The sequence below is a fragment of the Amblyomma mixtum genome, chromosome 7 (assembly GCF_055824585.1).
Source record: "Amblyomma mixtum isolate Tamu chromosome 7, ASM5582458v1, whole genome shotgun sequence".
Taxonomy (NCBI): Eukaryota; Metazoa; Arthropoda; class Arachnida; order Ixodida; family Ixodidae; genus Amblyomma; species Amblyomma mixtum.
In genome coordinates, this window is record NC_143018.1 from 85,512,147 (window position 1) to 85,584,077 (window position 71,931).

Sequence of the window (71,931 nt, forward strand, 5' to 3'; positions counted from 1 at the left end):
GACGACGTGCATGAACATTCCACCACTCAGCTTCTAACGCACAAAGATGGACGCCAAAACCTGGCAAAAATAGGCATTGCACTTTTAAAGTCTGTAAACATTCAGGGGGCACTTTGACTGTCTAAAGTGCGTAGAGGCGAAAGCGTTTTCCGCACCACTTTCAGTGCTTCTGTGGCACTGGTGGCGTCACATGTAATTGAGTACTAATTACTAAGTGATGACAAAACACTCATTAATGGTTAATTACTGATTAATGTCTGAATACTAATTAACTGCTAATTAAGCTTAAGCTTCGCCTTTAGGAGTGGAACGCGACAGCCTGTTGTAGCGCTGCCAGGGAGTCCACGGAACGCCACCACCCGTTCGGCGCGATGCCTTGCCGTTTCAACGCAACGGTTTTTGAGGAAAGGAAATGGCGCAGTAAATCTCTGTCATCTCGGTGGACACCTGAACCGCACCGTAGAGGAACGGAGGAAGTGGGAGTGAAAGAAGAAAGACGAAGATGGCCCTTAATGAAGAAAATGAAAATTGTATTTGAGGAAAGAAAATTACGCAGTAACTGTCTCACATATCTCGGTGGACACCCGTCCAAATTCAGGGGGGGGGGGGGGGCACTTTTTTGACCTAAAGTGTGGTCACTGATGTGTGGTTAAGATGTGAAGCTTCACCTCTAAGAGTGGAACGCGAGAGCGTCTTGCAACGCTGCCAGGGAGTCCATAGAACGCCATCGCCCATTCGGTTCTACGCCTCGCTCGTCGGTAAATTGGTTTTTGAGGAAAGGAAATATATTTCTCTCTCATATCTCGGTGGACACCTAAACCTCGCCGGAAGGGAAGGGAGGAGGATGGCAGTGAGCGAAGACACCGTATTCACTAGACGTGCATTTGTTCATTCCAAACCATCGAGCTGGCATGGCGGAGTGGATAGCACGCTCGTCTCGCACTCCGAAGACCGGGGTTCGATTCCCGAGCACGACCAATTTCTTACTAGGTTTTATTTATTTATATTATTTATTATTTATTATTTATTATTTATTAATACTGCAATCCCAGGAAGGGATTTTCGCAGGGTGAGCATACAGAATATAGGTAAGTACAAATATTAAGAAAAAAAAAGTACAAAGGCCACAAATTAATAATAAAGCAACAAAAACACAACAGCAAAAATGAAAGGCTCAATGACGTAACACAGCAAAAAAGTACAATAAGGTTTAGGGCATATAAATGCACTACTATCAAGTCATCAGTGAACATGGTCAACAGGGAATTAATTAAATGAAGAAAGAGCACCAAAACGATCACAATATTAAAATCAGGTCATAAAAAAAGGGAAACGGGAATGCATGACAAGGACATTATTGTGTACTGAGGTTGCCGATGAATGATGTTACAGATAGCTGTAGGACTTCGTCGTTAGTAAGTTGATTCCACTCCGTTACTGTTCGCGGAAAAAAAGAATATTTAAAGCAGTTATTACGCTGGGTGAAAGGGGTGATTGTAAGATTGTGACGTTGTCTTGTAGAATAACCTGAAGAGAAGGATATTAGTCCATCAATGTTAATTTTAAAATGACCTTTGACCAATTGGTATAAGAACTTTAGTCGAGCAACGCGATTCCTTTCGGTTATAGATATTAAAGCAGCCCTGTTTAAGAGGTCACTTACTGATGTGCGTCCATAGCTATTGTAAACAAAACGTACTGCTTTCTTTTGTATTTTTTCAATTTTATTTACGTTTGTTTTGGTGAATGGATCCCAGATTATTGCCGCATAATCTAGTATTGGAAGGACAACCTGACTAGAGAAGTTAATTAGGCTAATTAGGTAATTAAGCAATTAACTAAGCTCAGTCCCACTTACTTGGAGCATCACTATATGGTCCCTTCAAAATTACGAAGAACTTTAGCGGCTAAAGTGCTGAAAGGCGAAAGCCTGAGTGCTGCATTCTGCTACGTGATTGTTCACTGCACATTTTGTTGGTGCATTAATTAACTGCCAATTAATGACGCTTAAGCTTCGCCTTTAGAAGTGGAACGCGACAGCGTGTTGTAGCGCTGCCACGGAGTCCAAGGAAAGCCACCACCCGTTCGGCGCGATGCGTTGCCCTTTGAACGCAAAGCTTTTTGAGGAAAGGAAATGGGGCTGTAATTCTCTGTCATCTCGGTGGACACCTGAGCCGCACCGTACAGGAAGGGAGGAAGTGTGAGTGAAAGAAGAAAGAGGGGCCGTAATGAAGAAAATGAAAATTGTATTTGAGGAAAGGAAATTACGCATTAACTGTCTCACATATCTGAGTAGACACTAGTCGAAAATTGTATTTGAGGAAAGGAAGTTGCGCAGTAACTTTGTCACATATTTCGGTGGACACCCGTCAAAATGCGCGCGCGGTGACGTCACGACAATTTGGACCAATCTGAAACGCGGACAATTACGGCTTGCTCGTCGGTAAATTGGTTTCTGAGGAAAGGAAATGTATCTGTCCCTCATATCTCAGTGGACACCTAAACCTCACCGTAACGGGAAGGGAGGAAGATGGGAGTGAACGAAGACACCGTATTCACTAGACGCACCTTTGTTCATTCCAAACCATCGTGCTGGCATGGCGGAGTGGAAGCGTGCTCGACTCGCACTCCGGAGACCGGGGTTCGATTCCCAAGCTCGGCAAATTTCTTACTTGGTTTTATTTATTTATCTGGTCGGACTAGAAAGGTTAATTATAGACTAATTAGTTAAGTAAGCAATTAACTAAACTCAAACTTACTTGGAGCATCACTATACGACCCCTTTAATTGGTTGCATGGTTAGTAGCCAAAGTACAATTGGCCCCGATTGAAATTCGCGCACTGTGACGTGACGACCGTTTCGACCAACTGAAAAGCGTGACATTCTCTGTCGACAGCTCCTGCTTACAACGATGAGGCATTAAAGGCTTCCGCCTTAATATGTTGCATGGTTACTAGACGAAGTACAATTGGCCCCGTTTGAAATTGGCGCACTGTGACGTCACGACCGTTTCGACCAACTGAAAAGCGTGACATTCTCTGTCGACAACTGCTGCTTACAACGAGGAGACATTAAAGGCTTTCGCCTTAAAATCTACCTCTTTGCAAGATTACCTCTCTGCGCTCATGCTGAGGCATTAAGTTGTTAATTCATCAACTAAGCGAGAAGAGAAAACACACAAATGGCTTCGATAGTCCTCTAACAAGTCAGCAGCTATAGCTATTTTAAGGCGGAAGCCTTTAATGCCTCATCGTTGTAAGCAGGAGCTGTCGACAGAAATGTCACGCTTTTCAATTGGTCGAAACGGTCGTGACGTCACCGTGCGCGAATTTCAAACGGGGCCAATTGTACTTTGCTTACTAACCATGCAACCAGTTAAAGGGATTGTATAGTGATGCTCCAAGTAAGTTTGACTGAGTTTAGTTACTTGCTTACTTAACCAATCACTCTAATTAATCTTTCTTGTCAGACCAGATAAATAAACAAAACTGAGTAGGAAATCGGCCGAGCTTGGGAATCGAACCCCGGTCTCCGGAGTTCGAGTTGAGCACGCTCCCACTCCGCTATGCCAGCTCTTTTTTTTTGTCTTTATTGCACCGCTATGCCAGCTCGATGATTTGGAGAGAGAGAGAGAGAAAACTTTATTTACAAAGGAATTCGGGGCACGCCCCAGGGTCCCCGCACGATCCCACTGCACTCAAGTGTTTATGTTCCTGAGGTCCATAACACTGGCAGCACGGCCGGTGGCGATGGTCTGCACGGCCGGGTCCTCCGACTGCAGCAGGGTCTCCCAGTCCTCCCATGAACAAAGGTGCGTCTATAGTAGTGAGAGAGAGAGAGAGAAAAACTTTATCATGGCAAGTGTGTTTAGACCCCCCTTGGGTCCCTGGACCACCGCACGGTCCCACTCTACGTCGTAACGTTCATGCGGTGTTTGTCCATGACGTCGGCACCCCGAAGCACCGCAGCAAGCTGCGATGGCGGGTCCGGAGACGAGAGCACGACCTCCCAGTCCTCCCAACTTGATAACGCGGGCTGTCCCTGCTGGGGAGGATCAGCAGGGCAGCCGAAAAGGATGTGGGAGAGTGTGGCGTGAGGGTCGCCGCACAGGGTGCATGCAGGGGAGGTGCCACAGTAGTGGGATAGCAGCTGAGGGGATGAGACAGAGCGGGTCTGGAATAGTAGTGAATACGGTGTCTTTGTTAACTCCCATCATCCTCCCTTCCCGTTACGGCGAGGTTTAGGTGTCCACCGAGATATGAAAGACAGATACATTTCCTTTCCTCAAAAACCAATTTACCGACGAGCAAGGCGTATTTGTCCGCGTTCCAGATTGGTCCAAATTGTTGTGACGTCACCGCGCGCGAATTTTGACGGGTTTCCACCGAAATGTGTGAGGCAGTTACTGCGCAACTTCCTTTCCTCAAATACAATTTTCGACTAGTGTCTACTGAGATATGTGACAGTTACTACGTAATTTCGTTTCCTCAAATACAATTTTCATTTTCTTCATTACGGCCCTTCTTTGTCTTTCTTCTTTCGCTCCCACTTCCTCCCTTCCTCTACGGTGCAGTTCAGGTGTCCACCGAGATGACAGAGAATTACATCCCCATTTCCTTTCCTCAAAAAGCGTTGCGTTCAAAGGGCAACACATCGCGTCGAACGGGTGGTGGCGTTCCTTGGACTCCGTGGCAGCGCTACAACACGCTGTCGCGTTCCCCTCCTAAAGGCGAAGCTTAAGCGTCATTAAATGGCAGTTAATTAATGCACTAACAGAATGTGAAGTGAACAATCACGTAGCAGAATGCAGCACTCAGGCTTTCGCCTTTCACCACTTTAGCCGCTAAAGTTCCTCGTAATTTTTCGTGTTGGTTATGAGGTAATCAAAGGCACAGTAACGACATCACTCCATGGACGCCCTAGTCATACCATGTGGGGAAGGAGGAATGTAGGAGTGAATGAAGGTAGAGCCTCGCGTCAGCTCCACCCGCGCCCCATCCCTACCAAGATAACACGCAACACACTGGCGCAGAGTAGAGGCACACACTCTCCCGTCAGCTCTTATCATAGCATACTATGATTCCTCCTTCCCATTTCTTGCATCTTATGCCCAGAACCCGTTGTCCCTCACCTCGACATCCTCTCCCTCGGCTCGGCGGATCCTCCTCGCGGAGGACTCCCTCTCTGGCGCTCGACCTCTGCAGATGCGCTTCGCATGGGCTCCCGCCTGGAAGCCACTTTCTCGGGGATAGAGTCGGCCTCAGGACCTAAAGCTTTTGGGAAGATATCCGCATCGTCATTTCGTGCTTGCGGACGCCGGCTTTCACAAGGTTCGCCCACGTTTTGCCGAGAGACTTCTTCTACCGACGACGGGCGTCGGTAGAACTTAGTCGGTAGACTTAGGCGGAACGCAGCGCGGCGTTCGTGCCGTTGAGACCCGCGCTCGCTGCCGAGCTCGCTCGCCCAAGACGAGATTACCACTTGTGTCAACACCTCGAACCAACGATCACGTCCAGCACGGCGAACCTCCAACGAGCCGCAGTGCACGGAAAACTGAGTGCTCAAGATGGGGGACAACGCGACTCCGCGGTGGTGTCATAAGAGGCGGCGCACAACGACTCCATCAATGGAGTCATCTACCAAGCCTACGACCACTGCCCCAAGGACAAACTCCGCGAAGGTTTCATGAACCGGAACCCGGGAATAGCCATCGTGGACGCCCGACGCATCGGGCAATCCAGGACCATCCAAATCACCTTTCAAATCAAGAAGACCCGCAGTCAGATTTATTACTGGGGAGCCATCTTCCGCGTACACCCGTACCGAGAGCAAGTAGAGACTTGCTTTAATTGCACAAGACTTTGCCCTTGAGCGGAAGTATGCTACAAGCCCAAGACCTCCTTATGCCGCCGCTGCGGTGATGACCACCCAGCTCCCGCCGAAGGCGAGCCACCGACGTGCAAGCCCGTCTGCATACTCTGCCACTGCATCCACAACACGGGTGGCCACAAGTGTAAGCTGCGCCCAGTGGTGCGGCAAAAACCAAACTACAAAAAGACGAAAGAGGACAACGCGGCCAACGGCGCCCAGTCGCCGGCCGCCAGTCGCGATCCAGAACCCGATCGGATCGTCGTCCTCATCATTAGGCCGGTCCAGGGGAGAGGGGGGGGGGAGGGCAGCAACAAGTCCCGAGACCATTCGAGCTCCTTCCCGCCACTAGTCAGCCGGGGCAGCAGCGGAAGAAGCAGAACCTCCAACCGGGGAAGATACACCCTGGCTAATCCCCCGCCGTGGGTATATGCCGTTAAGCCTGAGGATATCATCATCATCATCATCGTCATCGAGAAGCTAGAGTCGTTCGAATAAAAAGGTGATCTGGGCGGACACGGTCTCCCAGCAAAATTATACCGTCAGAGAGAAGGAACTAAAAGCGCAGCTAGAGGCGTGACAAAAAGAAAACGTGGAGCTCAGGAAAGATATAGCTGAGATAAACCGTCTCATTAAAGCACATCAAGGTCAAGGTAACACTGCATCAACACATCCTCTCGTGCGCACGGGTATAAACAGATGGTTGCAAAAACAACCCACGCGCACTAATACAAAACGCCCGGCCTTCCCTAAGGAAGTCGAGGACACAAAACTCAGGCCAGGAACATCAGTAGATGACACCCGGCAGACGTCACCCGCGTCAAGCCAGGAGAGCAGTGCCCGACTGCCCCCGGCACAGCAGAACTGTGCACACATATTAATACCACTACAGGTCGTATGGATTCAGTCCAGCAAATTCGCTTAATCCCAGCTCCAGGTTACCGACTGGATACAGCAATTAGCAAACGACCTGAAGGCCATAAAGAAGGCAATCTCGCCCGCGATGGTGCACCCCACCGCCGTGGTCCAATCCCCTATCATATCCCATCAACATGGCTCCTCGCCATCAAATTGATATCTGGCAATGGAACTGCAGGAGGTTTCGTCGCAAGCGGGGGAACCTGAAGTTATACATTCAAAGCCTCAACAGTTCACCGGATGTAATAGCACTACAGGAGGCTAGTGGCGCCGCGAAGTTGCCGGGCTTTATGGCATACCTGCCATAGGGTTACGACGCGACGGCACTGTCGGGCTCGTTTACTGCCACCTTTGTGCATCGCAACATCACTGCTATACAACACACACTAGAGGACACTAAAGAAGACTACACACTAGTGGAAATAATACTTAAGAAGAAAGGGGGCGCCAACCTTTTCGTCCTATACCTTTATTGCTCCCAGAAGGACAAGGGCACTGGCCTGGCCAACCTGATGGTTAAAATCATTAAACTTCCAGCCAAAGTACAGCTGCTGGTTGTCGGCGACTTTAACGCGCAACACCAGGCATGGGGGTATAGGAAAGCTACCCCTAAGGGGGTTAAACTATGGGCAACAAGAAAGTGGCTGTGGTTTATCTCTGGTTAAACCTGGGGGAGTTCTTTGCCCTGCAGTGGGCGTAGTCAGGCTGATGATGGTGATGACGCGATAGCTACAGCTTGCCGAGTGGAGCTCACTGAGTCGAATTGTAAAGTCAGTCTTTCGCCGCTGCGTTTCGCTGGGCGTTCCTTCTTCATTACCGAGTCCAGACATTCGGGTAAAATTTGGGCTTTCCGTTTCGCAGAATGTTTCGCAGTAGGCACGTGGCCTACTTTTTATCATTTTCATAGTCACATTTATTTTTGCTGGGTTATTCTTTGGAGGCGTCATCCCCTTCTCTCCTGCAAGTGGAATGGTGGAGAGGGGGACATGTGAGAGCGGGCAGATGGAGTGAGGAAAATTCTCTTAAGCAGGACCTCGAATGTGGAGGCTTGCCACCGACACCGATTCTGCAGTACAGTTTTTGCATTCATGTATCTCCTAATGGTACCGCATTTAAAATGCGAGTTGGTCGGTCCACATCTTTATCTTGAGTATACAGGTATCAACACGCCCTGAGATGCCGAAGCGGGATGTTAGTGGCGGCAGCGCTAGGTTCATTTATTGATTGGTTGAGCGACTTCCTCTCCCGAAGATCAGCAGTTGATGCCCTGATGCCCTCATATATCATCTATAGACTTTGTAAAAACGTTCAATATACTCTATGGTCATTCTTAAGACTTTGTGTATATTGATTCGTGCGCCCTACTTTCCGCGCGTCTAGAGTATAGCCAACGCACGCCGGCACGGGGAATAAAGATGGCGACAGGATGTGGCCCAGAGCCCTGCCAGATTGGCTTTTGCTGCGGTTGCTCAATATGGTCTGCCCATGTCGATTTAGAGGGAAGAATCCTCCTTACTACAAGCAACAACAAAGAATCAGCGTTAGTGACGCTTGACATTGCCAAATCCTACGACAGTTTTGAACAATCGATCCTTCTCACCAAATTGTGATTACTACACCCGCCGTTGCACATTTATGCGTGGATTCGTAAATTTTTAGCAGGACATCAGTTTTTTTTTTTGGCACTGACGGCTCCTTCTTCCCCCCAGTCATGTTTCCTAGATCATAGGTGTGTCACAGGATTGTATGCTTTCGCCACTTCTTTCCAGTATGCTGATCTGCGACATTCCCGTACACTCTGACGTTACACTTTATGTTTACGCATACGACATAGCGTTCTTTACCTCTGCAAGAGATATTCATGCCCTATATCGTTGCCTCCAGGCTTACCTCAATGCGCTGGAGGTTCGGCTGGATAACATTAATTTGGTTTCAAATATCCAAGAAGGGCTGTCCGATCGCGATGGCCGACAGCCCTTTTTGTGTGAACTGCGCCTGTGATGAGACAATCACCCATATCTTGTGTGAGTGCCCTGTCTTTGTAGCCGAAATACATAAGCTGCGATGCGCTCTGGACCGCCTGGACCCTCGCCCTTTCACAGAGGCCAAGATCCTCGGACCGTGGCCACAACAGTCAACTGCCATCAAGGCTTACAAGGCACTCTTTCGCTTTTTGAGAGCGACTGCCTTGATTGACAGACTGTGATTATTTCCCGTTACTTCTGTCTTTCCTCTTTAATTCCCCTCATTCTCTTCCCCTGTGCAGGGTAGCCAACCGGAATCCTTTCTGGTTAACATCCTTGCCTTTCCCTCTCTCTCTCTCTCAAATATCCAGAAAAGTCGCAAACGGGAGGTGCGGGGCTCGATCCCCAGTGCCGAAGGGTACCCACGAGGTTATACAATCGGTACTAGCTTTGCCCTTTCTATTATTCGGCTTTTTTAGGGTGAAAATCTAGGAAAATGGGTCTTTGACCCCACACTCAGTACAAGAAACAACCTTCTGCCATGGCGCTTTTCGACTCTTTGGCCAAAGATGCCCTTGCACCATAAAAATTCATCATTATCAAATGGTCACAAAGCTATTGTGCTAGTCTTCCAATTCAACATGCCTTTATATATCTCATTTACACTACCGCTCGGACAGCATACAACAGGTGAAATCTTTGAGGTACATAGAGGTCACTTACGATGCTAGAATTAATGGGCAACCCCATTTTTAAACTAACGTTGACAAACGTGAATGTGCATAAGTATTTGGAAATTTGGCATGCGCCGGAACACGCTTTTCCTTCTTTACAAAGCGTATGTAAGACCCATTTTGTAATTTGGCTGAATACTCTTTTATGGCGCCCCTAAATATTGTCTTCATATGTTGCTGCTCTTAGAAAGTTGCCCACTGCGTCTATCCCTAGGTCTCCTTCAATCAGTTTCCACGGCAGTCCTGCACTTGCATACTTGTATTCCCGACCTTAACTCATTTCCACCTTTTAACTGTCAAGACATTCTTGAGGCCATTTGAGTGTGCCCCTGGTGTGGCTACATCTATTTCTGTCTCCCACCCGGGCCGCTTTCTCTCTTCATTGGCCAAGGCTCCGCCTCCTTCAAGATCCTTTTACTCAGAACCTCTTACCGAACGTCCCCTGTGGGTATTGCTTGTGATTATATTTTCCCACCCTATAAGAAGCAGTTTCGTGCCAGCGGACTATCTGGTCTCCTTCAAATGACCTTCATACGCAACTTTACGCAGCGTCTTCTGTGGATATTGCTTTTGAGTACATTTGCCCACTCATAAAAAGCAACTTCATGCCAGGGGACTAACTGGTATCTTTCAAATGACCTTCATACGCAACGTTACGCAGCGTACCCTGTGGATATTGCTTTTTATTATGTTTTCCCACCCAATGCGATGCATCTGCCTGCCAGGGCACTAACTTTTCTCCTCTCTGATCACCTTCAAGATTTCCCAAACCACATTGTGATTGCTACAGATGCGTCTGGGGCCGGCCAGAAAGCAGCGGCTGGTACTTTTTCAGTCTCTCTATCCTGGAGCTTTTCGGTTCGAGTTCCGAATTACACACCCATATTTCAAGCGGTGTTTACGTTCCCTCCAAGGTTTCCCAGGTGATATTCCTCTCAGGCTTTCTCTGTGTTTTGTTGGCGCTAGAGTACCTACGGGACGCTTTTTTGAGCGCCCCGTGTGGACTCCATTCCGTGCGATCTCCATTGTTCCTGTTTGGGTCAAAAAGTTGCTCTTCGTTTCGATTCCTGGTCACCAGGGTATTTTTCAAAGTGATGCAGCAGACTCCTGGCAAAATCTGCTCTCAATGCATCTGTTGCCTGTAGCGCCCCTAATCTCATCCTGTTGGAATATCTCGTTTTCAGCGTTTTGAGTTTACAACCACCACATGCAACGATTTCTTGCTCACTACCAACACCTCATGTGTACACATGGAAGGCGCGTACGTGTAAATCCCGGCAGTGTTAGGTAGCGATGACTCTCATGCGGGGCAGCATCCCCCTCTCAAATATTTACTTATGCAGATGCGGGCTCAATCCCTCAAACCATTGCGCGGATTGTGGAGAAGTAGAAACACTGGAGCATTTCCTATTCTCTCCCCGGAAGTTTGGTCATCAGTGAAGGATGCATCGAGAAATTCCCATTACAAAGTTGGGACTCACTTTCTAGGTAACGTGACAGAAGCCAACAGCCCTTAAGTATGTAAAGTAACTGCGCTGAAAAAATACTGAGGTAACTTTTTTTAGACTTTTATTTCTTTATTGCCTAGTATATAATGGTTTGATTAAACAAGGGCTTCATGTGAATCCTCTGGGGCCTTTGACCCAGTGATTGTGATTCTGAATGAGTAAACAGTGTACGTGTCTGCTTGGGTAAATTGGTTTCTAAAGAAAGGAAATGGTGCAGTGTCTGTATCACATATCTCGGCGGATGCTTGAACAGCGGTGTAAGGGAAGGGAGGAAGATGGGAGTCGATGAAGAAAGAGAGAAAGAGGTACCGTAGTGGAAGTCTCCGGATTAATTTCGTCCACCTGGGTACAGTGGCTGTATGGGGATCTTTAACATGCACTGACATCGCACAACACAATACACGGGCGCCTTGTGCGTTCTGCCTATCACATAGTGTGGGCGTGCCCCTCCAACCCGGCCATTGCCCCCATCCCCAACCCAACCTGGAAGGACTGGGGGGCGACCCTGCTCAGCTGCCACGACTTACAGGCTAAAGAAGCCTTAGTCGGGCGTGCCTGGGCGACGGCCAACGCCACTGGGGTCCCATACTAGGGACCTCCCCCTAGTGCTTGTAAGGATCAGTCTCTTACGGGGTGATTAAAACATACTTCCTGTCCCTTTGTAATAAATTTTTTCACCATCGCCTCCGTCTAAACGTGGCCGCCGAGGTCGGTTCGAAACCTTGTGCTACGAGCACCTTAATCACTGAGCCACCGCGGCGGGTGTGTGCTTGGGCAAGAGGAAGCGCGGACTGCGCCCACTCACATTGTCACACCATAGCACTAAAGTAGGAGCTTAAGAGTCGCTGAAATTATTTTGATGAAAGTAACGCACTAACTAAATGGGCCTCGAAAAACACGGCTACAAAATTTTGAGAGACCCTCATGAGCACAGTTGGCCGACCTTACCAAAGCGAAACGGGCGTGTTCCCTTTCTTGTTGCTAGCGCTTGTACGTCCAGTGCACTCTCGTGAATTGAAACGGCACCGTGAATTTCAATTCCTTCCCACTTACAGTAGCAGGAAAAAAGAGCGCCAGACAGGTGCATCATATCATTACTGCTATATTCCATTTTTCTTGCTTTCGATCTTCTTCACTGATTTGAAGGACCCCACTCCTCTACTGCTGATTGGGTGCACCCAATCATCAGAAGGACCGAAAGGCGTGACGACGATCACAAATCCTGTAGAAAAAACTTCTGAGGACACTGCGGAAACCGCATTGGAGTAATGCGGATGCATTACTCGAATCCTCGCTGTCTCTGATTGATCCTCTTCGCCTGTAAGTTGATTGTGACGTCGCGTCTTACAATCAAATCACATAATTCACCCTAAACCACAGTTAATGTATCATAATTTATAAATAATTCGCATTCTTCACAATGATTTCATTTCATTCACACTTAATTCCCAATTTTGACACAATCAGTTCACAATTAATTCATTGAATTCCCATTTTCAGTTAGTTGCGAATTGGTTCACTTAATTCCTACTTATTTATAATCAATTTCCAAAGTATTTACTCTAATTCACCTTTAATTCATTTCAAAGTGCCATTAAGTCCCACTATACCCACATCACTCCACCTTATTTTTTAATTAATTCACGTTAATTCACTCTAATGCACCTTGATTCATTTTCATTTACTGCTGTCGTTTCGATAATTTGTTATTATTGATCAGATTTCGATTAACTCCAAAGCCCCCATCGTTTCACCTGGGTATTCATTTCGGCCATTGAAATTTCGCGCCGCGTGTAGGCTCCGCCCACCTTTCAGGTCATGTAGGCTAATCACGTGGAAAGTCACGGGGGGACGTCGCGTCGTATGATACTTTCGGTGATTCAAACTTTGTCTATTCACTCGCGCCCCGACCACGCCCACTTTTGACCGATTTTCTTGCTCTATTAACTAATGATGCGATCGGCACCGAATTTTTTGCCCGGCATCCTTTTTAGACGAGATCTCTTTATAGTTCGCCGAAACTACTGCCGACACGTTTTGCGGGCACAAACCCGCTGACGTAGCCTAGTAATGCTTTTGCGTTAATAAAAATGGCTGTGGCTTAGCTCAGGCTAAAACTGGAGTGACGCGATACTACAGCTGGCCGAGTAGAACTCGCTGAGTCGAATGGCAAAGTCAGTCTTTGACGGCCGCCGCCTCGCGCGAGCGGAGGCCATTTCCGAGCAGTATGGTGCTCGACCAGGGGTATTTTACACGGACGTGGCCGGTCCACACCATGGGGGTTGGTATACGCGCGCCGTTGTCCACCAAAACAACCCAGTTCAGGGCCTCACCCTCCGTGCCCCCAATATTACATTAGCGGAGGAAGTTGCTATCGCACTTGCAACCGCGGATCCAGAGCCCCGAGTCGTTATCACCGACTCAAGGAGAGCGTGCCGCAATTTTGAACAGGGCCAAATTCCAGATCGTGCCTTCCAAATTTTACACAGATGTGAGTACCGGGATTTCCCAACCCGTCGCACCATTAGCTGGGCCCCAGCACATGCGGGGATAGAGGGAAATAAGGTAGCGTACGCTACCGCCCGCGCGCTTAACCACCGGGCATCGCCTCTCTCACCGCCTGATCCGGTTACTGATTTTAATCCGGCTATTACTTTTCGGGAGATCTTTCTCCTGTATCAAACCGCTCACGGCCGATACCCACCCCTCTGTAAAGGCCTCAAGAAGTCAGAGGAGCGTTGGCTTCTTCGCCTCTACACCAACACGGTAGTGTGCCCGGCAGGGCTTAAGCATTTCAATTCGGCCTTTACGGGCGAGTGTCCACACTGTGGGGAAGTGTTTGCGGACACGTATCACATGGTGTGGGCATGCCCTGCCAATCCTGCTTTCCCACCCCACCCCAACCCCACCCGGGAGGACTGGGAGGCTGCCCTGCTCGGCTGCTCAACTCTCCAGGACCAACGAGCCCTGGTGACAAGAGCCCGGGCCGCCGCGGAGGCCACAAGGGGTCACGGATTCGGGATCCCTCCTAGTGATTGTGAGGGCAGGGCCCTTTAGGCACTGTCCAAGCAATACCTCTCTTGTACATAGCATAATAAATGTTTTACACAACCACCACCACCACCACCACCACCACCACTTTCTCTCTTTCTTCTTTCACTCCCACCTTCTTTCCCTCAAGGCGCGGTTCAGGTGTCCGCCGGCATATGTGTGACAGATACTGCGCCATTTCCTTTTCTCAAAAACCAATTTATTTGTTATTTAATTAATTACGGCCACACTTTGTTTCTTCTTTCACTCCCACTTTCCCCCTTCCTCTACAAACGGATTAACATGCGTGACATCTCCTTACCTCAAATACAATTTTCATTTTCTTCATTAAGGCTCATCTTTGTCTTTCTTCTTTCATTGCCATTTCCTCCCTTACTGCATGTGTGGTTCGGGTTTCCACCGAGATGACAGAGAATTACTGCGTCATTAATTAGTGAGGTACAGGCCATGACTACGCTTAGGCTTCACTGTGGTTAAGCGATGTAATGCTACTGATTATTTGGGTAATCTCTGACGTCATCAAAGGGATGACGGGTGTCCACCGAGATATGTGAGACAGTTAATGCGTAATTTCCTTTCCATACATTCATTTTCTTCATTACGGCCCCTCTTTCTGTTTCTTCCTTCACTCCCACTTCCTCCCTTCCTCTTCAAACGGATGACGGGTGTCCAACGAGGTATGGGAGACAGTTACTCCGTAATTTCCTTTCTTCAAGCGCAATTTTCATTTCGTTCAATACGACCCCTCTTTCTCTTTCATCTTTCACTCCCACTTCCTCCCTGTACTGTGCGGTTCGGGTGTCCACCGAGGCGGTAGCTAGGCATCGGCCCAAGGTCGGTGCGACCGCAGGCGAGGTGCAACTCACTAACCTAAGTCACACCGACTGTGGCCTCAATACATTCCAATACATAAGCCAATTTTTAATAGATCGTCAATCCTACATTCGAATTCAAGATAGAGACCATGGTCCTTACCTACTCGGCACGCGGGGAACCCCTCAAGGCGCGGTACTTTCCCCGCTGCTCTTCAATCTGGCCATGATGCACCTGCCGGCCCAGCTGAGTGGTGTCGCCGGCGTGCAGCACGCCCTGTACGCCGATGACATCACTCTGTGGGCCACGCAGGGCAGCACAGGAGACATTGAAACCAGCCTGCAAACAGCGGCGAGGATAGTAGACCGCTACGCCCGCCGCTGCGGTCTTGAATGTTCCCCTCAAAAATCGCAATTTGTGCACCTCCGCCCCTCACAGAAGTGCACAACTAAAATATCTCTCTCTCTTGAGAGTGGTCCCATACGCGAAAATGATGAGATACGGGTACTCGGACTCTACATCCACAAACACAGGCGGCCAGACACTACATTGGCCTAACTCCGTAAGGTGGGGGACCAGGTGGGCCGCATGGTCCGCCGGGTTTCCAACAAACGCGGAGGGTTACGAAGTAAGGATGCCTTGCGGCTGGCAAACGCCTTCGTAACTAGTCGAATTCTCTATTCCACTCCTTATCTCCACCTACGGAAACAAGAGGAGGACGCCCTTGAGGTCATCCTTCGCAAAATTGTTAAACGTGCCCTTGACCTCCCCATCACTACTTCAAACAGCCGGCTTATGGCTCTTGGGGTGGTGAATACTTTCCGGGAACTCCGGGAGGCGCACCTTACAAACCAGTACACGCGCTTGTCGCTAAGAGAGTCGGGTCGCCGCCTTCTTGCTCGACTCCATATCCAACACACCCCTCCAATGGAAGACAGGTTTCGCATCCCGGAACTGTGGAGACGTGCCCTCCACGTGCGGCCTCTTCCAGCAAACATGTCACATGAAGACCATAATGGTCGGCGCCTGGCGCGAGCGAAAGCGCTAGCCTGACATTATGGCAACAATACAGGTGTATACTACGTGGACGCCTCCGGTCCTCACCACGGGGGATGGCACACGGCCGCGGTAGTTCACAACAGCAACACAGTTAACGGCCTCACCTTCAGAGCCATAAGTGCAACACAAGCAGAAGAGGTCGCGATTGCTCTCGCGGCCTCACATTCCGATTCAAAATACATAATCACCGACTCGCGAGGGGCCTGTCGGAACGTCGAACAAGGCTGCACTCCCTTCCTAGCCTATCGAATATACCAAAATTGCATACGGGATACGGACCCCGCACACCGTTACATTATATGGGCCCCTGCTCATCAGGGGTTGGCAGGAAACGAGGCAGCAGACGCAGCCGCCCGCGCGCTCTCTCACCGGGCTGTTTTCTCCTCCTCGTCCGATCAGGAACCCGATTTTAATCCGGTCTATACATTCAAAGATATTACAACATATTATCAAAATTGTCATCGCCTTTACCCTAGCCCATGTAAATGCCTGAAGAAGGCGGATGAGCGGCTCCTTCTCCGCCTTCTCACCAATACATTGCTGTGCCCGGCAGCGCTAAAACATTTTGACCCCTCCTTTAGCGGCAGCTGCCCACACTGTAGTGCAGTGTCTTCTGACACTTATCACATGGTGTGGGCCTGCCCCTCAAACCCCGCTATTCCCCCCATCCCCAACCCAACCCGGGAGGACTGGGAGGCGACCCTGCTCGGCTGCCACGACTTACAGGCCCAACAAGCCTTAGTCGGGCGCGCCCGGGCGGCGGCAACCGCCACTGGGGTCCCATACTAGGGACCTCCACCTAGTGTTTGTAAGGATCGGTCCCTTACGGGCTGATCCAAACATACCTCCTGCTCATTCGTAATAAATGTTTTCACCACCACCACCACCACGGCAAAAGTGCGAACATGCTGAAGAGGCGAAGCGGTTGGCATAGCTACAGTAGTGTAGCTATCGCTACAAAAAAGTTTGCCGGCTCAGGCTACAGTGCATTCCTCCTATTCTAGAGAAGAGAAAAAACTTTATTTGAAGAGGAATTCGGGGCACGCCCCAGAGTCCCCGCACGACCCCACTGCACTCAAGTGTTTATGTTCATAAGGTCCATAACACTGGCAGCCCGGCCGGTGCCGATGGTCTGCACGGCCGGGTCCTCCGAGCGCAGCAGGGTCTCCCAGTCCTCCCAGGTCTTGAGGTTCTCTAGGTCCCGCGGGGGAGGGTCCGCCGGGCAGAGTAAAAGGATGTGGAGGGAAGAAGCGAAGGGTTCTGGGCATAGGGCGCATGCCGCAGTGGGGAAAGAGCGATGATAGTGGGATAGGGTAAGGGGTTAGGGGAGAGAGTGTGTCTGTAGTCTAGGCCAGGGTGTTGCTTGTTTATTATCTAGGGAGGAGTGCGGCGGGGGGTAGAGCTGGCGATAGGATCTGTAGGCTTGCGTCAGCTCGCTGAATGAGTGCATCCGCTCCTTCGTGAATCCCCGATCCGAGGCCACCTGAGCCCAGTTTAAAGAACTTCGGGCTAAATTGTTGGCGGCCTCGTTTCCGGGATTCCCGGAGTGCGCGGGCACCCGTATCAGCTCCACTTGGCGGGGCGGGGGTGCACCGGGCGAGTCCAGTATGCCAAAAGCAGGGACATGGATTCGGCCTCGAGCAAAATTTAGAATCGCAGTTTTAGAATCACTTAAAATGTACCGGGCTTCCATACAGGTGATAGCAAGTGCAATGGCGGCTTCCTCTGCAGCTTCTGGGGAGGTGTCTGGAGGGAGAGGTAGTGTGAGGAGGGCGGATAAAGAGGAGTCCACTACAGCTGCTGTCGCTTCATCACCCGTGCAGGCAGCGTCCACCCGTACGGCGTCCGGCTCGGGGCCGTACGCTCGATGGAGTGCCTTCGCACGGGCTCTGCGGCGCTGCTCATGGTGCGACGGGTGCATATTCCTCGGCACCGGCCTGATGAGGAGCTCCCGGTGAAGGGATCGTGGGATGGCGAGGAGGGTTGGGTCATTGGCCGGTATTTTGATTCCGAGGGAGTCCAGGATATACCGACCTGTTGAGGTTTGTGTAAGCCTGATGTATTGGGCCTGTTGGTGGGCCTCCACCAGTTCCCCGATCGTATTGTGGAGGCCCAGGCCTAGTATTCTGTCGGTGGGTGTGTTGAGGGGAAGGTGAAGTGCTTCCTTGAATGCATTGCGCATCAAAGCATCGAATGCGTTTATGTCATGTTTGGATAGCTGTAAGTATGAAGTAGTGTACAGCACACGGCTGAGGACAAAGGAATGAATGAGGCGATATAGGTCGCACTCCTTCATGCCTCTATGACGTCCCGAAACCCTGCGAATGAGCTGCGATATCGCGCCTACAACCTGCTTGAGTTTCTTGAGGGTGGTGGTGTTTTTGCCATCGTTCTGGATGTGCAGGCCCAATACACGGAGGGTGCCAACCTGAGGTACCGGGTCACCATTTAGTTCAATGGCAATGGGGGAGCGGGGCCAGTGGTGGTTCTTAGGCTGGATGAGGAAAAGTTCGGACATCTCTGGGGAGCACGGCAGTCCGATGGTCCGTGCGTAATTTTGTGTGAGTGTGGCTGCTTCCTGTAAGGTGTTCTCTATGCTGCCGTCACCTCCGTGGGTGGTCGACATTGTGATATCGTCGGCATAAAGAGTGTGCTTCAGGTGGGGAATAGTTGCCAATTTTTGGGCGAGGGGGATGAGGGTAATGCTAAACAAAAAGGGGGAAAGGACGGACCCTTGAGGGGTGCATATGCTCTGAAGCGTGTAGGAGGGGGAAGACAGAGGGTCGAAGTGTATCTCAGCCGTGCGCTCAGTGAGGAATGCCTGAATGCTGGCGTACGTGCGCACACCCACATTCAATGAGGATAGAGCAGTCATGACCGCCTGATGTTCAATGCGATCAGAAGCTTTGGAGAGATCCAAAGCTAAGACTGCCTTGGTGTGACCTGGAAGAAGCGGGTCGAAAATGTCGTGTGTGAGTTGCAGCATGGCGTCCTGTGCCGATATGCCCTCGTGTCTGCGCCCAGTGCCATCAAGGCTGAAGACACCATCATCAATGAAAAGGCGTGATTCACCGGTATGGTGTGGGGGTTATGAGGAACGAAAACATTCGAACTGAGTAGCTCTGGGCGTACAGGGTCATACACTCAGAGGGAGCACTGCTCCGCGTGGCTGCGCATACGCGCAGAACTATTGCGACCAAGCCGGTGGCAAACCCGTACAAAGGGGCAGATGAGACCAAGCACCACGTCGAGCACCCTCTTCTCGTGCGCCACTCTGCATTGATTCACTGCCGCGGCTTCCGGGCAAAGCGCGCGCCTCTGCAACTTCTCCTACCCACCATCACACCCACGACCCCACATACTACTCCTACAGGAGACTGCACTCCAGGCAACCCTCCCCAGCTACACATCTACACACTCGGATACCACTAACACACCCAGGGCGTCGACACTCATCCACCGCAGCCTCACCTACAAAACTCATCACATCACGTCTGAGACGCCCTGCGTGATCACAGAACTTATACATCACACACATTCACTTCCTTCTATATTTATAGCAAACATATACCACCCCCTGTCCCAGCCGATGGCCTCGCTAGAATGTCTTCTGCGAAAGCTACACCATCTAGCAGGGAAACATCCCCTACTCATCGGTGGGGACTTCAACAGTCAGCATACTGACTGGGGATACACAACCACGACACATCGAGGTCGCAGGCTCTGGCGGCTCCTGCAGAACCTCCAACTCACTGCACAACGCGTTTCAGATGCCTACACGGATCGGCAACAGTGTCAGCATGGACACCAGTCCGGACCTGACGCTGAGCCGCTGTATCCGCGGCGTTACCTGGAACAGAACACAACATACACTGGGTAGTGATCATTACATTATACAAATCACTGTCCCGTACAAACCACCCAGTCACGCAAATACCATGCACAACACTCATTAACTGGGATGCATTTCGCACTGCACGCACCGCCCTCCCAGACACTCCCATCACAGACATCGACGAATGGGTGCAGTCACTCAAGCATGACGTTCACCACAACACGCGACACATTGAAACTACAACCGAAACACCTACCCTTGACACACGCCTAGCCCACCTCTGGGAGGCTTATCACAACATCCTGGTACGCTGGAAAGGCAACAAACTCAACAGAACGCTTAAAAAGCGGCTGGCCGCGCTGCAGACACAAATCCAACAGCACTCTGAGGAGCTCTGCCGATCCAACTGAGTACAGATATGTGACGGCATCGCCGGAAACCTGTCAAGCAAACGCGCATGGCAACTCCTCCGACACCTCATTGACCCCACACGCACCAAATCAGCAACACAGCACCACGTGACACGCCTCACACATGAATACATTGACGAATTCGACACCCTTCTAGACACACTTCAAACCATGTACACATCTCCAGGCGGCCCCATACCTCTACCGCACTACACAGGACAAGCAAATCCCACACTCGACACCGACATCACGGAGACGGAAGTCAGAGCGGCCCTCCTGATTCTCCGCGCCAACTCCGCACCTGGTGCAGACCAGATCACAGACCCGATGCTCCGTAATCTGGATGACCAATCGATCAACCACATTACGGAATACTTCAACCAGTGCTGGAGGGAGGGCAACCTCCCTCAGTCCTGGCGCCACGCGAAGGTAATATTCATACCTCAACCCAACAAACCACTTACACTTCAAAACCTTCGTCCGATTTCGCTAGCCTCATGCCTCGGGAAGCTCCTCGAGCATGTTGTGTTAGCGAGACTCACAAGTCACATGGCGGACAACAATCTTTACCCGCATACCATAGTGGGATTTCGCCCCCATCTATCCGCACAGGACGCCATGCTGCAACTCACACATGACATTTTCGACCGGCTTCTTCCAGGTCACACCAAGGCAGTCTTAGCTTTGGATCTCTCCAAAGCTTTTGATCGCATTGAACATCAGGCGATCATGACTGCTCTATCCCCATTGAATGTGGGTGCGCGCACGTATGCCTACATTCAGCATTCCTCACTGACCGCACGGCTGCGATACACTTCGGCCCTCTGTCTTCCCCCTTCTACACGCTTCAGAGTATCGGTACCCCTCAAGGGTCCGTCCTTTCCTCCTTTCTCTTTAACATTACCCTCGTCCCCCTTGCCCGAAAATTGGCAACTATTCCCCACCTGAAGCACACTCTTTATGCCGACGATATCACCCTGTGGACCACTCACGGCAGTGACGGCGACATAGAGAGCACCTTACAGGAAGCAGCCATCCTCACCCAAAATTAGGCACGCACCATCGGTCTGTCTTGCTCCCCAACGAAGTCCGAACTGCTCCTCACCGTCCTAGGAACCACCGCTGTCCCCGCTCCCCCATTGCCATTGAACTGGATGGTGACCCGGTACATGAGGTTGGCACCCTCCGTGTATTGGGCCTGCACATCCAGAACGATGGCAAAAACACCACTACCCTGAAGAAACTCAAGCAGGTTGTAGGGGCGATATCGCACCTCATCCGCAGGGTTTCGGGACGTCATAGAGGCATGAAGGAGCGCGACCTATGTCGCCTCATTCATGCCTTTGTCCTCAGCCGTGTGCTGTACACTACCCCATACTTACAATTATCCAAACATGACATAAACGTTTTGGATGCTTTGATTCGCAAGGCATTCAAAGTAGCACTTCATCTTCCCCTCAACACACCCACAGAAAGATTGCTAGGCCTGGGCCTCCACAACACGATCGGGGAACTAGTGGAGGCCCACCGACAGGTCCAATACATCAGGCTCACACAAACTTCCACAGGTCGGTAAATCCTGGACTCCCTCGGCATCAGAATACCGGCCAACGACCCAACCCTCCTCACCATCCCACGACCCCTTCACCAGGAGCTTCTCATTAGGCCGCTCCCGTGGAATATGCACCCGTTCCACCATGAGCAGCGCCGCAGAGCCCGTGCGAAGGCACTCCATCGAGCGTACGGCCCCCAGCCGGACGCCGTATGGGTGGACGCTGCCTGCACGGGTGATGAAGCGACAGCAGCTGTGGTGGACTCCTCTTTATCCGCCCTCCTCACACTATCTCTCCCTCCAGACACGTCCCCAGAGGCTGCAGAGGAAGCCGCCATTGCACTAGCTATCACTCGCACCGAAGCCCGGTATATATTAAGTGACTCCAAAACTGCGATTTTAAATTCTGCTTGAGGCCGGGTTCATGTCCCTGCTTTTGGCATACTGGACACGCCCGATGCACCCCCGCCCCTCCATGTGGAGCTGATATGGGTGCCTGCGCACTCCGGGAATCCCGGAAACGAAGCTGCCAACCTTTTAGCCCGAGGTTCTTTAAACCGGGCTCAGGTGGCCTCGGATCGCGGATTCACGAAGGAGCGCATGCACACATTCAGTGAGCTGACCCAGGCATACAGAGCCTCGCGCCAGCTCTACCCCCCGCCCCACCCCTCCCTAGATAACAAACACTCAACACTCTGGCGCAGACTACAGACACACTCTCTCCCCTCACCCCTTACCCTAGCCCACTATCATCCATCCTTTCCCACTCCCGCATGTGCCCTATGCCCAGAACCCTTCGCTTCTTCCCTCCACATCCTTTCCCTCTGCCCGGCGGACCCTCCCCCGCGGGACCTAGAGAACCTCAAGACCTGGGAGGACTGGGAGACCCTGCTGCGCTCGGAGGACCCGGCCGTGCAGACCATCGCCACCGGCCGTGCTGCCAGTGTTATGGACCTCAGGAACATAAACACTTGAGTGCAGTGGGGTCGTGCGGGGACCCTGGGGTGTGCCCCGAATTCCTTTGTAAATAATGTTTTTCTCTCTCTCTCTCTCAGAAACGGATTAGGTGCGATGTCACTCCGCATGTAAGTGGCCACGCGGAGCCGTGTTCCCTCTAAGTGTGATTGACCCTGTACATGTAGCCTGCATTGAAATGTGTAAAACTCCAGGTGGCGTGAATAAATCCGAAGACCACCTCCACAGCGTCCCTAACAGAACATGCGTCGCTAGGGTCGTCAAACACTCCCTGCTACAGCGACAACCAATGTCAACGCGGGACCGCGGTTGGAGCCAAAACATCGCAGAATCGACACTTGCACGCCATCCTGTCAAAACCAACTAGTAATGCTGGTGGCGGGCTAAGATCTCCCAGCCAAATATCTAAAATTTACCTCTGGATAGTCTTCTGCTTTTATTTTGGCATGTGTTCCACCAGTTAGCGCAAGTATTTAAATCTAATTTTGTGAATGGCGAAATAGCCCACGTGGAGCGCTGAAGGATGAACGGCTGGATCACCATTTTGATAAGAAAATTCGTTTTTGAGGAAAAGAAACACCGCGGTCTCAGTCTCACATTTGGGGGACACCTCAACCCCACCACAAGGGATATGGTAGCGTGTGTGGAAAGGGACTCAATAGAAGGTGCATATGTCGTTTGTTCGAATCCCTGCCGCAAGCGTGCCTAGAACTTTACTAACGTATGTAAGCAATATGAAACGAGAAATCGTATGACACCACATGGAGCGTTGCACAACAAGCGATGCGTCACATTTTTGTGAGAACATTTTCGGCAACCCTTGTGTACCATTGAAGTCGGCCAGTGGGAAGCATATATAAACCACATGCATAGGATTCAACTACCGTTCCAAAATATGGAGAAAACATCTTGCTCGCTCTCGATCTGAAAGCGGCCTTCAACAACGTCAGTCACAGGGCTGTGCTGGAGGGGCTCAGCAAACTGGGTTGTGGGCAGAGAATATTCAACTATGTGAAAGCCTTTCTGACTAACCGAACCGCTACCATTGGAATAGGAGGCATCAGGACTAACACCTTCAACACCCCCGAAAAAGGAACACCGCAAGGCTCTGTGCTATCACCTATGCTTTTTAATATTGCAATGATTGGTTTAGCAAGGGCGCTCGAAGAAATTGAAGGAATCAGGCATGCCATCTACGCAGATGATATCACAATCTGGGTGACAAGGGGATCCTTAGGAGAAAAACAAAAGCTTCTTCAGCGAGCAGCAGACACGGTCAACGCATACGCCCGACACTATGGACTTGCATGCTCCCCTGAGAAATCCGAGGTGCTCAGAGACTACAGACAAGGGTATGATCTGCAAAACTCCATAGATATCGACATAGGGGAAACGAAGGTTCCGGAAGTATCGAAAGTTAGGATCCTCGGCATGTGGATCCCAAGCAACCGTCGTATTGATCACACGATCAGACAGCTAGCAAATACCACAGCACAGATCACCAGGATGATTGGAAGAATTTCCAACAGAAGAAGAGGTATGAAGGAGGAAGACACATGTAGGCTGTTATAATATACGCCACGAGATGGCGACACCACACCGTGGCGGCATCATTCCCCCCCTACGTTTCCCGCCAGTGCAAGCGCTTGAAGCACAGTCTCTCCCCGGCTCCCGGCTCGTCAGGCATGGCGTCCGTGCGGGTGGCACGGCAGTCGATTTATTCCGTGCAATAAACAAGTTATTTGTTCTCGCAAGACTGTCATTTGAAACAAGGCTAGTAGAGGCCCTCGTGGTCAGTAGGATCTTATACGACGTCCCCTATCAAACACCGCTCGAGCAAGAAAAGGAGCAGATGGAGGCAATTAGAAAAGCATACAAATGCGCTCTCGGACTGCCGGTCAACACTTCGACGGAGAAATTCCTTAAACTGGGCATAAACAACACAGTACAAGAATATATCGAGGCCCACCTTCTCGCGCAGAAAACAAGACTAATGCTGTCCGCAACAGGCAGAAACACGCTGTGGTTGCTGGGCATGAGGGACGCTTTGAAAGAAATCAATAGCACAGCGAGCGTTCCAAATGAAATCAGGATGATCATTGAGATTAGTAAGATTCCAAAAAACATGCATCCAGATATACATAAGGCGAGAAGAAAGGCAAGATCTGAATTCCACGAAAGAAGCTTCGCCGTGGCAAAAGACGTATTATACGTTGACGCAGCACCATACAGGCACCGATAAGGCTCGGTAGGCAGCGTGGTGGATCACCAGCTAGGGGAAATCATCTGCGCTTCGATAAAAACCAACAACATCCTCGAGGCTGAGGAAGCAGCAATTGCACTCGCCATCACCCAGCAGAGTGACGAGCCCCATGCACACATTATTACAGACTCGCAAGAGGCGTGCAGAAGATACAGCAGTGGACGCATATCCACTGCAGCCATTCACATACTCAAGGCGAGGACAATCACTTTATCGAGATGCTTCATCACGTGGACACCAGGCCATGAGGCTGTCAAGCGGAACCAATGTGCGGACGCCAATGCCCGAGCATACGCCAACCGGGAGGCGCGCACCGAAGGGGAACTGGACGCAGTCACTAGACGGTATGGAGCCATCTTTGAACACCAATGAGCCCTCCGGGGAGGACCTACCCTCCTCCCCACAAAGACCTTAGTAGAGAGCAGTCGGTTGCCTGGAGACAACTGTAGACTAATACATACCCCAATCTGAGTTTACTCAGCAAAATCTATCCTTCCACATATGACGACAAATGCCCGCTATGCGGTGAACACCCAACGCTTTACCACGTTACATGGGCCTGTCAGAAAATGCATGCAGCGCCGATAAACAACACACCAACACCGGAGCAGTGGGAGGCTGCGCTGTCCAGCTCGAAGCCTGAAGAGCAGCTCAAGCAAATCGACAGGGCTCGCAAGACTGCAAAGGCCGCTGGGGCCCTGGACTGAGGGCTCCACCTACGCTGCGAGAAAGAACCCTTATACAATAAAGTTTTTCATTCATTCATTCATTCATTCAAATAGCGGGGAGGGGAGGTGGTGACAAGGAGGCGCGGCTACGGCCGCTTACCCGTTTTTCTCAGCCAGCGTCCGCTCCGGCGGACGCGGTTGTTGCGACGCGCGTCTGTTTTTTTTCTTTCACTCTTTCCTCTTTTCTTTTAACTCTCCTCTATCTGCACGTGGCAGCGGTGGTGGCTCGGCTTGAGCCAGTTGGCATGCCCGTGCAATTTTCTTTTCATCCTTCTCTCAGTCGCAACAACAACAACATTCAAATAGCGGTGCTCGGACTTATGTGTGTGTCATGCGGCCGCTTAATGACATCACCGCCGCGGTAGTCGAACTTCGATGGAGGCGAAATTCAAAATTCGCCCGTGTGCTGCGCGATGTCGGTGTTCGTTAAAGAAACCCAGGTGGTTGAAATTATTCCGGAGACATCCACTACGGCACCGCTTGGGAAAGGGTCAGCGCAGCAGCAATAACCAGTGGACTACCGGACTAGGCGGCCCACCCACATGTTCTAAGAATCTCGAACAAATAAATATGCTTTCAATCAATAAATCTCTCTTTCTTCTTTCACTCCCATCTTCCTCCTTTTCCTTACAGTGCGCTTCAGGTATCCACCGAGATTTGTGAGCCAGATACTGCGCCATTGCCTCTCCTCAAAACCCAATTTACCAAATTCTAGAGGTCGTGTACTGTTTGGAAATTTGTGGAGCCCTTCACTACGGCGTCCCTCAGAGCCTGGTTTGCTTTGGGACGATAAACTCCCTCTAAACCATAAATCGTATATTTCTTCAAATCGCTGTTATTTTCAGTACCATTTGTGAGTATACACACACGCAAACGTCGTGGGCTTTTCTCGTAATGGGAGTAGTAATGCTTTCGCTTAATAAAATTCTTCACACACCTAAGACTGCTTGCGTGGGACACGCGAAAGTCCTAAAGTGCCATGTCATGGTACTTTGCAGTAGGACTATGAGTAACGAGCCATGACTATGCATACTTTGCACAAACTCTATACACATTACATATCGTTACTTGTAAAGTGTTGGGTCATGATACATTCCAGAACCACTGAGTAAGGAGTCACGAGTACGGAATACGAGTCATGTTTACAATAGGTCATAGAGGGACGTTTCATCATTCATGACTATGCATGTTCGATTACTTGTGTTGTGATATCGTACACCGGTGTTCTGACATCCTTCGTATTCCGAGCCATAGAGGGCGGGGGCGGAAGCCGGCTTTGGTGCGAGAGGAGTATAATGCTATCGCATTAAACGGGAATATTTTTGCGGGAAAAGTGGTGTATCGTAGAGCGTGTCTTACGTTCCCAAGTGATGTGCGGACTACGAGAGACGCCGTACTGGTTGGCATGTGTTTAATTTTCGAAGCGCAACCAACACTAGTGGTTGGTTTATATAAGATGGCGTGAATGTATAGGTTCTAAGAGGGGTTGCGTCCAGTCGCAGCTGATGTGAGCCATTGCTCGGTTCGAATTGCTGTAGGTGCGGCGTCATAACAGCAGCGCGTTTTTTAAGCCGGCCTGGAAGAAGTGCGCACAAGTTTCTGCGGCAGCACACACATATATCCAGTTCTCTGGGAAGGAAGGAATATATTTTTATGTTAAGGCAGGAGAAGGTGCTTGAATTAAAGCAGGTAAGTGTCTTCAGTCCAACACCCCAGAGGCGTCGCGCCGAGCGAACAATGACGATCAATGGACTTCCTAGCAGCGCTGCAACAGGCTGTCGCGTTCCACTCTTAAAGACGACGATTAAGCGTCCTCCAATTTTTTGGAAGCCGAATTTCCAGCGTGGTAGTGTTGAATGGGGTAGATAGAATAAGAATTCCAGCTCTTTCTAGCTTACCTTTGCACCGTATCAACATGCTGAAAACAATTTTACCGAAATCTAGAACGGCAGGTAATGTGATCCAAATGGCACATATTTTAGAAAGTGAACTGACAGCAAAACTCCGGCGTTTACATGTGAATGTTTTATAACGGCTGGATTGATTTAATCTGCGGAGATTTGCTTTATAAAGCCGCGAGAGATACGAAATGGAGTTTTTGCCCATATATTCTAAAGCGTAGAACGTTATGTATGTCACAGAGTGCAAATTGACTGAAATTAGCTCATCAACTTTTTAGTTTTCGTTTTAGAACGCAAATGTGCAATTGAGGGCCATCAGCATGGAGGGTGAGCCTAGTTTTTTTAATATCCGAGTTCGGCGATGGGGTTCAAATACTCGAATGTCAAGAATTCTGAACTGAAAAGTTTCATCCAGGTGCGGTCCAGGCCCGGTCCAGGCCCGGCGATACAACGTATTTCCGGCCGAGCACGGCTCGCCGCTTTCCGAAATCCATTCCGTGCAATAAACAAGGCAAGGCCATTCTGTATCACATGACCAGAAGGCTCATGAGCAGAAGGCTAGAAGGCTCCAGCTTCCGCCGTACTTGGATAGCGCGTTTCTCGGGACACACGTAAGTGTCCGAGCATTCCGCTATAGGGTATAAGAATGTGGTGCCGCCCAATGACACCCAAGTTGATGTTTTGCTGCAAAAAATTGCTGAGTCACGTGGGGGTAGGAAATTGGAATCCTCGGGAATGTTGCTTCGTAAATGCAACATTGCTCCTCGGGAATGTTGCTTCGTAAATGCAAGCAAAAAAATACTTTCAGGAGTCCCACAGGGTAGCATTTTAGGCCCTGTCCTATTTAATTTGTACATTAATGATATTGTACACATCTGCTCAGATACCAAGTTCGTTATATATGCCGACGATACGAGTGCTTTGGTGCCATCACGTTCTGAAGCTGAAGGAATTACTAAAGCAAATAATGCTGTGCGCAAATTGGACTCGTGGACTTCCAGCAACAATTTAAAACTTAACGCAAACAAAACAAAGGTGGTAATTTTTCGACCAAAAAGTAAACAAATTTCGTTACAAGGAACCGTAATGTTTAGATCCGCAGCCATTGATGTGGTAGATACTGTCAAGGTGTTAGGGGTATATTTTAATTCAACTTTACAATGGAATAATCATGTAAATAGTATAATCAGCAAACTGAGCTGCATAACTGGAATTTTAAATCGCAACCGCTATACTCTTCCAAAAAAAGTTAAACTAATGGTCTATAACGCTCTCTCTGTCTCCCACCTAAACTACTCTCATTTAGTTTGGGGAACAACAACGAAAACTAATCTGTTGAAGCTTGAAAGGCTACAGAAAAAAATAGTACGAATAATTGAAAACGTTGAATACACAGCACCTTCTTCACATATCTTTGCTTCGCTTCGAGAAATAACTCTCGTTTATTTCTTTATCCACTCTGCGTGCCTGTATGTCTCTTTTATGTCACTCCGCATTGCTTTCTCTTCCAGAGCTCGTAGTTTCTTCCGCGATTTATTCTCAAGTACATTGCTTTCGTTTAGTTTTAAAGTTTTGCTTTAAAACAAACAGGTCAATAAGGATGGATTGTTGGATGTTCACAGTTTCAGGAACCTGGTTTGTAACGGAAACATCGCCTTTTTTTGCACAGCTGATGTAAAAGTCGCTAAATGAGGGAAATGACGATATTTTTTTTACTTGTTACATATTGTATAACCTTTTCGACGCCCCTTACCTGCTGTACATTTCTATTCCTTTTCACTGTTATTTTTTCTTCTCTTTCTTTGTAGTGTTCTTGTCATGTTGGTACAAATCTTGAGTTTGCTCCCCCCTTATGTAATGCCCTCGGGCCTTTAAGGGAAAAATAAATGAAATGAAATGAAAATATAATTTCCAACAATATGCTCACCTTTCGGGTGTGGATTATCCAATTGCGTCAAGCTGCTTCAGTCGCTTCCAGTGATTCGTAGTATATAGAACCTAAAAACTCACAAAATGCAGACAGTGCTTGGGTGCATACAGTAGTTTTAGTGCTTCAGAAATTTTCTCGTTTCTGCCACCCAACAATGTGGCGAGAGCAGGTGACTTGTCCTACGAACCATAAGCACATATATGAAGCACGTGCCCAGCTCAAGGTTTTATTTTACTTTAGACAGAGCATTATTTTATATGACTCAGCGTGTCTGAATTAATGACTGACTGAACGCGTGTACAATGCGCATTAGTGTCATTCCTGTCAGCGTGCCATTCATGAGTGGCGTGCCAATGGTTTTAGGAGCCTTAACTCTTACTAACGTTTTTCAAGGACGCACTGTGAATGAAGGTCAAAGTGGCCAAAACAATAGATACGTGACTACACTATATTCCATAGCAACAACGGGCGCACAAAAATTAATGCCAATACCTTCGATCCGTTATATACTGCCTGTACAGCGGCGGTTGAAGTGCTAACCCCATGATCCCCCCCCCCCCCCCCCCCCCCCTCCGGGTTTGCAAAAAATTGGGGGGCCACCAGTTTGACGCAGATTGTTCGAGATTGTGCCAAATAACTTGGCATGTTCCTTAGAATTAAATTTTTGAGAAGAAGCCCAAAATATGTGTGGGGTTCACACCGACGACCTTTCCAACGCAAATCATCCAATCCATAAATGTTCAGACGGCTATTACGGCCGAAACGGCTGTCGCAGTGGGTTCCGGACGGTGCAAACGATTCGTCGTGTTGTGATGCACAATTTGTTTTAACTGATATAACTAGGAAATTTACCGGATTTAGCGAAGGTGGCTGTAAATCGCAATAGTAGTGCAAATCTGTGACTTAGATGGCGCTGTTTGTGTCTCAGAAGGAATGTTTCCGGAAAGGAAACATACGCGGGTGTTTGGATTTGTTCTTCTCCACGTTTACTAACCGATGCAAAACTTGAAGCTCTCGTAGCTAACGCTCTAAAGTCGAACACTCAGGCAGTATTGGCGGAGAATTTTTTTCTGAAATTCGTGTACCGTGGTGGACAGATGTCCCGACCTACTTACGGAAGAAATTATTCATTTCTCGCAAATAGCTGGCTTGCTTAACACGTGTTTGACTGTTGCTTTTATGCGCCCGGCGAAAACGAATGTCCTTCTAAACACAAAAGCGTGATACTTAATTTCAGTAATGCCACTTATTTTTTGTTGCTTCCTATTTGCGCTTCTTGTCGTCTTTCGCGTTCGACTTTTAAATAAGTGGCCTTAATGTGCGTGTTCACTTCATTTACTGCACTGGCCTTTGTTCTTATCGCCACAGGTGACAAGATAAACTTTTGTCTCGTATATAGCACTAAATACTGTAATACAATCAGCGCTTCCCGCCTTTATAATGAATCTGCGTCCTTTGTTCAGGACGTAACTTGGTCTAATTACTCAGTAAAATAATTTTACACTGCTTGCAGTAGCGTCACTCTATAGGCAGACCTCTGGAACCCGTGGTAGCGTTGTGTGAGTTTTTTATAGTTAATATTCGCAATAAAAGAGTTAAGAAGAAGTAACAATAAATTGTTCTTCGTAACAGATTTAAGCTTCAATACTAGTCAGACATTTACATTCAGGAGTTAAGCATCAGCATGGATGGGTGCTCTTGGTAGCAGGGCAGAAATTTGGGCAAGTCGGAACGTGTTCATTGCGGGAAATTCAAGCTCTACCAAACAGTGACACAAATGCAGGGAGGAAGAGGTGATTACATGGATGGATGGATGGATGGATGGATAGGAGCGCCCCCTTTGAAACGGGGTGGTGGCAATTGCCACCATGCTCAGCTTTTCTTTATTTATTTATTTTTTTGTTTACTGTGTTGGCAATTCTCATTAAGATTCTCCATCACCTTTGCCTACGGTTTCCTACTATTCTAACCTTATGCCACATCTCTGCTTTTTAGCCACCAATCCTCCAATCGCTCCAATCCTCCAACAGCACTTTCCCACATGCGCCCCCCCCCCCCCCCCCCCCACCCCGTTTGTTGTTGTTTGCCAGCGCTTGATTTTTCCAGGATGCCCTTGGTAGCATAACAAAAATATGTATTGGGGTGTTGCGTTCAATCATACCCAACAATTCTGGGCGAAATCATTTGTGAGCGGGAAAGATTTTCAGCGCGCTTATTTCATACATTCTAGGAATTCACTATAACAATCGATATATCCGCAAATCTCCCTTCGGAAGGCTTGAAATCTTTTGCTGTTAAGGCTCTTGTTGCCGTCAGAAGCGTTCCCCGTTGGATTAAAAGGAAGATTCTGCTACATGTCGGAAGAATTCCCCCATTACCTTCAACATTTCTACACGAGTAGCTTAAAGCTTTTCAAAATTTTTCTTTAAAATTGTTGGACGTGTTCTTGTTACTGTGTGCGCAGGAATCCACAATAAATATTGTAGGACGGAACACGAAGAGAGAGGAGAAAGACGTGGAAGATGCATGGTTTGTGTCACGGAAGTAATGCTAGATACGCCAGAATAAATCGATGAAGTGTGAACTGCAGTTATGTAGCAACTGAAATTGACTATGTAGAAATAACCGCCTGGAGCACCACACTATACTTGCGTTTTAAAATTTGGAGCATACTGGTGATTTATAAAATGTAGTTTTTTAAGAAGGTACCCTTGAAAAGTTTGCAAGTAAATGGAATAGCGTGCGGTTAGCACTGTTACTCGAAAGCTTTGTGCCTTTGCTATTAAAAATTACCGGATGTACAAAATAACTTTGAATATACAGACACTACTATTATATTGCTTTTCTATTTTATAATATTTTTTGAAAAGTCCACAACAGATGTTTTAAAGGGGGGGGGGGGGGTGACAAAAAAAGCGAGGTTAACATGTGTAGAAATGATCTTAAGGGAAGTTTTCAGTCATGGGCTCTTGTGACGACAAAAAACTAATGGCATGCTGCAGCTGAACCTTGCTCGCGGTAGACGCCATTAGGGTGAGTTTGATGGCAAAGCCCTAATAAACGTAGCTTTTTTTAGACAAAGTATGATCGAATTGTGATAAAATAAAAACTAGCAACTTAATGATGAGAGAACGTCTGCAGATGAAGGTGATATTCTATTGGCGAAAGGCTGGAGTGATAGTCAAAAAAACAAATTAATCTAGTAGCGCAGTTCTGGGCCGAATTGAATGTTGGGCGAGAGCAAAAACACGACTTCTTTCAGATTTTCCTTGATTTCAATTTATTCGCAATGAGGTACGTCTTCCAGGCGTTAGAGAAGCTAGTGATTTCGTTAAAATCTCTCTGCAGTAAGCTTACATGGAAACTGGAAGTTATATTACTCGATATATATATTTCAGAATCATCAGTGAACACACTAAGTGATCATTTCAACAACATTAGTCAGGTAGTTAATAAAAAATTATACAAATATGGACCAAGGAGTGCGTTATGCAATACATTCTAGTTACCTGGTCCTTAAGAAGAATAGCACTCGTTACCAGTTACGAACAAGTGGCAGTTTCATTTACGAAGTTTTAATTGAGTGAGTCTCGTTTGTTTAACTAAATTATGTACTCTAAATTGAATTAATGAGATGTGCAATCTCGTTGGTAAAACACAACAAATGTGTCTGAGAAGAAAAAGAGACCGAGGGACAGGTGAAAGAGGCGGACGTTAAGAGTGACCACGTTACGTGTGGCGTATACTCAACGCTTAATCGAAGCTTGCATGCTCTCAAGCAGTCTCATAGCAGCACAGGCGTACATCACACGAGTGGCTTGGTGGCGCATGGCGTGGTTACACGAACGCTAAGGGCGGCCAAGGTCATTTCCTTTTCATTTGAGGGCCGGACCAGTGGGTTGCTCCTGAGTGCGCTGTTCCAAGCCTGTTCCACTGGGTCTGTCAGTGTGAACGACAAAGGTGCCAGTGGGCCCGACGGTGACCCCATCGGTGGACTTGACCGCTTCGTGGCGATGTTGGCGTACGATCAAGCCGCATGCCACGAGCCGGTTCTTGTACTCTCGCGCGAACTGGGGGTCAGCCGGACGCCATCTCGTGGCATGTGCCTTCACCACCTCCAGTTTCTGCGGAACATACATCATCCGTTTGTTTCGCAACCCGGAAATACTTAGTCAAAAACGACTAATCAGAACTTCCATAAATAGGACCGAAATGAACTGAAGACCAGGCGGAGTAAGCTGGACTACAAGTGCTTTCAATTCTGCTTCTGGAGCGGAAGCTCCACTCTCCGAGCTGCAACTTTCAAGGTCAACAAGGTTTCACATTGACCTTGACCCAGGCTTCACACGCCTGACGTCGTACCACGTGACTGGCCACAGATGGAGCCGAGCTCCGCCTGCGCCGCGCCGCTCGCCTCGCCGCGCTCGCTTCTGTCCATGGAGGAAGGAAAGAACTCAGGAAAGGCGGTTACGTCACATTTTTTGAAGCCGGCTCCTCCCTACTCCCTCCCCACTACTTGACCGATGCCTCAGCGCGCTTGCGCATGCTTAGTAGGCAATGGGGCAGACGACACCGCTGCGCTACTAGTTACTATTGGCTGCGCCAGCACCCAAATTCAGTTGAGTTCAGCCTTATAACACTCAAGCACTAGACAAGTCATGCATGTCCTATTGCAGCTGTGGGGTATTTTCTCAAGTTCTTAAACCGAAAATTCAGGTAACGTGAGTGGTCTGAGCCGAAAATACACTTCCGCGGGCAGCGGAGAAAATACAAACCGGATCAAAAGTTGGAATGTTCTCTACTGCAGATATGTCAAAATTTTCAGTTTTTACTCTGAAAGTGATGTTTGTGTCAACGTTTTAAGAACAACACAATATCGATGGTGTACTCACGAAACCGTTGGCTGCGAGAACGGTGTACGCGTAGGATGGCACGAACGTCAGCCCCACGAACGCCACGGCTTCTGCGATGATCCTGGCTGGCACTGAGTACTCGTAGTCGCGGAACGTGGGGCTGGGCCGGAAAAGCAGCCCCACCAGCAGGCAGATCTGCGCAGAACCCACCGTGACGTCATGATGCTACAAAAAATTGTTCGGACGCTAGGTTAACGTGTTTAACCTGCCTCATTTTAATGCGGTAGCAACTAAAGTGGCAACTGAAGTGGCAACTAAAGTGTTGAGAGGCGAAAGCCCAGGACACTATGACGTGACGACTTCCGGTGACGTCATACCGTTCCCGTGTCCACATAGATAACCAAATTATAAAGCTTTCGTGGACCTTAAGTGTTAATTACGCTTAATTACACATTTTTCCATGTAATTTGACACAAATCCGAAGTTTTCACGACCAATCTGTGGCAATTTCCACTATGCCGTGACAACTTCCGGTCGATGTGACGTCACACTGTTCCCGTGGCTATATCGACGTCCATGCTATTTCGACGCGATTTGGACATTTCTGCCTATAAACAATTACCTATTAACCTATAGTCATTAAACCTGGTTTCTAGATTCATTTTTTCCGCTTCTATTTGAAGCAACCGTTAGCTGTCTTCCATCGTCTTAGTTCCCGAGTTAAACGCGTGTGACACGCTTTGTTAACGACACTATGAGCCATTAAAGGTTTTCGCTAAAAAATGACAGGGTATGTGATGAAATTCGCTGACTGGCCTAAGGAGACCACATGACCTTCTGACATCACCACCACCTGCCAACCCTGGCAGGCCGCACTGGCCCAGCGGATTGAGATGCCCGACGAACTTGTGACGAATTCATAACCTGCCCACCAGATTGTGAGGCACCTATCAACATTGGCAGGTGCGCATTAAATTAATAATTGACAGACAAGGTCACGTGACCTGGCCATGTCATCGGAACCTGCGGACTGAGCAAACAAGAAAGCGAAGAAAAAGAAGGAAGGAAGAGAAGGCATAACATCAAAGTAGCAGTAATTGAGATCTTTAATGTTATCGCATTCCACTTCTGATTTACTCAATGTTTTTTAATCGTTTTTTCAGTATTATGTCTCTATGAAAGATTCAATCAATACTTTTCTTTTCCAACACATAGTTCGGCATTTCGCCATATAACCCTCTCCTACGTACAGATAGTGGTTCAAGTACATATTCGTTTCAGTTAAGCAACCTTTTCCAACCGCTGGTGTGCCCGCAAGAGCCGTTGGAGTAATTAAATAAAATTAATTCAATTATGTTAAAAAGCTGGAAAACAGACCTCCGGACTGATTTATCTACCGGCGTGGAATTCGGGACGTCGGAGAACATCGCAGAATATTGGCCCAGTATACAAGCTCCCACAAGCTTGATGGGTTGTTGATGTCCAGCCTTATACATCTTCTGCTTATGTAATGCCACTTATAGACCAGAATGAATCTATACCTTGGGCTCAAAAGAAGCACATCCCTGGTCGAAATAATAAAAAAAACTGGCTGTTCTTCTTGAATGAAAGGAAGGCATTCATAACATTTTGCACAGAAGGCACCTGCCGCGAAGATCAGGGTTATAAGTGACCAGGTATGCAGGTTATAATTAAGCTCGAAATGTTCTAGCGACTAAGTAAAAGCGTAGCGTAATAGGTGTGACGTTAAGAGAGATGAATAGCACAGAGTGAGTCAGGGAACGAACATGGCCTGATGACATCCTAGCCGAAATCGACATGGCTTGGGCAGGGCATATAATGCGCAGGCAAGATAACCGCTGGTCCTTAAGGGTAACGGAGTGGACTCCAAGAGAAGGAAAGCGTAGCAGGTGGAAGCAGAAAATAAGGTCGGCAGATGAGATTAAGAAGTTTGCAGGGATAGGGTGGCTGCAGCTGGCCCGGGACAGGGTTAATCGCAGAGACATGAGAGAGGCCTTTTGCCCTGAAATGGGCGTAGTCAGGCTGGTGACTATGATCAAAAGCGTGGGGTCCCGGCTACTTCATCTCGCAGTGTTAGCGCATGGTACATAAACAAAACTTGCTCGAAAAACTTAAATCGCTGAACGTATTCGCTTTGTGTATTTTAGATATAGCAAAAATGAGCAGTCAGGGCGATGGCGGTCGCATCACCACATACCCAAACCAAAAGCGGTTGCAACTGTGAGAACGTGTTGTTTCGTTGGGAATGGCAGTTGAAACTTTGACACGTGAATTCGGTATTGTATATATATATAGTAATTATAATATATAGTATATTTGCATAACTGATGTGTGAAGTTCCATCGCTTACCGTGAGCACCATTGGGGTAACAGAGGACCATAGCACCTGCAGGATCCGGCCCGGCGTCTTTTCCAGCATGAGACCGCAGTCAATAACCACGCGCTCCAGACCTGATATTGAAGCATTCAGAGATTAAATTTGATCCAAAATTCAGTCCACAGCTACCAGAATATATGGCAAGGTAGCAGGCTGAAAAGAGCTTCAATACGGGCAAACGTACAACAGCCAGTGATTGCTTTGAAGTCAGAAGCAACACGAAGGACCATGCATACAATTTTATTAACAGTACCACTTTGAAATATACCGCTTTCAAATTTTAGGCGTGCAGGCGCAGGACCGGGCCACAGCGAGAGGTATTGCTAGCGCTTTTGTGTCCAATTCAGTATTAAGAACTGACACCGCACCGTGAATTTCATTTCCTGTGTGTTTATTCTCGCCCAATAAAAGACAGCTGGGAGGTACGTATAATATGATATCGCTCCTGCCATTGGTTTGATTTCTGTAATTGGCTAGACGCGACACTTCCATCATGGGGCGTGGCGTCGATTGAGCCAGTCGCAAACAGAAAAGAATTAGACTAGCGTAAGTGTAAGATCACTGAATGTTCCGGCTCAGCCTACAGCGTATTCATACTCGCCCGCACGGCGTACTGGACGCTGTACATCTGTCTGCACCACAGGAAGCTGCCTGCTTAAGCGAGCGTAAGAGATGCTTGTAAAAAAAGGAAACATCCGGTGACAGGGCCACTCTGGGTGTACAGCTAAATGGCAATGCCAGCAATAAACGAAGGTAAAGTAATAAGTAAGACAGAAAGCGCCAGTGTGTACCGCGCATGGTCCTGCGTAGTGCGTGGCAGAGCCAGATCCATTTCTGCCCTAGACTGCGGTGCCGCATTTCATTGTATGCCAGCGCCCTATAAGCATCTAGAGGTGCCTCTAAATTGCGCGTAGCGGTCGATTTTGAAATAATCGACCTTACATCGACAGTACACAGGCCTCTCGAATTTTGCGTGTACTGTGCGATGTTAGTGCACGTTAAAGAACCCCAGGTGGATGTTAGTGCACGTTAAAGAACCCCGGAGCCCTTTACTACGGTGTCTCTCATAGCCTGAGTTTCTTTGGAACGTTAAACTCCAATAAACCAAACCAAGCCAGAAGCTGTTTTGTTTCCATCTTTTCCAACAACACGACTGGGCGCGCACATTTTTTATCAAATTTCACATTTACATTACATTTTTTTACTCGCATCGTAAATTATTATGTATAAAATATTTGAAGCTATCATCGGGTAATAATTAATTATCAGAATGTCGCTGCCGCTCGTGTTTCGATGGTTAATTAAACTGGTCCATTAAGCCCGCGCGTGTATGCATTGAGTTTTCCAAAACAGCTTCTATGCTGTGTTTAGTGAGTATTTGAACATCCAGTTAAAAATAAATAGTTGCTTCACATTCCTTGAAGTCAGTGTTAGTACAGTCGCAGCAGATTTTGCTCATTTCCTGAGCAGTTAACGCTCAGGAAAACGACTTCATTTCGACGCGACAGCGTTGAAAATGTATGGCGAGCGGCCCTTACAAAAATGGTCCATATACAGTCTATAGAATTCTTATTGACTCTATTGACCTCCAATAGATATTGCTTCTTGTCCATTCATAATCTATAGACCATCTATAGACAAAATTCTACTAAAAGTATATGGCCATAAATCTATAGATTGTCTATAGACTTGTCTCTAGGATTTGTCAATAGGCAGTCAATGGACTTTATAGACAGAAGTCTATATACCCTCTATAGACTGTCTAAATCTTGTTTTGTAAGGGCGGACACCTGTCCGATTTGGTTAATCAGTCCCGCCACCAGTGGCGCGACCGTCTTTTTTTACGCTTATAGCAGCTCCCACGGATCGCAGACACCCTGCGTCTTGGGGGAGCAGCCTGAAACCTTGTTCTCGAGCGAACCCTGCTTTCCACGCCACAGCCAGCTAACAGCCCGCTGTGGCCACAGTGGAGGAATCGTATCCTGACCTGTCAAATAATTCGCATAAATGAATGTAGGGAAACGAGGAGACGAAATGAATACCATGGGAATGCAGTGACTTGCGAGAGAAATGACTGGTAGCTGTTGGCGGCAGAGTCGTTGGGGAAGAAGAATTGATGGAATTTGTTGGCGCCGGGGTGACATAGAAAAGGTCTAATCGCTTAGTGAATCATGCTTAGCCGTAGGCGCAGAATCATCGGCCATTCCTATTCTTCATTCAATAAGCCTTTCGTTTATATAATCACCCCTTTGTTTCATTCTTATAAAGGTTTCTCTTTATTGCCACGAGGCTATAAGCACCGCTAAAAAAATGCATAATATTCGAAGTGCACTTTGTTTTGCTAGAGACTGAACTTGGTTGAAGGAGCTATGATGCACATGCTGGCCGTCGATGGACTGCGCTGGACATGAGGAAGCCTCAAGGCTAAGCAGATTCTTGAGGGTTGTTCTGATAGCGGTGACGGACCTTATTTCCTGAAGCACTCTAATAATTGTGGGGATCCGTAAGAGCTCAGCTGACAGTTCTCTCTTGTCAACGTTGGGGCTTCCGTTCTCGAAGTTGCTTCCGTTTAGTAGAATTTAAGATGCCTTTAAGTTCTCTCTAGAAAGAACACAGACGAAGACAAGTCCTCTTTCGAAACGTTGGCTCAAGCAACCTGAGGTTTTCCCCTCCCTTGTTCATTTTGGGATCCCCGTAGTGAGAAGGCCTTCTTAGATTTGTTAGCTTGGACATTTCGAGGAGAAATAAGTTTAATATCGCCCATTTACATTCGTTAGGGTTGTCAAGAAAAATATATACCCCAAATGATGTAATACCCGCTCCATCCATGGCAAAATATACAGGTGGCAATGTTGCCCTTCCAATGAATGTGTTATGCAATTGCTTAATTCAAGCTCACCGTACAACTGAAACACGACCAGCAGCTCTCCAATGATGTTGGCGAAACCCACGATGTGATAGAGGTACTCCAGAACCAAGATCTCTATGTACGGACCAGCCTGAAATGAAACGACCGTTACTGTTTCACACGGGAGCACGTTGCACAAATTGAGATTCTGAAAATAGAAGCGCAGGTGTGCAGCCAAGAATTAGAAACGAGTCAGCTGCTTACACATTGTTATGTGGTGAAAACGGCAGTCAGCAAATACGGACCAGATATGTAGGGAAAAGCCGAGAGCTTACGTGGAAAACTTAATTGTGCTCGGAAACTATGCAACACCCCACAAAGGTGGAAATAGCAATACCCAAATTCGGCACTTGCGGTCAGGAATCCCATGCCTCTTGCTCATTTTCTCTCTGATCAAAAGTTATTTGGCATCAAGCCTACAATAGAGAACAGCCCTGATAAATGTGCTATTCTAAAATCATATAGGTAATTCATTGCAAACAAGCAATTAGCGATCACGATAAGTTACAAACCAGCCCAATGAGGCAAATCTCGAAATGATGACATGAACATGGCGCAACAACAAATCAGTCTAATAACTAAACAGAACCGAACGTTACTGCTTTTATATATCAAACTTGATTGAGAGTGAGTGTGAACAATCCGAAAAGAATGGTCAGTGCTTTTTCACATAGAATGTGAGAAGGAGGAGCTCAGATAGCTATGTTCTTATAAAGGAATGGAGACGCAATGCTTTCGTGCTCGTATTCTCTGATAATGGAGAAAATTACCGCATCGAAGGATTTGGGATGGAGTATTCAGCTCCAGTCTTGGAAGTAGTGGTTTCTAATCTTTGTGCCAGTGGCTGCCTAGAGTCCACCTGGTTACTTACAGATGCCATTCGCAGTTCTGTTCCAGTGCTCTTTTAACTCTTCGCCCACTAAGTGGTCGGTGTCTCGAACCAAGTGCAGAGGCGTGAATAAGTGGCTTAAAGGATTTCGTTACATGCAACTACGGTAGTCTAAGGCCATTTTAGGTTGACATTGAAGACCTCCATCACTCTCAGCCACGAAAATCTTCTAAGGTCAATTACTGATGGCATTATTAATCGCTTTATTTTCTTTGGGTCTGTAGTATAGTGTATTATTGTACCATTGCGATGGTGGCTATCTTGGATTGTTTTGGATCAAATCTGCCTATGGCTCGTAGGTTGAGCGCATTGGTATCCGGAAAAGAGGTGTATGTGTCGCATCGTCTTTCGCTCACATCTTGGGTGACATCTATAGCATACAGCATCATGATGGACTTCCGTGCAGGCAAGGCCGTTGTCAAAAAGGTGTTTAGACTTCTAGACGATTACCTCAATCTTCTGAACTGGGACGAGAGTTCCTTTAAAGCTCCAGCACCAGAACAAGTCTTGGCATCAGTGCCGTGCCTCTCTCCTGTAGACTAGACCAGAGAGTAAGCAGAATGCAGACCCATACGCTTGTGTAATCTCAGATTGGGTGAAGGCGATGGACATCTGTGATGATAGTGGGAACCGAGAGGGAGCAAGCATATTCTGTCCGACAGATACTTTCAATCAAAGATCTTAAAGGTGGGGGGGGGGCATTGTGAAAGTTTATTTCAGAAACGCATTGAGGAACACTACCGGCACTCCAAAAACGCAGCTTTAAAATTGCTCTGAGAGGGGCTTTAATAAATTTGCGGTAGGACTGGGATGTTAAAGCACGTCACTTCACGAATATTGCATAGCAATGGTTTTTTAGTGCGCTTTGTAGAAGCTGTGTTCTCTGTAGTCAAAATTTGAATTTCGGCGCCTTCCCCTCTCCCCTCGTCACTTTTTGCACATTGGAAGGTAGGCGCTCCTCCCCCGGCCCCACCCCTGGAGGCGGAGCTTCCTGACCTGTCGAAGCTACGCGGCTTATTGGCCGCGGCCGTGGCAGCTGCCTGAAGACTGAAAGAATCTAACCAATAGCCATCTCCCAACTTGTATGCGTAGGTGCGAGCGACAGAGGAGGGCGCGAGCATGAAAATCGCCGGGAAGGGCTTGCCAACTTTCGCGCATTATTATTAGTTTTCTGCTTCATGTAAAAGTATTATTTGGCTCACGTGTTCATGAAAAACATAATGCAGCGATTGAGCGAGTTGATGTGCCCTTATTGGAAGGGCTTTCAGAGCGCCTTTAAGTAGCAGACTTCCCGGCTCAAGCAATCTGATTTTCCCGAGCATGTAGTCATTTTATTAGCAGGAATTCGTCTGATGAAGCTGTAAAAGAGAATTGAAGAAGGTGCGCTTCTGATAGGTATGGAAAAAGAAAAATTAGCCAATCTGATTCCGTACATGGACGTTACATCACATCAGCAATACAATACCTGGCAACGCGCCAGGGTCGAGCAGTTTTTTCAGCCCGTGTCGGGCTGCTGAAACTTCGCAATAACGTTAATCAATGTGCGCCGAACTGTGAGGGGACCTGGTGGCGTCACGCTTTTCTTGACACTAATGCGCTATCCTTCTGCTATCCTTCTTAATAAATAAATAATGAATAAGTGAATAAATAATAAATAAATAAAGGCACAATCCTTCAGAAGAAGCCGCAGTAAATAACCTGTCGGGTCCTCTAAACTAAAAATATTTTCAATTTAGGGGATGATTCATCCAGCCCACCGTGGATTCCCTGACGAAGCACAAATTGGAGTATGTTACCAGCACACGACTCAAATGGTATTGTGTAGCTGTTTTTTTTTGTTTTTTATATCTATCAATGTTTTCGCATTCTTGCGTCGTATTTATTCCTTTTACTCCTATAAGCTTACACGTTCTCGCCCCTTGTTGCCCGCAAGAAATTACATCTTCGGTTCATGTTGCCGTCGTTTACAGTTATCGTTATTCACCTCAACATGCGCTTTTCTATGCCTTGCCTCGTGCTTTCTTAGGCGTACGCTGCCGTCCTGTTGGTTTCACTATCTTCCCGCTCTTTCTTCCGCGCTGTTTATCCTCTCTTCGGAATAAAACGACCAGTTGAGATCGGCATATTGATTTTTTTCTCTTCTATGTTTCTGTCTTGCTGCGCTGAACTTTTCCGCTGAACATGGCATAAGGAAGTTGATCAGTGATTCCGCAATGCATAAGCAAGGAAAGCAGCGCATCGAAAGAGATGAAGACACAAGTACGACACATACTAAGGGCTCGAAGTCATGCGTATGACGTAACCTGTTTATCACGGGACCTGTCTTAGTTCATACGCCTAGAGGATTCCATTCGTCTACTACCAAAGCAAGCGCACTGGTTTGCAGTTGTGTTTTGGCAACATTATTGCATTTTCTGTCGCTACAGGCAAGACGACGATGGCGACGCAGATAACTGGCACGCTACTGTAGATATCTAAATTGCAGGAAACTAGTACGCGTGATTAATATGACTCAGTGGGACCTAATTTACGTCATTTGTGATTGTTGTCCGTCGTAAAAATAAATAGGGTGACGTCACTAAAAGCAGCCACGTGACCATCGCATCCATTACAGGAAACAAACATTCGCATCTTCAGGCACAGTCTCCCAAGTGGACAGAATGAACGGCAGTTTGCGCTTTTTCTGGTGATCAGTGCAGTTTTTTGTGGAAAAAAAGTTTTCTGGGAAAACTGGAAAAAAGCAGTTTTTTCAGAGATGTTTTCAGAGCAGGGAAAGGTAGAAATGATAGAGGGAGAGAGGTACAATATACAAGTAATCTATTTAGACTTTAATAACGTACAATTATTTGCTGTTTCTACCAGGAGAGCATGAAACAATGAAAGATAATCCCACAGCAATCGTTACGGAGTACGCCGTAGAAGTAGGCGGTAAGAAGCTTCTACACGATACCGGCAAGCTGTCTCAGGAGACAAAAGATCTAATTAGGAACGCCAAAGCATCAGGGCGTCTAACTCTACAGACAGAATAGAACTAGCAGACCTATCAAAGCTAATAAATCAGCGCAAGGTAGCCGCCATAAGGAACTTTAATATGGAGAGAATCGAGCATGCGCTAAAGAACGGAGGTAGCCTAAAAGCAATGAACAGGAAATTAGGCGTAGGTAAAAACCAGATATATGCGTTAAGAAACAAAGAGGGCAATGTCATTAGCAATATGGGTAAGATAGTTCAAATAGCCGAAGAGTTCTACTCAGATCTATACAGTAGCCGATGCAGTCAGAACCAATCTATAAACGTTGGTCAGAACGTTAATGAGAGAGACAGAAGCGCATCGTAATGGGACATGCCGCCAGTAACGAAACGGGAAGTAAAGAAAGTCTTAGGAGCAATGGAAAGGGGGATAACAGCTGGTGAGGATTAAGTAACAGCATATTTGTTGAAGGACGGAGGAGAGATTGTGCTACAAAAACTGGCCACCCTGTATACGCAATTCCTTGCGACCTCGAGCGTACCATAAGCTTGGAAGAATGCTAGCATTATCTTAATTCATAACAAAAGAGACGTCAAGCACTTGAAAAATTACAGACCTATCAGCTTACTGTTCGTTGCCTACAAAGTATTTACTAAGGTAAATGCTAATAGGGTCAGGACAACCTTAGACTTCAACCAACCAAATGACCAGGCGGCTTTCGTAAATGATACTCGGCAGTAGGCCATATTCACACTATCAATCAGGTGATAGAGAAATGCGCAGAATATAACCAACCCCTATGTATAGCCTTCACTGATTACGAGAAAGCATTTGACTCGGTGGAAACCTCAGCTGTCATGCAGGCATTTGAAGAGTAAAAACAAAAACATATGTGTCGTGTTTGCAATAGTTCCTGAGGTTATAGACATAAAATGACTCAAGTTAAATTCGTATTGTGGATGTACCCATCAGGACAAGCATTCAAACTGGCATTGACACTCACTGGAGTTGCGTAGACGCAACTGGCGAGCAGGCAGACGGCCGACGTCACCCCCCGCACCGTCCGCTTGTTGACGTGCGAGTGGGGGAACTCCTCGTCGACCACTTCCACCACCAGCTCCGTCGTGAGCAGCTGCAGTGAGCACGCGGAGAACATTTCAGTTGTTGAACACCAAAACACGCGGTAAAATCCTCGGAGAACGCGGTACGTAAAACACCGTGCTTCTTGGAGGTTTGCTGCTGCAGACGGTTTTAGTTCCACATTCCTCTACGCTGAGACAATCTATACTCATAAGATGAAAAATAACAATAAAAAATGGCAGTGGCTCAGCTCAGCTAGGCGAGGATATACTTAGCGAAAGCAGTTTCGTCAAATTACATTTCCGTAGCGACGTCGCATTTCGGCTGGCGAAGCGAGCGAGGGCGAGCGCAACAACGAGACAATCGGTATGACGTCATACCAAACGGCGGCGGTGGTTCCGCGGCGAGGCGCGCGGTGTGACGTCATGCCAGATGGCGCGGCGAGCGCGCGGCGTCCGCAAGCTGCGGTGGTTGCTAGGCAACTGCTCAAGGTCAGTCTCTTGGTTTACTCGATTTGGCTGCACTTTCTGAACTAGTTCAGAGAGTGCAGCACCTCTGTACTCGTTTTTTCAGTGCAGCGCGCGCCCCCTGCACCTCGCTATTTCTTTTGCAAAGGTGCAGGTCTAGTTCAGCGCGAGTTCACAAATTTTCTGAACTGCTTGGCGAGGAAGTGCAGCGAAAGTGCAGCGATGGGCTCTTGCATGCCAAATTCCGAGCAGACGACGATGGTCATTCGTGGTACCGACGGCAGAGAAAAAGACGCTACGATTGTCTTAAATCCTGACGGATCATTCCTGCGGGACGGCAGCGGCTACGTTTATCAGACAGCAGGTGAGTACCGAGGCGCGACTGCCTTGAGCACGGTGTCACCGCTTGAAAAGACAAAAAAAAACAATAATAAACAGTACGCGCGCAGTTTTGAGCGCTATTTATATGTATATTTTCTCTTCGGTGCTCAATTTAATGTCTCGTATTGCACTACGAAACGTGGTCCTTTGTGTTTTAAGGTCGGTCATGTGCGGTTATAGTGCGCACGTGTGTGTGGTGCGTGTGCGCGCTGTGCAGACATAATTTTGATTACACAAGTGCATCTTTGAGCGGCATTAGTCGCCTGTTTCGATGTTACCAGTTTTTGAGCGACAGCAGCCGCTTTTTGTGCTTTATTTAGGAAATACATTTTTACTTACACACAAACACAAAGCAGTCTCGGTGATTTTGGGCGCGCATAAATGTTGGCGCTCGTCAAGGCAGCTGTAGTCTGAAAAGCTCTGCTGTCAAAATGTGCTGTGAACGAATTTCATTTTTCTTCTGCAGACGGGGAGCGTTACACGCTGGTATTCTCCCAAGAGGCTGCCGGAACACCCCCCTGCCAAGCACCGCCTGCCAGCCCCCCTGCCTTTGAAGCCCCCCTATCTGCTTCGGCCGACCATCCAGATTCTGAGCGGCAAACTGGAGGCCATCAAGAAATCGATTACGACCTTTGGAGCACCCGGAAAACAAAATTTCTTATCAGTAAATATTCCGAGTTCATAGACCTTGTAGGCAAGAAAAGGGGATTTCGGTGAGTTGAACGATTGCACTTTTTGTTTACCTTGCATACCATCCATGTATTGTAGATCAGCGCCTTAAATTTAATTATTTGCTTCATACTCAGAACCAAAAAGTTGATGTGGCGGAGGATCACTGACCTTATCAACGCGGAGTTTGGTGGGAGCCTGACGCTGACACAGGCGGAAAATAAATGGAAATCCCTTGAACGGGCCTACAAAAATGCAAAGAAAAAAAACAATTCGTCGGGTCATAACCGTGTGATGTGCGACTTTGAAGAGTAAGTTACAGCTATTATATTTTTGTCCTATTTTGCTCTTAGCGCTGCTCTGACTTACTGTGACATGCAGGGAGCTATCGGGCCTCCTCGAGAAGGAGCATCACATAAGCCCTCCAGTTGTTCTGGTGCCTGGAAGGGCACCACTTTTGTCGCAACCAGGAAATTCGGAGTAAGTGCTGGTTATTGAGTGATAAAGCGTTCATTATTGAGCATTTGTGAATGTGTACTTCTAGCAACACCACCGGTGACCCAACCGAGGACACCGAGGAACCGCCGCTTTCGCTGCCAGCTGCGGTTGAAAGGCCAGCACAGCCACAAAGGAAGCGACGTAGTGTGTCGGCTGCACAGAACCTAAGCCACACTTTGCAAAGGATGGAGGACGGCCGGCAGAAGCGCCACAATGAAAAAATGATGCGGCTGGACCGCCTTATTGATTTGCTTGAGAAGTACGTTCAGGGCAACAAACCGCAGCAAGTATAGTACTGTCAGGAGACACCTCCTGTAGAAATTACCGGCATTAAATAAACTTTTTTCAAAGAGCTCAGGTTCATTCTTGCCATGGTGGTATCCTTGTCAGATTCCTTCGAACTCATTCCAAAGCACTAACAAAAGGTCATGCAGATTGCTAAAGTCCGCTTGTTACCGGGCCAAATCAACTCCACCCATGACTGAATAATAGCAATGTGTCAAGCAACTAGCCAGGAATGTGATAGCAGTAATATCCCTCACCTTAACTTCTGCAAAACTTCAGTGTGAACATTCGTTATCGACCAACTAATATAGCATATTCATAGGCGATTTGTTCACCAAAATACTCAACACTTTTGCATCCATGAAGATGACAATGAACACACCATTTGGTAGGGAAACGGAAGAACATTTATTGTTCACTTTAGCACACATCTTAGCACTGCTGCATCGCAATGGCATATCTCTTGGCTTCGGCGGTGTCTACCAAAGTGCGGTCGACATCGTGCTGCACATCTTCATTGCCCACGTCTTCCTGCTGTGGCACAGATGCTTCTTGCAGAGCATCTCTGTCCTCATTGCACAGGTTGTGCAAAACACATGTTGCCATAACTACGAAGCATGCCTGCATTACTGTCTTTGAATCTGCAAGGTACAGCCTTCTGAAACGCTGTTTCAGGAGGCCAAACGAGTTTTCAATGGTAACTCGCTGTTGGCTGAGCCTCCTATTGAACCTTTTTTTCCACGACGGAAACGTGGCCTCATTATCGCGATATGGAGTGAGCAGCCAAGGCATTAGCGGATACGCACTATCCCCCAATAGGTATCCATCGCTGCACAGCGCTGCAGCATTCCCATAAAATGGGCCCTCTCTCAAAACACGGGCGTCATGCACAGATCCCGGAAATCCGATACACACGTCAAGAAATTTGTTTTCATGATCACAAATGCCCTGAAGAATTATCGAGGGCCATTTCTTCCTGTTATAGTAGGAGTGTGTCGACTCATCTGGCCTCAAAATTTCTATATGGGAGCCATCAATGCATCCCACTGTGTTGCGTGGCCCTTTTCCAGAACTTTTGGCTAAAAAGCCAGCCTTAATGCGGGCGATCTCGGCACCTGTGGGCCAGCGTATGACTTCTCCGCTGATGGAATGTAGAAACTGCACGACTCTCTGCACGCATGCGTTCACCGATGAGTCAGTCACATCAAACTTGTCTGCAATAGAAAACATTGACGTCTGCGAACCAAGGTAGGCCAGCGCAATAAGGCACGTCTTGTCTGCGGGGATTTGCGGCCGTCCTCGTCCAGCACTTGGGAAAAAAGACGACATTTTAAACTGTGAATACAGGCCTTCAAAAGTTTCCCGTGAAAGCCGGAAATGCCTCTTAAATTCCTGATTGTAATATCTAGTCACAACACCCTCACAGTACATCGGCACACGATTGCGCTGTTGTCTCGAAAGTACACAAGCCACAGCCACGAGCACATCGTCGTCGTCTTCGCTGTCCGTCTCCATAAGCTGTATTGCCGCCTCCACATACATGCCTACATTTGGCACGCGCGACAGCACGTAGCACTGCAGCAGTAAAAGTATCGCGAACCACAGGAGGTCACCGCAGCCCAACACCTCGACAACGCATGGAAATGAGCGCTTCCCTTTGTTTGTGGCGCGCAATGCAGACGACAAGGCCTGCACTGTGTGCATTCGTTTTAAGTAGCAAGTGAGGAGCGTTGGTGGCGCTGGCATCGTGCTGCACTTGAACCAGCTGAACTGTAGCTGCACGCCATCTGCACGTAGTCAGAACCTTCTTGGAACTTACCAGAACTAGTGCAAACAGTGCAGCCAAATCGAGTAAACCTTCTGAGCCTCCTCGGCGAACCGCCACAGCGAAACCGCAATTTCGTGAGGAATGCAGCCTTCGATACAAAATTTGGTGAAACGTACCATGAAGCAGGGTCGGCTGCTGGGCTTAGCAGCGATTAGTTACATACGGCACACAGAAAGTTCCAAGTTACAGAATGGTGTCGAGTATCCTTGTCCGCACCAATCCGGACCGCTGAGTGCAGCGGGAAACAGAAAACCATGGGGGAGCTGGGCACTGTACTGAGGAGGAGGACACTTTATCTAACTTGTTGTTTAATTCCTGTCATGGTTGGAGTCATGTCGGTGAAAGTGTATCAAAGCTGCAAAGCTCTCCAAAGCATAAGTAAAGCAAGCTAACGCCGAAGGAACACGTTAAGGTTGTTTTCTTACAGCTTCATTCTTTTACATATCGGGCAATGATTTTAACGAAATATGACAGAATATGGAAAACGTTCTTTTGTGTCAACATCAAAGATTGCGGCTCCTTGGGCAGGCCACGCTCGGGCGACATTTGTAGGAAAAGCTCATGAAGGACAGGCATTCAAACAGCGGACACTATGTGGTATCAGTGCACGTTAGAAAATACAAATGGTCGAAGTTATTCCGGAGCTCTTCAGTACGAAACGCCTTTCTATTCCCCTTTATTGATTACCAGCTTCGTTAATTCCCTCACCCCGCCGTTCGTGTGTCCAGCGAGATCGAGGCACTACTGCGTATTTCGTGTCCTCATAAGCGATTTATATTATATATATTTATTACATACCGGGTAACCCAGAACAACTCACGCCAAGGTTATTAAAAGTACGGATTGCCGTAGGTTAGTGAAACTCACTGAATGCTGTTGAGAGTCGTGTGGCCTGCTATGCAGCATTTTCTTCCCTGAGTAAAGTTTGTTTATTAGAAAATACTAGTTAGCTAAGTCTAAAAATCTAGGCTTCCGGAAAATTGTGCAATCGGAAGTTAGAGCTGTTTTGAAAAACAGAAGACTAAAATATTTTAAACAAGGTACCACAGATATATTGCTAGTCTAAAAAAAAAGTTCGCGAAATACGAAAACATTGTGTGTTAACGGTGTTCTTTCAGCGCCCCATGACGATCTGTAAAAGGTCAAAAACTACTCATATGCGGATGCTGCAGCCGACAAGGCTTTGAGTTGGCAGGGGCCAGTTCTTCTTGGGCACGTAAAACGAGTGAGGAAAGGAGCGGTACGAATTCATGCGGAACGTGGGTTTGAGTCAGTTATGAGTGTTCTCAATTTCATTGTTTCCATAGAACAATGCAGCTAATTTGATACACCGTTCGTTTGCCAGACAAAGGGGAGCTGAGTGCATTTAGGCCGCGTTAAAAGTGGAGATGGTGGGCTGGCGCACTTAAGAGAGGTGCATTCACTGAAAGCGACAAAAAAAACTTGCGAGGAAAGGGAACGAAAGGCGTGGTAAATGTCACATTAGGGGTGGACGCCTTAACAGTCAGGGAAGTTAGGAAGGGATGAAAAATTTACAGGACGTTTACCCTTGTGGCAACGCTAATTTCGATGATAGCTTGGATACGGTGAAATGCTGATGCAAGTCAAAGTGTTCAGTTGCCTTCTGTTTATGGGTGAGTATGCCTACCCTACACAAGGTGGGACAGTAAACTATGTGCCGGGACTGTTGTTCGAAATAGTAAGCGGTCTGTCTTGACCGCGGTGGAAACGGGCTCGCGGCGACTGCTGGCAATGCGGTCTCTAGATCATGGCGGCTCATAACACAATCTGCATGGCTTGAACCCTTGCTACCTTTGTCTGGATAGTAGAAAGCCGCATGACAGCGTTTGCAGTCGTCAGAGCAGCTTAGTTAGTTGGCATGTGCGAATAGACCAAGCGTACCTGTGCCCACAAGAGCGCTGTCGCTATTTGCCGGATGTCTACTCGTTGGAGGCTTCACTTCTGGCGTTTAAATGAGACAGTAGTACTCCGCGCTGTCCAAGCGCCGCTAGTTATATCATTGCAAATGCCCCGATGTATGTGTCTGAGTAGTAATTGACGGCCAGGAACTTACTCTCCGGGCACAATTCGTTCGCTTATGCTTAAAATCCCAGAACTCTTACCTCAAATAATCTAGACAAGCTCAGTAATATAGCGTGCGACCTCTCCCGTGCTCGCCAATACCCTGTGTGCGCATTGTCTATGTCTGCACAGTCTAAATAAATGAAGTGCTTCGGTGAGCGTTGCCGTTCCAATGCAACAAGCGGCAATGAGAAGAATTCCCCTCAGTGTCGCTAGAACAAGTTCAACATGAGTTTTTGAGTCCTATGCTTTGAGAGCGGATCATATACCAAAGGTCCGAGTCCAGCGAAGGCCAGAAATAAGAGGAACAGCACCAGTAGAAAACCGCTCGTCTCGGTCGAGAGTAGCGCCTGCGGGACCTCAATGAAGGCCAAGTCCTCCACGATGTCTGCGCCGGGTAAAAGATCGAGAGAGAGAAAGATGTTCACAGTTCCCTACATTCTTATCAAGACCGACGCGGTAAATCTGCATACGCAGGTACGGAGAAAAGCAACATACCTATTGTTATGTTTTACAGTGTTGAAGTGCTCGTTCCGATTTTTTTACGCCGTGGTGACGGCTGTACAGAAGTGAGGTAGAAGGGGAGAACTTCTAAAGGACATACTTTATTGGGCTGAGTTCTGCCGACAAAGATTGAACAACTGGATGGCGGTGGTAGCTGCGAAAGTGCTCGGCGGTGATCGAAGAATACAATCTCTGCCGCACTAGGCTACGCTCAGTTTAAAATTGGAAAGGACGTTTTGACATAAGGCAGCAAAAGCAAATGCAATGTCAAAGTAGTTGCGCGTGGCCGCGAGCAATCGACGTAAGTGTGCTCGCATCTCGCGTCAGAAAAAGTGTACAAAGCTTGAAGCCTATATAGGCCACGAAAAATGAATGAACTTGGGCCACGAAAGGCATAAAGACAAGTTATTATTATTTCCTTTTTAAAAATCGTGGGCAATTAACAGAGGAATTGTTTTTTAAGGCCATAGCAGTAGAGGGGCCGTTCTTGTAAAAATCCAGCGTCCGTCCGTGTCACAAAAAAAACAGGACGCCCACCTGCTAGGTGAACAGGTGGGTCTCTATCAGCGTGGCAGGTTGAAATTATATTTATAGCTAGCCGAGAGAGGGCGTCCTCCCAACCTGACGACTATAGAAGGTGGCACCCTGCTGTGAGCAAGCTTGTTTGAAACAGACAAGGCGCGAATGGGGCGGGGACAAGAAGGAACGTAAAACAACAGGACAGGCGCCAACTACCAACTCAGGTTTATTGCAAAACACCCTGCATTTATACGCAGCACTGAGCCGTACCACGCAAGACAAACACAAGGAAAGCACTCAACAACAAAAACTATCATCCACAATCAGCATACAGATTACAGGCGAGCGAGATACCTGGCCAGAAAACGCCTCAGTACAATAGACACGTCACATATGAAACCGAAAAAGCACCTGACGTGAAAGCTCCCTCGCGAAGCACAAGCGCAAATGTCAAAACAAAAAATGGCACACATTTTCGTCAGATTTCTGAGCTTCGTGCATAAACAAAACAAGACAAGTGACAAGTTCCTTCTTTCCTCGTCCCATTCGCGCCTTTCCTGCTTCAAACATGGCTACGAACCAACCAGCCCAAACGAAAGTACTTCATGAGTAACCTGCCCGCCGTGGCAGCTGGCAGTGAAATTAATTCAAATTAATTCAATGTATTCGACACCTGCCCCCAGTGGCACTGCGCATGAGCTCGTTGGTCGAGAGACAGACAGCTTTCCGAAGAAATAGACGTGCCGAAATTAGTCTCAGGAGCTCGTGAAGACCAATCTAGGCCTCACAAGCCACCACCGGTAGCCGTGTTTGAAACAACCACCTGCCGGTGCACTGGCGCATCCTTTAACCGCTGCACCACCGTCCCCGCGATCTATGAATGTAAGTTAGAGAATGGCGAATTCGGAATATACGCCTATGAGCACGTAGGCAGAGCCTAGGCGAAAGAAAGGGAGTACTTGGGGGGAGGGGGAGTTCTAACACTATCGTAATGCACTGTTAAGTCTAAGTTAAGCGTCTTGCATGTTTTTTAGACATGGGAATTAAAAGAAGGTACAAGAAACGACAACCGCGTGCCCTCGTTGGGATCCGAACCAACTACATCTGCATGCAGTGTAAAGTGGCTCTAAAAACTCAACCACGCCGGTGGCTGTGACGCCATTTACTTTCGATGGTACTTAACCATCGAGAGAAAGCTAACCTAAGCCGGACGTAAAGACACATACATACAAATACAACGTAAAGACAAAGACAGCTACTCTTTGCAAATTGGGAAAGATGCTTTGCAAGTAGGGTAGCACCAGGGGGCGGCAAAAGTTAGGTGGGCGTATGAGATTAAGAAGTTTGCGGGGCAGCATCTGACACAAGAGCGGGTTAGCTGAAGAGAAGTGAGAGAAGACTTTGCCCAGTAGTGGACGTAGTCAGACTGATGATAACGATTAGTGGTAGAAACCTGCCTGTGCATTGTAAGAACTCTGAATTTCATCCTGTGCATAGGAAGAGAAAGGTCGTTCGACGATCAAATGATATGTTGGCGAGAGAAATCCTTGAAGTCCCATTCATTTCCTCGGTCGCAAGGAGCACATATGACAGCGATACATCCCTTGGTGTTGTCCAACAAAGCTTAGATTGCTTGATTCAAGATAAAATAATTCGTCTTTTTTACGATTGGTTGTAGGGCTTCAAGGTTTTTAAGTTTCCTGATTCTAGATAAAATCATTCGTCTTTTTTATGATAGGTTTTAGGACATCTAGATTTTTTTACCTCTACTGCAGTAACAATACAGTAACAATATTTAACCATTCAATGTTATTTGTATGTCGTGGTTTTATATGATAAGCCTTTTCTTTTCATTGTAATCAGTCTCTCCGTTTACCTCGTTATCTGTGTGGCTAGGCATCCGCAGTGTTTTGTTCGAAGGTGATAAGGGAATGAAACCACCAGGTGTCAGTTAGAGCTTGTCCCATCTTTTCTTCGTCCTGTGTTTCTGCGCTAAGTATCTTTGTAAAAGGCAATATTAAGCCCAAACTCCCACTTTGCCATGAATATCTCTAGTTGCGTTTCTTTATGTATAGGCAAGATAATGAGGGACGTGGTCGTAAAGAGATTTTGCCCGACAACTCTTTGCGGCCAGTGCGCCATCACTTACTGCTGCCCATGATCTGGTCGATCTCGAGGCCCGTCTTGTGGCCGTAGCTGCCGAGCATGAAAAATATGACCAACGCCGTGCCCAAACAAGTTACCGTGTCAACAACCAGGACATAAACCAGGTCTCTGCATCGCAAAGAAAGAGAAAAAAAAAATAAATTCGAGCCTCCAGCAAACGAATACTAATTTCATGTGAAAGCTCAAAATTTTCTTTTCACTTTTACAATCACTGTACGAATACATACAGCAAGTACTGGCCTCAGACGGCATGCAATGACTTGCGTAACAAACCTTGTTCATTCTTTCGCAAACGCGTAAACAGATCAGCAATGAATTAGAGAACACCAACTTCATCGCAAACTGGTTCTACCGAACCAAATGCTTTATAGACAGTAGCGGTGATGTTGGAAATCACACAGTAGCGACATGGTGGCAGCAAAAAACGAAAACAAAGTTGATGCATAAGAGAGACAGGGAAAACACTATATAAGGTTCACCTAAGACATTTAGTTATGACCACGGCCAGATAGTGTAGAACATAACACACAATAGGGTCCGAGTGACATGCTGCCGAGGCGTCGTGATTGACTGTTTTATTTTTTGTAGTTCCTACCACTGCGTATTTTTCTTGAGTCACCCATATTATGTGCATTTTTCATCTCTTTCTGTCACTATGCCACAGCAACTGACCAAAGCCTTAGTCTCCGTATCCTGCAGTCCTCATGTTTTTAGACTGACATCTCTACAAAGGAATTTCTTCTTGCTTGAAGGTGCTGCAATCGTAACCAGAGTGATACATCATAACTATAGTCGGATACGACTTAAGTCTGCAGTGAAGCTCCACCCACATTCAGCCTCCGCGCACAGAATTCCTCCACGATGAAAAAGTAGTCCGCTGCATAAATGTTTCTGGTTACGTAAACAAGAAGCTTATCACAAGAGAAAAATTGTAAGCTCCAGGATTTTCACAAGTGGGTTGTTTGATATATTCAAGCATTAAAAAACTGATTTTGTTTACAGTTACGGTTGGAAAGCGGAGTATTACAGGATGCCGCGGGCGGCAAAGTGTTAGCAACTGCAGTTTCTTTTTAATGTTGTATCCTACTATAAAAAAATTTGCTAGGGTTTAGCTTTGGTTAAACCTGGTAGGTTGCGTAAGCATCCACAGCGTTCCATTCAGGACAATCACCGGTTGTAGACGATTCGGTTTCGATAGAGGCACGGTGCACCTGTCTAGCAGCGTCTTGGGCGCGCCGCTTAGCAAGGCGCTGTTCGCGTTCTTCATCTGTCTCCGAAGCCCGTTGTCGTTTCCTGGCTTCGTCAAGCCGATGTAGCCTCCCTTCAAGTTTATCAGGCGACATAATGACGGAGCCGGCAAGCAAGCGAACGCATTTTATACACCCCCCCGTTCTCCAGCCTCCTCTCCACACTCCGCAGCTGGCGAGAGCGCGGTGAGGGCAGCGCCTCCACTCGGCAGCGGCGCGGCTGGCGGCGCCCTTCAAGGTCAAACTTGCCTCGCGGCCGCCCCGACGCGACGGGCTGAAACCTGTCGTAATATTGCTTACGCAATAAAACTTCACGTTCTACCAGAGGTCACAGATAAGGTTGTCCGGGCTGCTCTAGATGACCAATAAATGGTAGGAGTGGGCGATGTTACATACGGTGACATGTGGCCCAGCTAGCCCTCCCAGGTAGGTGAAGGAAAGCCCGCAGATGTGGTACCACTGTCACTGTTTACTCACCGCCCCTGGCAAAAGCACAAAGTTAAAGCAACTCGCAATGGCTGTATGAGCATTGAGCATACCGCCGTTACTAACTCACATGATGAAGTTGTTCTGGAAGGAATTGTGGGCGCTGATGAAGCTGATGCCGTAGCCACCGAGACCAATGCCGAATGCGGCGAAGGCCACCACGTCTTGCCACATCTGTGCGAGAGTAAGAAACGAACAGTGGACCAAGTTTTGCACATTCGAATGCTTGCCAGTGCGAGCTTCGATAACTTGGAAGTTTCCACGCCTACAATATTTTGAAGTTAGTACGTATCGATAAATTACCGCATTCTAACGACAATGAAGCTACTTTATCTGAAAACAAACTTTTCTCTGCGGGAAAAGGCGAAAAAATTAAATACAATTGCGGCCATCTCCGGCGATTCAGGATTAAACTGTGACGCGTAGACAGTTTTCTTTGCCCGAATCTCAGAGGTTTGGCTCGTGGAAAACAGCACGTTGTTTAAATTAATCCTTTGTCTTCCACTAAGGCGTCCCAAGACCACGTGTTCATTAGGGAAGTTAAACCGTACATACAACTTATTTTTATCGTGTTTTGTTAAGAAAATTAACAAGTTTTTATCTCTTCTAGCTGAATTTTTCAATTGGATGTGATACTACCTATTTGGGCTAGATGCTCAATCATGGTTACCATGAAATAAGCGCTGAGAACATAAAGACGACGACAAGGATAGACGTTCGAAGTGCCCAGTTCCAGCAGTCTATTATTCACACGAGAAGTCAGTATTCGCCGGTTGCGATATCCATAAGCCCTTGTTTTCGCGAGAGCTCTTTTTATTTATTTATTTATTCAAATACCCTAAAGGCCCTCTGCAAGAGGGTATTACATAGGGGGGGGGGGGTGGGGGGGGGGGGCACACGAAACACACTAATAAGAATATGCGAGAAACAAAATAGTAAGAATAAACAATTTCAGCAAAACATAGCAAGAAAACCACAAATACGCAAACACCAATATTAGAAGTGGATTAAAGTTCGAATAAAGATAAGATAAAAGTGTGAAAATTGAAACACACGGGGGTTCAAGGATAACACAAAAAGAAAAAACTACAATACGATATCGAACAAGATGCACAGGTATTAAATTAGTCCTGAGAAAAAAAACAGCTAACCACAAAAACGCACAGAGACGTCAAATTCTGATATGAGTCCACAGCATTTGATGAAATTGATCGGTGTTAACTTCAGTGGCAATATCTGATGGTAGGTTATTCCAGTCAGCTATGGTTTTGGGGATGAATGATTGTGCATAATGGGTCGAGTGGCATGCTGGGCGTTTGACTTTGCAGGGATGATCACGGCGAGGAAAAATGACAGGGGGTGACTGAAAGAAGTCTTCGCGCAAACGATCATGATGATAAAGTTTGTGAAAGAGAGATAAGCGGGCGTGTTTCCGTCGTAGTGATAGCGGATGCAGTTCGGCACGAATTTTTAAAGGTGAAACACTGGAGTACGGAGAATAATCTGAAAAAATGAAGCGAGCAGCACGGCTTTGCAGGGATTCAATGTTACGTATAATGTAGTCTTGGCTCGGGTCCCAGATGGCACATGCATATTCAATTTTAGGCCTGATTAACGTGATGTACGCGAGTTTCTTTAGATGTGAAGGCGCTTGCTTTAGTCTGTGTTTCATGATTCCGAAAGTACGGTTAGCAGATGCAAGAGTAACGTTGATGTGATGATGCCATGTTAGATCCGATTGCAAGTTGACTCCTAAGTATTTGTACGTGGTAGTAAGTTCGACAACGTTGTTACCTATAAAGTATGAAGTTGGAATACGGGAAGAGGAGTGTGTAAATGACATGCACTTAGTTTTAGTATGATTTAGGGTCATTTGCCAGTCTGAACACCATCTGTTTATTGCGTTGAGGTCTGACTGCAATGCTTGATGGTCAGTGTCAGTAGAAATGGTACGGTAAATTACGCAATCATCGGCGAACAGTCTTACTCTGGACGACATGCAGTTAGGTAAGTCACTAATATAGATTAGAAAAAGCAAAGGGCCAAGCACGCTCCCTTGTGGAACGCCGGACGTGACAGGAATAAAAGGGGAGTTGTGATGATTAATATTTGTGAATTGAGTTCGAAATGACAAGAAATCTTTTATCCATGCAATGACTTGTGCGTCAATGTTAAAATGTTTTAGTTTCAGCAGTAGCCTGTGGTGAGGAACGCGGTCAAAAGCTTTAAAAAAATCTAAGAATATCGCGTCGACTTGGTTGCCAGCGTCAATACATGAAAGCAAGTCATTAGTAAACCCTGCAAGTTGCCCATCGCATGAATATCCCTTGCGAAAGCCGTGCTGGTATTTACTCAGCGTTATCTGTGGAACCCACTGAAGCATCCATGAACATGTGACTAGTCAAAAAGTGCTCGAGAATCGGCGTCCACAGTAAGAAAAAGTGGCTGGTGGTTCAGCATTCCTAAGCACGAAATATTGTGCGAAATCACAGAGGGCACTCAAATTGTGGGGGTAGGCCAAACCCATTGTAGGGTGTCCCAGGTCGGTTCCGAACGTAGGTCAACTCAACTTTCAACCTTTCGGGAGTGCGAGACACACATTTCAGAGATAGGCCAAACCGATTTTTGAAGGTGGGTTAATCCATTTTTGCGAATAGCCCGAGCCTGTGCTTCACCCGTGCGTACCCATATTTCCAGGCAGTTAAATTCGGCCAAGGTCATCCCAAGCGCGAATTCTGGGGGGTCCTAATCATATTTGAGATATATATTCTTGTGACATACGATGTTTCGCCATCCTTATCCTGCAGGGCCATCCCAAAAATTGAGCTTTCTCCATTGCCTTGCACAACAATTCGCTTAGTGAGTGTGGCTGAGGCTTTATTTTATTCGCGTGAATCATCGTCGAAAACACAGGGGTTAGGCTAAAAAAGCTTTTGCATTAAAAATGTGCCGCTCGATACTCAAGCGCGTATCTCTCACCGGCAGGTATGCGAAGGATTCCAGCTTCCAGACGGGCAGCTGTCCGATGCCTCGGAAGGCGCCCTCGCGAAAGACAGTCCCAATGAAGAGCGCAGCCAGCAGGGAACACTTGGCGGCGGCCAGGACGTACAGGGACTGCGCCAGATGATGACATCTTCAGTACAGAAACGTTGTGTAGAAAATGTCACACGCACAAGTGTGCACACGCAAGCCCAAACAAGCAAAATGAAACACATGGGGTGGAGCCAACTGATTATAGCTCGACTGATAACGACCTTGTTCAGCACGAGTCACCTCCCCTGCCTAGTAACGTCTACCACAGGACGCGAGCAAGCGAGAATTTCGATTGACGTTCCTGTCAACTCCTAATTCCCGTGTCGAACTGTCAGAGTGCCATCAATGTGAACCAGTGAGTGGGCGCGGTGGAAACATCGCCCTTCGGGGCAGCGTGATTGCGTGATCGTGCTAGTGGCCGAGTAAATCGGGTGAAAAGTTGCAACACTGGTATCACTCTCGCTTCTTAACCCCAAGCACAAGGCGAAATATCCGGACTCTTATTGTGTACTTGCTCTATGTACCCGTGGAATCCAGCATGCTACACACGCAGCCAATCCCCGCCGAGCTTAGTCCCCCGACCGGCTAACACCCCAGCCTGATCCCAAGAGCCCAGCCCCAACTCACGTGTCGCATCTTGGGCATTCCGTCTCTGACCAGCGCGAAGAGGCCAGCAAAGAGGGCGACCGACATCATCACAGTGTTCGGCCGCAGTCCCCACAGGTCACTCACACCGCTTCCCAGTCCCAGCATTATGTTGCTGCACAACGGTGAGGGAAGTGAAGGTGACAGGAGTGCACTAACACAGGCGCGGAACGCGGTATGTGTGCAACACACCATCCATGACAAAGCAATACCGTCATTTGAGCCGCAATGATTTACGCTTGAAGGCTAGTAGAACTGAAGCCTCCATAGCTCAGTCAAGGCCAAGAAATGTTAAAAGGGTCTTCTCATCATGAGGTTAGAGCTTAAGGGGTTCCACAAACTCCCCCCAGCTTGGCTGAAGAGCAAAATCAGGTAGCTGGAAGTTTTTCATGGAGGCTGCACTAGTTATTACCCTGGCAGTAAAGGCTTGACACAAAGCTTGGTGAGAGATGTCAAGAACTTCTTATTGAGCGAGTTGGTGCATACTGTTGTAGGTACGAATTGCGCACAAAACAGACACACAGGAAGAAACACGAGGGAGACTGAAAGAGCGCTCTTGTCAGTCTCCCTCGTGTTTCTTCCTGTCTGTGTCTTTTGTGCGCAATTCGTACCTACAACAGAGATATGTCAAGTAGAGTAAAACTGTCATTGACCCGTCTGCTGCTGTCCACTACAGCCGACTTTCCCTTTCAAGGCACTCATAGCGACACGACTGCCCTCGTCTAGCCGGCGACTTTGCGCACGCACTTGTAGAAGCCGGCGACGGCTGACTCGGTGCCCGGCACGCAGTTAGCCGACGCGTTGTTGAACTCGTCGATGGGCACGATAGTGACACGGCCGCGGTAGATCAGCGGGTAGCCGTCCTGGACGCCGTGGCCGGAGAAGCGCCGCGCCAGCACCGTGGCCACCGTATCGCATGGCGTCTGCACCGTAGTTGGATAAGGTGATGCGCAACAAAACGCAGGGTTTCAGTGGCAGCGCGATTACCAGTCCATATTTTAGTACGATACTTCACTGCGCCGTCACAGTCATCTTAAGTCGTTCACTGTAGGAGGCAGGCTTGTGCTGATCTCCAGCCCTTTCTTGTGCCAGGTGCGCCCATCTTCCAAAATATGGGCTAAGCTTGTCTCCTGACTTGGCTCCCTGACGCATAGAGTTTATCAAAGTTACCTGAATGAAACAGTCGCGCCGCCGTTAACGCCACTTTCCTATAGAAGACTTCAATCGCCAAGGACATACTGGGAAGACAATTTCTTCGTATTTGGTTAGGCTGTTGTTACAGGAAAAACGTGGATTGCGCGTCGAAATACGCAGTTTCGCTGCAATGCTCTGCTCTGGGCGCGGATGAAATAAATTTAATAGTGCGTTTTGCGCATCCTACGTAAATATAACGAAAGTGAATGTTTGGAGTTAGGTTGGTATGAAAATTCTTACAGCATTTCTTCGGGGTTTCCCGCTAGAAGAGTTGCACTGTGACGGTCGAATACAGATTTTGTGCCTAACGATAACTGACCCAGATACGAACCTCATCATTCCGACACTTCTGCGCCTCTGCACAGTTGATGACCGAAGGCAGCGCCACTTTTCTATCTAGATAACATTGAGGAACTGTATGCCGCGGCACATATTAAACTTTCATCCTCTTTTAGCATTCTGGACATCCACTAGGGAAGTCGCCTACTTATCAAGTTAATTCAGATCCTTCTGTTTTCCTCACCTCCTGTATTTTCTTTATGGCGATCATGTCAGCAAAAAATGACGTCAGCACTCAAAATCAAGCAAAGTTCGTGCCCTTTACGGCTACCTTAAAATGTCATTTTCAACTAAACTCATCACAAGTTGAGGGAACGTATCCCCTCGAGGAACGGAACACAATTTTTAAAGAACACAACCCGGAAGACGCGGTTTAACGGGAACTCCCGCACTTTTGGCCTGTGCAAAAATATTCGGCGCTTGACTGAAAGCGTCGGCACACTACAGGACGCTCATGACCCAATAATGGAAGAATTCATACACGCTGCATACAGGAAGCTGTGCTGTACATGGTTCTCAACAGCAAAGTTTACAGGCAGGAGTGACAGGGCATGCAGCCAGCAGTCACCAACAGTGGCAAAATTCATGCACGGAGCTGACATGGCTGCCTGCTGGACATCATTCATAATGTAAAAGTTTATACCCTGGGGTTACAGGACGATATGGACAAGGCTCATGCAAGCTGGCAGTAGGCAGAGCCGGTAAGCGGGTCAGCTAGATGGTTGTAAAGAATTCTTCCTCCATATACGACTCGCAAAAGAAACGAAAAGCACACGAGGCCAAAGTGAAGGGAAGGAGTGCGTCATTAGTTCCTTTGGCAGATAGAAATATCATTACTGGCAGTGGCGGGCACGTTTCTAGCGCTAGGCAAGATCCTCTGCCGTGTTTTCGTTGACGTCAGTGGAGCGTTTATATATAATCGGGGTGCGTAGGACGGCGGCAGCAGTTGGTGTTGTTAATGGTATTTTAGGGCATTGGAAAATAGCTAGTTTTTATTCTCTTCCTTCTCTGCACCGCCAATTCTCTGATTCCAATGCATTTTAATTCCGAGTCCGCCATTACTATTACTGGCACAATGACTGCAGAATACGCAGGGGGGGGGGGGGGGTAGAGGGGGGGAGGGGGGGAGGGGGCGTACCTACACAATTCTTAAGCCTCAATCAAACTGAAGAACTTGTCATAACATCCCGAAAGAATTCGGCCTAAGGAATCCCCAAAGAACCGAGGTGCATAATGGGGGTTCAACAGCGTGAACACACACAGACCATGAAAGAGACAAGACACTCAAACCAGCTCTGGTTTGTGTCTTGTCTCTTTCTTTGTCTGTGTGTGTTTGCGCTGTTGAACCACCATTACAAATATACTCCAACAGCCCAGTCTGTAGCTCTTCTACAACTAAGGTGCTCCTCTATAACCTCGGGGACAGAGAGATATCCCTGATGTCCGTCAGCTAAAGGTAGGAGCACGTATCTCAATATCTAGCGTGCATGCACGTAAAAATATCTCGGAGCAAGAAGGCGCCAACGTAGCACTGCCCAGTCACTTTGAAGCGCCGTTACTCGATTTCAATTCAAGGTTAACTGCGTGGTGTCAATAATGGCCTATAAGTTTATCGCGCTCTAAGTAAGACAATGAACGCGCATGAAGCTCTCGTGCATTGCCGGAGCTAAAAATTTGGCTGCGGTTTAGCTCTGGTTAACCCTAGTTGAATTGCGAAAGCAATTGAGCACGCTGTCTCTTCCTCGCTTCGTTATTTCGTTGTTGCCTCTGATCGCGCTCTCCATAACGACTAGAATCCACTGAGGTGAAGCGCATTTATATATATATATATATATATATAAGATGCGAAATTGAGAAACGCTTCGTTTATTGGGAGTCGACGTTTCGGACAGAGCCTGTCCTTTTTCAAGTCTTGAAAAAGGACAGGCTCTGTCCGAAACGTCGACTCCCAATAAACGAAGCGTTTCTCAATTTCGCATCTTATTTTAAACTAGCAACCAAGTACGTTTACCTTATTGTGCTATATATATATATATACCCCCGCGAGGCGACACCTCCTTTCCCTCTAGCCCAGCGGAGAACATCTGGTGGAACGAGCGGCGGCGTCGACGGCGGCGCCATCTGTTCGAGCGTGGCTGCGGCGTTGCTAGGCAACGGCGGCTCAAGGTCGTTCGTGGGCCACGGCATACGGCCGAAGTGCGACCACGCGACGAGCCAAGCTGGCTGGCGCAGTGTTGCTTTCGCAACAAAAGTTAATGCACATGCAGTGCGTGCCCCTAGATGGCGCTCACGTATGCGGCCGAGGGCGCGTAGCAGCTGCTGTTGTCCGCCGCCCACGTGGCCTGCTCGCAGCTGGTCCAGGGGGCCGAGCTCTCCACCCAGCGTAGCAGGTAGATGAGGGCGTGCGACACGACGCTGTACTGCGGCAGGTTGGCCATCACCGCGAAGTAGGCCATCGAGTAGCTCAGTCCTGAGGCGGAGCACGGGGCGAAGGCAAGCGAGGCGCGTCTTTTCTGTTTTTTTTTTTATCGAGGAACAGCTCAGAGCGCCCAAGCCTCGGCAAGGAAGGAAATGGAGCATGCGTTCACATTTTCAAATTTCAAATTTCAAATTTTCTTTATTTCAGCATCGTTTACATTGATACTAGAGTGCCATAGACTAAAAGCCACTCAAACGTCTTGACGAGGCCCACGAGCCCATACACTTGACATAGGCTGACACAGCAGGAAATCGTATACAGTGCAGGAATTTACACACACTGCCCGCATGCAAGCAGGAAAACAAAATTGAAACCAAAAAGAAGGAAATACAAATTAACAAAGAGAAATCAACTTACACAATGCTATTGCCACGTATCATTGTAGTGTCCGCTCGTTCGCGCAAGGCCGCAGGAAAGGGGTGTTATCATTTTTGTTCGTGACGCGAGAAACGACCGGACTAATCTCGATTGATCACAGCCATGAAGAGCTGCATCTACGTGTTTCCAGATTACTCTAGATGATCTCGACCTGTTATCTCGACGTTTCCTTGCCGGCTTTAAATTGAACGATGCCGCGAGCAGCGGGCATTCGTAGTTCTACGACTGACGAGCACGCTTGTTGCTTACGCCGCCGCCGAGTGATTCAGTTCTTTTGCGGGCGCAAGTCAGCCCTAATAAAGAGCTTCGTTTCCAAGTCTTGCTGGTGTCTTCCTGACCGCTGGACTGCCGTCACTACAACGTGACACTATTTAAATAACTGGGAAGCAGAAAATGAAGCATTTGGTTTGGTTTGGTTTGGTTTATGGGGTTTAACGTCCCAAAGCGACTAAGGCCATGAGAGACGCCGTAGTGGAGGGCTCCGGAAATTTCGACTACCTGGGGTTCTTTAACGTGCACTGACACCGCACAGTACACGGGCCTCTAGAATTTCTCCTCCAAAGATATTCCAGCCGCCGCGGCCGGGATCGAACCCGCGTCCTTTGGGTCAGCAGCCGAGCACCATAGCCACTGAGCCACCGCGGCGATGAAGCATTTGCTTTCCGTAGTTAGTGCGAGTGCGTGGAACTTCCCACTCTTGTGACGTGCGAGTGTCGCGCACTTTTCTTCTTTTTGTGAGACGGGAAACAGTATTAAAAAAATTGTTATTGTACTTTATGGCCATTTTATAGCGCTTAAGAAGGGTCATTTTATGAAGGTGACGTATTGAGAGTAAATTGAGGTCTTTAAAAAGGGGTTCTGTTGCAAAGGACCTCTGATCCTTTCGAATTTCAGGCGATGAAATTGTTTCGCTCACAGACTAGTGTCTTCTTAAAGTTATGAAAGAGGAAAAGAAAAAGAGGACCTTAAATGTTATCCGGTCTGCTGGTTTTCTGATGGCCAGAAAAAAAAATCGAAACGAATAGAGTGTTAAGTAAGCCGGATCTTTAGTCTAAAAGAAGGTGATAAACTCGGTTTCCTAGAATTGCTTTTCCAAAATCTCGTTTGGTTGTGCTGTGAAAAAAAAGCAACAGATGATCCATCGGAGACTCTCTTTTAAGTCTTTAAGGTTAAGTTGCTCGACCTTTCTAAAAATGTCAATGCAACGCCGATAAACCACCTGAAGACTGTTTACGGAGTCCTAAAAATCTTTGTATGGGGCTCGCCTGCAATAGGAACAAAAGGAGTGCTACCGTTTAATGACGCAATCATACGTCAGTTTATGATAGCGGCAACCTCCACGATGCTCCTTCTTGGCAGGAATTTCATGGCTTAGCCGCCAACTGCGCATAACGTGTACGGTTATTGAAGTTCTGAATAACAATGCACCAACTTAAAATTATCAGTTGCTTGCTAGGGATCAGACAGTCGCTATTTGGACACCCCTACCTAGGGTGTTTTTCAATATGAATATTCATCGTCAAGGTTACTTCATCGCCATCACCCGCCGCTGTTGCACAGCGGTTACGGCGTTCTGCTAATAAGCGCAATGTCGAGGGTTCAAAATAGACCGTGGCGACCGCATTTCCATCCCGGTGAGATGAAAAAGTTCTTGTGGGCTATTATTTTAGAGTTTCCTTAAAACTCCTGAAATAAGCGACGGGAAGCATGCTAGTACTGTATGGTGTGCCACACGGAAAACAGCAAGCGCTATGCGCGTGAAAACTTAAGCGGTCAACTCTCTCGCCCAAGCGTATGGCAACTGTTTCATAGTTAATTGTTTCGGGAATATATTTTCGACATGCAAACCATGATTCGTAAGGTACACCGCACGTGGCCATACTAGAGGAAAAAATATGGCACATTCAGTGATGTCGGTTCGCGGTTTTCGGTGCTTTAACACGCAACGCACACCCAGCGAATTCGATGGAAGCAACACTTGCACTCATTGCGTTTCTCTCTACTTCATCCACCGGAAACTAATAGGTGACTGCAAGTGACACTCAATCACGAAGCTTCTCACTCGAAAATCAGAGAACGATCGCACCTACTGACGCCTCCCTTACTAACAATGTCTCTCAGATCGCAACCTTTCCATTAGGAGCAACGCGGACGCTACGTTCACTGCTCATCCGCAATGCGGCGCGCTCCGACGTTCTGCCTTGCTGTTCCATGCTGCCGTAGCATACATATACAGAAATACTATGTTGTGGTGGGAGCCACCGCTACCTTCCCCCGGCCCTCAGCCAGCGAGTAGGTTTATTCAGCTGTCCCACCACGCTGTGCTGGGCTTCTTACACTTTCCGTGGTGGATCGGAACCGCTTGGCCTGCCTGAGCCTTACTGAGCACAAAAGTTAGCAAGCGAAGATGAGCACTACAGAGGGATACGAAAGGGTTTGATCCGTTATTTTCGACCGATATGACAGTCATTACATAGAAGCTGTGATGCAAGTCCATTCGCACGGAATAGTCCATTCGCACGGAGTGATAGTCCATTAGACTATCACTCTTTACGGTCGCAAAGCGACCAAAATTGCAATATAGTTAGCTGTATCTTGCCCGTTATCATCTACAGGGGAGAAACGTGGAGGCTAACGAAAAGGGCTCAGCTTAAGTTAAGGAAACACAGCGAGATATGGAAAGAAACATGATAGGTGTACCGTTATGAGAGCGTAAATGAGCAGGGTGGGCGATGGAATATACGCGGATTAATGACATCCTGGTCGAAACCAAGGGGAAGAAATGGGCTTGGGCAGGACATGCATGCGAAGGCAAGATAACCACTGGTCCTTCAGGGTAACGGAGTGGATTCCAAGAGAATGCAAGCGTAGCAGGGGGCGGCAGAGAGTTAGGCAGGCGGATGAGATTAAGAAGTTTGCTGGGATACGGTGGCCGCAGCTGGCAGTGGATAGGGTTAATTGGAGAGAGAAGGGAGAGGCCTTTGCCCTGCAGTGGGTGTAGTCAGGCTGATGATGATTATGAAGCTGTCCTAAGGCGACATTCGTAAACCAAATAGAAATTCGGTTAACTTTTGCGCATCAGGTAACTTGACATAGGTCTCTACTTTTGTTCCAAAAACAATATGTGTACTGGTACTTACAAGGCAAATTACGAAATAAATGTTTGGGAGTGCGGGAGTGTGCTCATAGGTTTGAAATTTCTGATGGCAAGGAAAGATAGGATGTTGCACAGCAACCACCTGGCTCGCGATTTCCTTGTTAACGGAAGCGCGCACTCACCTCGGAAGAGTGGGCAGCAGTTGAAGATGCCGCGGTTGCCGCTTTTCGTGAACTGGGAGACAACGGACTCCACGTAGAGCACAGGGTAGCAGATGAACGCAGTCACAATAATGTAGCTCACGATGAAAGTCCCTGCACAGACGGGACACTCAGCATTGTCAGAACTTTAGATGAAAAGCACCGAACAAAGTTCGGACTATGTAACCTTTCGAAGTTGCATTGCTGTGAAAAAAAAAACATGATTGCACGGACGCACATGGCAAAAATACGAATACGAGGAAGGGAAGCGCGAAAGAAGAAGTTAACACAAATATGTAGACAGTAACGGATTAGGCATGTTTATGAATAACTGATTGTCTGCTACGGAGAAATCAATTACGCAACCAAACAGCAGTTTCTTGAGTGGCTTATGCAAGCTACCAAACGTAATGAATTTACCCCAGCCTCATGCACTACTAAGGGAAGGCTCGGGCGGGATTGAAATATTTAGCGAGTGTGGTAAACCCTGTTCAGCGCTTTGCTCTGGGCACACGAAGCTGATAAAATGGGCCCACCGTACGCGACTTCGCCCACGCCTTGTAGAAATCATCTCGCCACCTTATTTATTTTTCCTGGTGTGCACCGACAGAGTGATTACAGAACACCCCCTTTACTTGGAGCTCCTTATTTCCATAGCTAAAAAAGTACGAAGTCCTGCAGGGTTCCCAAGAAGAAGGCACTACAGAAAATAAATATATGGTCGTGCCTATCCGAGGTTCATAGAAGGTTTCACATCGCCTCAAATTGGTAGCGAGCTAGTGAGACGTCGACGCAAGCCTCATGGGCGCCTCGAATATGAGTGGATTTCGGCAAGCAAATCCGAGCCCCTGTGTGCTGATGCTAGCGATTGGCCTCACGCCAATTGAAACGTGAAAATGCACATATGAGAGAATGCGCGTTGTCTACTAAATTTTGCTTTCTTGAGGACGCGCTTCCATAATTATCAGGGCACCGTTAATACCACACTAAAGGAGCTAAAGTTAGGGGGGAGGATGAGATTGAGAAATTTTCTGGGATACGGTGGTCGCAGGTGGCAAACGACAGTGTTAATTGCAGAGACGTGGTAGAGGCCTTTGCCATGGAGTGGGCGTAGTCAGGCTGGTGATGTATGATGTGTGTGTGTGAACTTTCATGGTGGAGTAACGAGGAGCTTGTTTATCGACTCTCCAGAACATTGCCAGGTCGAAGGGCATCACCATATCGCAACAACGTTGTATGCGCTACGGTAGCTCCGTATTCCCGGACTCACCGATCCCGTACCGCAGTACCAGGAGCGGGCACCAGAGCAGGCTCCTCAGGTTCATGGAGATGGCAGCCAGGGCCGCGTACTGCTGCGTTTTGTTGGACCACGTCTCCCGCTGCCGTGCCATCTCGTCCGCTCAGCAAGCAGAGTTTGCTGGAGAGCGAGAAATGGACGTTACTGCGAGCCAGACCTGAACAGGAGGCTATTCCGGGGCGACATCGCTTCATGCATCAAGCTGTTCTCATCCTCTTCAGCGCGCGCTGAAGCTGCTGATGGTGACAGTGATATCTGCGTTCGTCTGGATTAGGCACATTCGCTTTCAAGAGTAGTATCATGCCCTGTACGAGTGTGTAGGTGTTATTATTTAGGCATACTCCATGCGTGCTTTTACAGCTACATCGCGAGGCTGCATTCAGTCCGCCCCCCCTCCCTCTCCGACGCGAACACGCTCCGATGCACGCGAAATGCAAAAGCTGCCAAAGCGACGACAGCCTTCGCTGTAGAACTCCTTATTGATATCTTTAGTTCAGGGGGGAGGAGGAGGGGGGGGTTGTTTCTCAAATACGGCAGTCCAAAGGCGCTTGCTGCTGGGTAGACACTCTTCACCAGCTGAAGAGGGGCCCGAGCTGGCCAGTACCGCCTCGCACTGCTTGAGGCTCCTCCTGTTTTCCTCAATGTCTGAGTTTGGTTTGCTAGATGCCAAGACTGCGTGGTAGAGGTGCGGAACCTTTCCGCCTTGCGGGCTTAACCTGCCGTATCCTTCTGGCGAAATTTCATGATATCTTGGCAAGTTGTGGTAGGTACGAACGGCTGCGCACAAGAAAGTCAAAGAAATCGCAGAACGCAAAAATTCGGACTGACCAAATGCAAGGGGCACAAGACGAAATCGCACTAGCAATCAAAAATCTAAACTGAAATGGAATGTAAACAACAATATTTTGTGACTTCCAACCTGCGTGCAGAGCCTTCCGGGAAAGAGAAATTAGCAGGGAAGCCTGCTGGATTATGCAAATGAACAAGGGCATCCCTAGAACACACAAAAACTTGTAGACATCCGCACAGACAAGCTTGGGAGGGAACGAGGTCACAGACTACGCCACTAGAGGCTACACGCACCGAGCGGTCCTGGAAAGGTCTCCCGCAATTATCCACGCCAAGCACATACGGGGAAATGATTGCATACTTTCAAGTAGAAAAACTACCACCGCCCAAGAAAACGCTCCACAAGGCACAGACAGCAGGCTGAAGGGGCTATAGCAGAGAGGTGCAAAGATATGAGGGTAGGAAACTGTTTCGAGGTCTACGAAACTATTTCGCGAGCTTGTCGCATTCATAACCAGTCGAATCCTGTATTCGGCACCGTACCTCCACCTGCGCAAATGCGATGAGAACGCTTTCGAAGTGATTCTCCGAAAAATCTATAAGAGAGCTTTCGACCTCCCAATTGCAACATCTAGCCAACGTCTCCTCGGCCTGGGGATGACGAACACCTTTGGGGTTCCATCGGTGCCAACCGTAAGCCTGCCACCGCAGCCCGACCCCGCGCCGAGCTCATCACAGTTGGCATCCAGCTTCCCCCTGGAACCCTCACCCCCCAGCTACCTCTCTACGACGTACTCGCCGCAGTCGCCTCCGCTGCACAGCTTTCCTCGAAGACCAGTGCCGACATCACCCTTCAGGCCAGGCCAGCCCAAAGCCTTGTGTTTCTAAAGAGACATTCTCCTCTCACCGCCCACCTCCTACTCTCTGTCACGCATCTTCAGCTTCATGGTAAGCCTGTCACCATCAAAACTTACACCCCCCATCCTCCCATCTCATGCCTCGGCGTCATCCATAACGTCGGGGGCCACTTCACTCCTGATGACCTCATGCATGACCTGGAATCTTTCAAAACAGATATTCTCGCTGCTCGCATGATGGGATCCACTCAATCAGTGCTCATAACGTTCGCTGGTACCATCATCCCCCACTTTGTTTATTTCAAACGCATTGCCTTCCGGTGCCGTCCTCATAAACCTAAGCCTCCCACCTGCACCCGTTGTCTCACTCTAGGCCATCGCGCCCACCAATGCCCCCAGCACAGCGTTCCGGCCAAGTGCCGTCGCTGTGCTGCTCCTCTACCCGCTGACCCTTCCGCTCAGGTGCGTGCCCAGCCCTGGTGCGTTCATTGCCAGGTGAACACCCACCCCTCCCTCGACCCCACTTGCCCCTTCATCCTTGCTAAGCAACGCGAGTGTGCTAAAGCTGCATACCTCCGACGCCTAGCTTTGCGCCGGGCCACTCAACCCACCACCCCTTCCTCCTCCCCCGCCTCCTCCTCCTCCTCTAATCATGAATCTCCATCATCTCCGATCACGTCACCACCAGGCTCCTACGCCGCCATAGTTAACGGATCCTCGGTGCCAGCGTCCCTCTCTTCCACTACACCACCCTCTCCATCCTTGACTGACGAGAACCGCTCCTTCGACCTCCGGCTCGCAATGCTGGAACGCCAGCAGCGAGAGCAGCAGCGCATTTCCCACGATCTACAACAGCAGATACATGCCTTGACTCAAACCCTCCAGACAACCATCTCCTCTCTTACCTCCCAGCTTAGCAAACTAAATGAGCACCTTTCCACGTTCACCACTCCTTCCTCCAGCGCCCAGGTCGCCCCTTTGGCTGACCTTGTAGAAACCACCACACAGGCACATCACACTCGCTTGGTTCAGCTGGAAACTTCGGTTCTCCAGATCCTTACCACCCTCCAAGCACAATCAAAGCAATTGGAATCCTCCGCATCTATGCTCCAATCCGTCCATGAGTCACTGCCCCCGGCAAAAAAGAAGGAACGCGTACCATCGCGTTCCTCTCCACTATCATAATGGCGTTTGGCGAGGACCTCGAGATTGTGCAGTGGAACTGCCGAAATCTTTGCCACAATAAGACCCCCCTCCACCAGTATCTACTCACCCGCCCCTCCCTACCTCATTTTCTCCTTCTCCAGGAGACCCGGACGGCCCGCAACGTCCCAGGCTACCGCGCCTACCATGCCACTACGGCCACACCACTTGCGTCTATTTATGTACGCAGTGACGTGCTCGTAGAGCAAATTGACATCCCCTCCACCCTCCTTAAATATTTAGTTGGTGTGGTTTATTACCACCCTTCTTCCCGCATCTCACTCGTCCTTTTGTCTTTTTACAACCCCCCTGTCACTTCCTCTTCATTCTCTGCTCTGGGCAAATTCCTTCACTCCCTTTCTTCTACCTCCCATCTCCTCTTTGGTGGTGACTTTAATGCCCCTCACACACTCTGGGGCTACCCACAAACCCTCAAACCCGGCCGCCTCCTCCATTGTCTGGCCCAGGAACGCCACCTCACCCTTCTTAATACTCCTGGCTCTCCTACTCGAGCGGGCACTGCCTCACAACGCCCTACGACACCCGACCTCACTTTCTCTCGGGGTTCACTTTCCTTTCACTGGCAGGTGACAGCCGAAACTCTTCTAAGTGACCACTTCCTCATCCATATCACCACCTCTCTCTCCCACATCCCTCGCTGTCATCCGATTATTCACAC

At 48.0% G+C, this 71,931-nt stretch overlaps 2 protein-coding genes and 1 pseudogene across 2 annotated transcripts; all 3 read right to left on the reverse strand.

Annotated features, from left to right (window-relative positions):
• Positions 1–16,991: 16,991 nt before the first annotated feature.
• Positions 16,992–20,660, reverse strand: LOC149336697 (uncharacterized; annotated as a pseudogene).
• A 12,141-nt stretch (positions 20,661–32,801) lies between these two features.
• On the reverse strand, positions 32,802–60,236 carry LOC149336698 (sodium- and chloride-dependent glycine transporter 2-like). The gene is made up of 11 exons (XM_089554755.1): positions 60,167–60,236; positions 59,402–59,534; positions 58,721–58,855; positions 55,812–55,915; positions 53,992–54,116; positions 51,089–51,207; positions 44,533–44,661; positions 39,661–39,760; positions 36,735–36,835; positions 34,403–34,558; positions 32,802–33,634 (listed from the first exon to the last, which is right to left on the reverse strand). The coding sequence occupies exons 2-11, from the start codon at positions 59,525–59,527 to the stop codon at positions 33,386–33,388; spliced, it is 1,344 nt and encodes a 447-aa protein (XP_089410881.1). The 5' UTR covers positions 59,528–59,534; positions 60,167–60,236; the 3' UTR covers positions 32,802–33,385.
• A 2,985-nt stretch (positions 60,237–63,221) lies between these two features.
• LOC149336699 (sodium-dependent dopamine transporter-like) lies at positions 63,222–68,500 on the reverse strand. Its single transcript, XM_089554754.1, has 3 exons — positions 68,377–68,500; positions 67,089–67,220; positions 63,222–63,422 (listed from the first exon to the last, which is right to left on the reverse strand). The coding sequence occupies exons 1-3, from the start codon at positions 68,495–68,497 to the stop codon at positions 63,229–63,231; spliced, it is 447 nt and encodes a 148-aa protein (XP_089410880.1). The 5' UTR covers positions 68,498–68,500; the 3' UTR covers positions 63,222–63,228.
• Between the last annotated feature and the right edge of the window lie 3,431 nt (positions 68,501–71,931).

Coding starts and splice junctions, on each gene's coding strand:
- LOC149336698 (XM_089554755.1), bottom strand. CDS start 59,527: ATGCTGGGACTGGGAAGCGGTGTGAGTGACCTGTGGGGACTGCGGCCG. Junction 51,208..53,991: donor CGACCAGATCATGGGCAGCA/GTAAGTGATGGC, acceptor TACCCGGCGCAG/ACATCGTGGAGGACTTGGCC. Junction 44,662..51,088: donor TCGCTGGACTCGGACCTTTG/GTATATGATCCG, acceptor TGCTCACTGCAG/CTGCTCACGACGGAGCTGGT.
- LOC149336699 (XM_089554754.1), bottom strand. CDS start 68,497: ATGGCACGGCAGCGGGAGACGTGGTCCAACAAAACGCAGCAGTACGCG. Junction 67,221..68,376: donor GGTACTGCGGTACGGGATCG/GTGAGTCCGGGA, acceptor CCGTCTGTGCAG/GGACTTTCATCGTGAGCTAC. Junction 63,423..67,088: donor CTGCTGCCCACTCTTCCGAG/GTGAGTGCGCGC, acceptor GCTCCGCCTCAG/GACTGAGCTACTCGATGGCC.